Genomic DNA, 71,926 nt, shown 5'->3' on the forward strand with positions numbered 1-71,926 from the left:
GCAATCTTCCAGGATAGGCGGAGCAGAGAGCATGCTGCCAGCAGTACAGTTGGGGGTCCTGTTAACTTTACCAGCAACAAGCTAAGGTCCAATGGAGGGAGTGGCTGGTGTACCTGAGGTATAGCTGCTCCAGCCCCTTAAGGAAATGATGGCAGATCGAGTTTGAGAAGACTGACTACCTGGGGCGCTGGCTAGGAGGAGCCGAGTTCTGCATATGCCAAAGCCCTGCACAGCACTGGCACAGGAAAGCCTCTCTGCCCCTCAGCTAAGCTCTGGAGCTGGGGGAGGGGAGAAGCAATTTCCAGCCTGTTCATGCCTTGATGCTGCAGGCTCCACAGCAGTCCCTGAGACAGGGCTTAGCACCCTCTTCACCTGCCCTCCACTCCTGGCTCCTGCCCCCCCCCCCCCCCCAAGGAGAGAGGGGCTGCTCTGTTCCCTAGGCACTCTCCCTTGCTGAGCCATCTCTCTGGCCTGGTTAGCTGAAGCCCCTGCAATCAGGTTCCCTGGGTTCTGGTGCACAATGCATAGAATTATAGAGTGAAAGGACTGAAAGAGACCTCGAGCGGTCATTGAGTCCAGTCCCTGTACTCATAGCAGGACTAAGTATTATCCAGACAATTTCTGACAGCTGTTTGTCTAACCTGCTCTTAAAAATCTCCTATGATGGAGATTCCACAACCTCCCTAGGTTCATTTGCGTGCTTAACCAATTAAAACCTCCCTTGCTGCAGTTTAAGCACATTACCTCTTGTCCTATCCTCAGAGGTTTAGAAGAACAATTTTTCTCTCTCCTCCTTATAACAACCTTTTATGTACTTGAAAACTGTTATCATGTCCCCTTTCAGTCTTTTCTTTTCCTGACTAAACAAACCCAATTTTTTAATCTTCATTCATAGGTCACGTTTTCTTGATCTTTAAACATTTTTGTTGCTCTTCTCTGGACTTTCTCCAATTTGTCCAAATCTTTCCTGAAATATGGCTCCCAGAAATGGACACAATACTCCAGTTGAGTCCTAATCAGTATGGTGTAGAGAAGAAAAATTACTTCTTGTGTCTTGCTTACAACACTCCTGCTAATACATCCCAGAATGATGTTTGCTTATTTGGCAACAGTGTTATACTGTTAACTCATATTTAGGTTGTGGTCCACTATGACCCCCAGATCCCTTTCCACAGTACTCCTTCCTAGGCAGTCATTTCCCATTTTGTATGTATGCAACTCATTGTCCCTTCCTAAGTGGAGAACTTTGAATTTCTTCATATTGAATTTTATCCTATTTACTTCAGATCATTTCTCCAGTTTGTCCAGATCATTTTGAATTTTAACTCTATACTCCAAAGCACTTGCAACCCCTCCCAGCTTGGTATCATCTGCAAACTTTATAAGTGCACTCTCTATGCCATTATTTAAATAATTGATGATGATATTGAACAGAACTGGACCCAGAACAGATCCCTGCGGGATCTCACTCATTATGCCCTTCCAGCATGTCTGTGAACCACTGATAACTACTCTCTGGGAATGGTTTTCCAACCAGTTCTGCACCCACCTTATAGTAGCTCCATCTAGGTTGCATTTCCAGCAGAAATATGAGGAGGGGGGCATGTAGGATCCCATACAAATGTGTTGTCTTTGGAAGATGCGGCACCAGGTACCAGGAGAGGTGGGTCCATCCTGGAAGCTCAGCAGGCATGGAGGGCAGAGAGGGCCAGGCAGGGAGGGAGGTGTACACTGCTGTGTGAGAGAGGCATACGAGAGTGTGTGTGTGTCACCTCTCCCCGTGTGAACCCTAAAGCCTTAAAGTTTTGAGGATTTCAATAACTCAGTCCTGGATTAGGGGTTGTATAAAAGTGGATGGGTAGGGTTCTGTGGCCTGCCTTGTGCAGGAGGTCAGACTAGATGATCATGTTGGTCCCTTCTGACCTATGAGTCTATGAGTCTAAGGTAAATAACAAGAATCCAATCACGCACTATTTCTTTTTACCAGGGGCTCAGTTAACTTGATGTTAATTTGAATGTTTGTACTGCATAGTTCTGATTGATTGCCATTGAACTCGTCATTTTACCAGGTGTCCCATATTCAGCATAGGGAAATATGGTCACCCTAATCAAAGGTTCTCAGTGTTACCTGGCGGTATTCATGAGACATTCCCCAATCACTTTACACACATATCAAAGGTCTTCACTCTAGTATAAACAATGATGACAATGACAATGATTAGATACATCTTCATTAAAGTAAGCCTCATCCAACATACACTCTTAATATCTTTGTTTTCTGAGTAGTTAACATAATGGCTTCAGCAGCCAAACACCACAGGAAAAGTCTCATCCCCAGAAGTTAGTTCACATCTTGGTAATAAAACCATTACAATTTTGTATTGTCAGACTTTGTCAGTAGTTTAACCACTACATCTTTACTCATCATACACATTTTGACAGGTTTCCACACTCCCTTTTTATCCCACCCTTCATTCTCTGTTTTGGGCATGTACACTTTTGGCACAGTGGCCATTTTGAAAAAACCTTTTTTTTTTTTCCCATTATGAGGCAACGTAAGCCTGCTTGTGTGTATGTTTTTTACATGTTATGGGAAGATTTTCAGAAGAAAACAGGTTTTTACACAGTTTAAATAAAGTTTAGTAAAGCGAGCTTAGGTCCTTTTAAAATTTACAAAAGAAAGGAAAAAAAGAGCAAAAGAGAAAGGTTTAAAAGAGCAGGAAAGCCTCCCTGCTTGTTACAGAAAGTGAGAGAGAAAGGTTTAAAGCAGCAAAAAAAAAAAAAAAAAAAAAAAAAAAAAAAAAAAAAAAAAAAAAGGAAAAAAGCCCCTTACTTCAAGGGCTCTCCCAGGCAAATGCCAGAAAGTCCCATGGGCTGGAGGAGGGAAGAGGTAGCCTCAGGCAAGCCACGCCTCTTGGCTGAGCCAGAAGAGGTTTTATAAAGCCATTGCCTTTCACGGCTCTGTGCCAGGACCCAGCATTACGCTAAATCCCTGACAGGTCAGTAGTTTTCAAACCCCTAACTGCTCCAAAGACTAACTTATGTAAGAGAGGAGATAACCCCTTTTACCAGCGATAAGAACTTGCCTTTTTTTAAACAAAGCTTTTAACAAATAAACTTTTGAAACAGAGCGTGGAAGCAGTTTTGCAATTTCTAATGGTAAACTCCACATTTTACTTTTAGCGAAATAAAAACGTTTAAGCTACACCACGCTCTCCTTTAAAAATAGTTTCTGCTTCTTTTTAAAGTGCCAAACAAAGGCTGCTCTACTTGGAAACTGTAAAGGAAGATTTAATGTGTGGGGTACAGTATAAAATCCCCAACTGATGAATTTTACAATCAAAACAATAGAAATGTTAAATAACAAAAGCCAGAGCTTTGCAACTACATGAAAATCGGAGAAGCCTCTGACACAGTTCTCTGCAGAAACAGCCTTACACGCCCACTCAAGCCGACCACACTCTGCTCCTTTTGTGATTTTTTTTAATTTAAAACTCTTACCGGCTTTCGCTAAAGAAATAAACTTTTAAAAGTTTAATATGTAAAACAGGACTTGGGGAAAAGAAAGTGGTCCTGCATTTTAGGGGATTATTGATAAATCTTTTTGTGAAACACTTTTGTAAGTAGTCCTGCTTTGTTAGTTCTTATGCTTGAGCAGGGGCAAGCATTTGTTATATGGAAACTTCACAAGGCATGACTTCCCAACATTCTAAGGAATAATATATAAATAAAATTTACAAAAATGTTGGAGGATTACATGCATAGAGATATTTTGTAGAGTACCTGCAAAGCAACAATTACATTTTTTCTTTGTGTTTATTATTACATCCAAGGGGCCCTAAAGAATTATTTTATTGCATACCTCAGTAATATTGTCTTTAAATAAGGGCTATTTTGTAAAAATAATGCTTTTTAAAGCTTTACCCATGGTACAAAAGTAACCCCAATCAGCTCTGAAGACTAATTGCTGTAAAAGGAGCTGATATATATTTTTTTAACCAAAAATGAGACCCTGCCTTTTTTAAAAAGGCTTTAACAAATATGCTTTTAAAGCAGAGCATTGAAGCAATCCTGTGGCTTTTAAAGGTAAAATAACCAAAATGAATGATTTAGGACTAGTGAATAAAAAATGACATTTGTAAATTATGGAGAAGCAAAGAATTTTGCTAAAGAATTGAACTTGAGTGAAGGAGACTCCATTCCTATATGAAAAAACATAATCCCTGAACGTCTCTCCTTTTTTAAAAAAAAAAAAAAGTTATTTTTTGCAACAAAATAATTTTTAATTGCAGAATTAAAATGTAAAAAGCCTGTAAAATATAACATGAAAAAACAGCATTGATCATTTCTTACTGAGATGTAACATAACAAAAAGTTCTGTCTTAGGGATGTTTTGTAGCAGTTTAATGAAATAAAAATGTTTAAGATACGCTATCCTACCCTTTTCCAATTGCATTAACTTGTTTGTAAAGTACCAAACAAAAATTGTTTTAGTTACAATATGTAAAGAATGCCCCGGTGTAACATAAAAAATCCTCAGTGGATGGGGTTGACAATACAATTTTATATAAAGTGAAGGGGGAAATGTCATTATAGATAAACCATATTTACATATGTATTTTTTAAAAGAAATTGAAGTTCAAAGAGACAAAAGCCATGTGTCAGCATGAAGGTTTGAGCAACTGCAGGAAGGAGAGAAATGATGTAATGAAGCAGTGTGTTTCCTCACGCCCTGTCCTGCTTTTTAAAAATCTGTTAACTTTGCAGTGAAATAAGTTTAATCACAGGATTAAAATTAAATACAATGATTAAAAGCTATACCGGGGTCAGCAATCTTTCAGAAATGGTGTGCCGAGTCGTCACTTATTCACTTTAACTTACAGTTTCACGTGCCAGTGATACATTTTAACGTTTTTCAGAAGGTCTCTCTATATAAGTCTATATTATATAACTAAACTATTGTTGTATGTAAAGTAAACAAGGTTTTCAAAAAGGGTTAAGAAGCTTCATTTAAAACACACATGGAGAACATGGTGGGAAGATGTGCTCTGCTGATCGGGGTTTACTACTAGTAGTAGGGGAAGAGGGGTGAATGAAGGACAACTAGAATAGCCGCCATGAAATATACAAGATACTGAGTGAAAGTTTTGTCAGTTTCAGCCTCCGCACTCTGCAGGACAGGGACAAAACAAAAAGATCTGAGCCCCTATGTCCTAAGGACATTTCAGGTGTTTAATTCAATATATAAAGAGGATGGAATGAAAACTACTATTTCTTTCAAAGGAGGCACAATAATTTCCCTGAATATCCAGTTTTCACCTCCAATCCCTTTGTGGTTTTGTCTATCAGGCTATTTGCTTTCCCTGGGAATCTTTAGTTGTTTTACCAAAATTGCTTTGCCCAAAATAAACCCTGATCAGCATTTTCCCACCATGTTCTCCATGTGTTTTTTTTTTTTTTTTTAAACACTAACATTTCATAGAGGATCTGCAAGCAGTTTGGACATCGCAACCATGATCCTCTGCTGGGGAGGGAATGGGATAGATTTGAACTTGGAAATGGTTCCGGATTTTGATTGTATTTTTTGTGCATTATATTATTGAAGATTGCCTCATCCGGGGGCAGAAAAGAACTGCCCCAGCTTTGGTCACACACCCCCTCAACAACCGAGAGTGAAATTAACAAGGATGCCAGAAATAGCACCTAATCCTGGTTCAGATGCAGAGTGAACAGCTAAATTTAAACTGTTCTTATGCAGGCAGCAGGCAACCTGGGGAGGCTTCTTCCTCAGCCAGTCCCCCTGCTCCTTGCTACAAGCTAGAGGGGAGCCCCTGCAGCCCCTGCTGAGTGGGAGGGTCAGGGAACGCAGTGCCTAGCCACTTCAGGTAGCCTGGCTGGAGGAGGAGAGGGAGAGAAACAACAAAGAAATGTGACAGTGAGTTTTCCCTTTCCAAGCTTTTATTCACTTTGAGTTTGAACTTTTTGTTATGCAGCCAAAAGAAGTGAAAGACAGTACTGAATGCTTCGATACAGTACTGCACCCCTTTTTACCAGTACTCCGTACCGGGCTCTACCAGCTTACTTTCACCTCTGTGCAAAACCTATTTAAGGCAGGGGAGTGACATAATCATGGTTCCTTCTTCACTGAATCCCCACCCAAGATGACTGCTGTGAAAGTCTAAGAAACAAAGACTGAGCGGGGGTAGAAGGCCTGGCCCAGATGACAAGGTGATCCAGGCTGTGAATGGAATATCTGAAGTTTTAAGCTGCAGGCCAGTGCAGCTGACCTTCAAGAATCTCTGCAATCTACCTAAATCAACATTTAGGGTGAGAATTTGCTACTTGTAACAAGTTTCTTTAGTATATGAAGCGTAGATTGTGTGTTTGTTTTAATTTGCTACGTATCTGTTTGCTAACTTATAATCACTTAAAATTTATCTTTTGTGGCTAAAAGTGGCTTTTGTTTTCTCTAAAACCAGTTGATGTAATTCATAACTGGGGGGCAAAAAGCTGTGCATATCTTCCTCCTCATTGAGGAAGGGGGGAATTTCATGAGCTTACACTGTTCAGCTCTCTGTGCAGTGCAACACAGTACGATTTGGGGTTTACACTCCAGAGGGGGTGTGCACTTGAGTGCTGGGCAGTTCCCATGCAGAGCTGATCTCAGCATTGTGTGTACAGGCGAGTCTCATCTTATGCAAGGGTTCCGTTCTGCGGTTAGCGTGTAAAGCGAAAACCACGTATAGTCAAAATGACATTGAGTTGAATGGTGGGCAGAATGACCCGCACTACAGGTACAGTATAAAAATTGTTATTTTTCTCTTTTTTGTTTGTTTTTGCCGACCGCGTAAAGCTGAAATTGTGCATGTTAAATGCGCGTAAGATGCGACAGACCTGTATGGCTGCAGCTGGGCGTGTCCCTACCTGTGTGTGTGCTGGTAAAGTGACCTGTCTGAAGCCTGAGGGAGGGCTTGGCTGGCTTGCCTCAGCAGTACAGTGTAAAGGGAATCCAGGCTGGTGGGTCAGGCAGGCTCAGGGGTATCCAGCTCCAAGTGGCACCCCGGGGGGAACCAATTACAATGTGAATGGTAAAACTGAAGATATTAGTAGAAATTTGTGCGTGGGGAGTGTTTTAAATATCATTGTGATGGGATCCTTTTTTTAGTTAAGGACTATTTAACTCAGGAAGCAGAGCTGGTGGACAAAATGACAGAGGCAGAGGACCCAGACAGAGCACTGGCTGAAATAATCAAACTGACAGATAAAAGGTTAATGAGGAACACTGAACATCATCTTCATTCAGCAAATTACAAAATCCTGGTGAGAAAACAAACCTTAAATGTTAGGGCAGAGTTTGAGAACAAACTGGGGTATGTTGTACAAAAATAAAATAAAAGCACGTGTGCAAAATAAAATGCCAACTGAAAATGACTGTATAAAGTATGTTTATATGGAGCTCCCTGTCAGGGGGGTCCCTGGGTCACACAAAAAAATCAACACACAGCGACTCGACTAGTCATGCAAACCCTATCAAAGCACAGCCCCCACCAAGTTCACAGAATTGGTGTTGTTACTGCACCCTTTAAATAAGCACCGCACTACACCCCCAGGTGCAAATCAGTACAGGAAAACATTGTCTGTAAATGACGGCAGTAACGCTTACAAGTCACACATTCCCATCCTGTGCTCCAGCTTTCAGGGTAGGAAAGCTTTTAAACCTTGTATTTAATTTTACCCCAGTGATTAAAATTTATTTCACTGCAAAAGTTAACAGATTTTTAAAAAGCTGGACAGAGCGTAAGGAAACCTGCTCCTTCATTACATCATTTCTCTCCTTCCTGCAGTTGCTCAATCCTTCATGCTGACACATGGCTTTTGTCCTTTTTATTAACAAACCCTTCTACTGAGGATTGTTTGTTACACCCTGGCATTCTTTACAGTTTACAAATAAAACAATTTTTGTTTGGTACTTTACAAATAAATTCATGCAATTTGATGAGAATAAGGTAGTGTGTCTTAACAGTGTTATTTCATTAAACCTCTTTACAAAACATTTCTGAGACAGCTCTTTTTGTTATGTTACAGCTCAGTCAGAAAATGCTCAGTGCAGTTTTTTCATGTTAAAAACTTCAAGAAATGTTTTTGTTAAAACTTTACCTAGCTTAGCAGAAATTTTAAAAGTTGGGGGGATAAGCACTATTTTGCAGGCTTTTCAAATTTTAACCCTGTGATTATACATTCTTTTATTGCAAAAGTTGATTGGGGTTTTTAAAAAAGAGGAGGGGACGCAAGGGTTATGTTTCTTCATATAGGACCAGTCTCTCCCTCACGGAAATTGTTCAGTTCTTTAGCAAAAGGCTTTGCGCTTCTCCATAATTTACAAATTTTTTTTTATTTCACTAGCCCTAAACCATGAGCTTTGGTTATTTTACCTTTAAAAACTATCAAGCTGCTTCAATGTTTTGCTTTAAAAGTTGATTTATTAAAGCTTTTTTAAAAGGCAGAGATCTTATATCTGGTAAAAAGTGTTATCAGCTCTTTTTACCTCAATTAGTTTTTAGAGCAGTTTGGCATTACTTTTGCATCCAGGACACTGCTTTAAAAAGCAATATTTCTACAAGATAGCCCTTGTTTAAAGACAATATTACTAAGGTATGAAACAAGGTAATAATTCTTTAGGGCTCTTTGAATGTAATAATAAACAAAACCAAAAACTGTCATTGTTGCTTTGCAGGCACTGCTAAAAGTATCTCGAGCCAAAATAGTTTTTCTTTATCTTACAGCAGGTCTACACTACAAATTTACTTTGGGGCAGCTGCGCTGCTGTAACACGTATGGGGAAGATGCTCTAAGCCAAGGAGGGAGAGAGCTTTCCCATCGGCTTAATAATTCCACCTCCTCGAGAGTCGGTAGCTATGTTGGCGGGAGAAGTCCTCCTGCCAACATAGCATTGTCTATATAAGGGGTTAAGGACAGTATTTCTATGTTGCTCGGGGTGTGGATTTCACACCCAAGCGACATAGTTACACCAAAGTAAATATGCAGTGTAGACCAAGCCTTATTTATTTATTATTCTCCTGATTGTAGGGAAACAATGCCTCAAAGTTTCTGTATAACAAATGATTGCCCTCCCTAAAGCATAGCAACTAAAAGAATGGCTACTTACAAAACTGTTTCACTAAAAAAGATTTATCAATATTCCCCTAAAACCCAAAGCAAAAGAAGATAAGAGTTTTAAATTTTTAAAAGCCAGGAAAGGAGAAGGCTGGGGTCTGATGGGACCTTGGATCTCTTTCTGCAGAGAATTGTCAGGGGCTTCTCTGACCTTCATGCAGTCACAAAGCTCTGGCTTTTGACGTTTAACATTTTTTAAAATTGTAAAATCGATCAGTTAGGGATTTTATACAGTACCCTACATTTTAAGGCTTCCTTTACAATTTCCAAGTAGAGCAGTCTTTGTTTGGCACTTTAAAAACAAGCAAACCACTTATTTTTAAAAGGACAGGGTACATTTTAAACATTTTCATTTCACTGAGCCCAAAACATGGAGTTTGGTTATTTTACCTTTGAAAGCTACAAAATTGCTTCAATGCTCTGTTTCAAAAGTGTATTTGTGAAAAGCTTTTTTTTTAAAAGGCTCTTATTTCCGGAAAACAGGTTATCAACTCTTTTACATAAATTAGTCAGAGGGTGATGCTGGACGGCAGGAGAGAGATCACTTGATCGTTACCTGTTAGGTTCACTCCCTCTGGCATTGGCACCTGGCATTGGTCACTGTTGGCAGACAGGATACTGGGCTGGATGGACCTTTGGTCTGACCCAGTACAGCCGTTCTTCTGTTAGTTAAGAGCAGTTTGGGGTTGCTTTTGCACCCTGGCAATCAGAGGCCTCAACTTTCTAATTTCCCCAGGGGTGCTTGGCCCCAGGCTAGGCCCCCACTCCACCCCTTCCCCCATGGCCCCACCTCCATCCCACCTCTTCCCACCCTATTGCAACTCTTCTCCTCGCTCCGCCCCCTCCCCTGATCCGCAGTGGGTTGGAGGTGGAGGAGCTGATCTGCAGGGGTGTCAGTGGGTGCTATTCTAGTCCCGGAGCACCCATGGAGCTGCACCTATGCTGGCAATACTTACAGCACTATCGCTACTAAACAGCAGGTTTACAGCAAATGTTACTGAGGTCTGGAGCTTTGGTTTTAAACAGGAGCAGGCTGTGCTGTTTGAAAACTGCTGACCAATCAGGGATTAGTATAATGCTGGATCCTGGCACAGAGCCATAAAAGGCAATGGCTTTGTCAAACCTCTTCTGACTGGCTCAGCCAAGGTGTGGCTTCGCTGAGGTGCCCCCAGAATTGCTGGCATTTGCCTGGGGACAGCCCATAGGGTGAGGTGCTTTCCCTCCCTCCCCCCCCCCTTTTTTTTTGGTGCTTTAAACTTTTTCCTTTCCTGCAGTTTTAAAACTCTTGTCTTTTTCCTTTCTTTGATAAATTATTGTAAAAGGGCTTAATCTATTTACTAAACTTTATTTACACGGTGTAAAAACCTGTGTTCCTCTGAAAATCTTCTAGCCTGGACACATAAACACACACATGCGAAGTCCTAATTCACCCCAAAAAGAAAAAAATTTAAAATATTTTTTTCTAAGATGACTCACACACATGAAAAGCGCACACATCCAAAAATGAAACCAGGGGGCAGGACATAAAGCAAAAAAGGGAGCATGAAAACTTGTCCAAATTGACAGGATGAGTAAAGATACAGCAGTTAAACAACACCCTGTATACGGAAAGTGTTGGAACCCAACTGTGTTAAGAACAGAGGAGAAACAAATGGTGAGGATACAAACAGACCGGTTATGCATCTAAAACAGACCAGTTCGTTTTGAAAAGTAAAAAGGCCCATTTATCTACCTTTTTAAAAGTTTGACATATCAGCATTCCTTGACCATTGCTGCACCCTCATCTCAGAATGGCTGTATATGACAGTACAGCTTATTTTTAAAACTAGACTAAAGTAAAATGACAAATTCCTGCAGTGGCCAAACTCAGCTGAAGTAATCAATGAACCTTGTTCTGTAAAAATCAAAGATACTGTCTTAGGAATGCTACAGGCTGAGAGCCCATTTTTAATACTATGACCTGCTCCCCACAGCTTCCATAAAACTTCACATCCCAAAGTGACGTGCAAAGTAGGAATATATTTGCTCTTTGATTCATGTTTATTAGCATCCAGTAGTACTAACTGGAGCTTATATTTATAATGGAGAGAAGACACTTCATGACTTAAACTGAAGCATGGTATCAACAGATGTTTAAAGTAACCGAGGCTCAACACTGAATATTCATCTGAGCATTAATGAGAAAATCTCTTTCCCTCCTCCCTAGGGTGACCAGACAGCAAATGTGAAAAATCAGGACAGGGTGCGGGGTAATAGGAGCCTATATAAGAAAAAGCCCCCAAAATCAGGACTTTCCCTATAAAATTGGGACATCTGGTCACACGCACACCCACACCGACCGTCTGTCAAAGAAAAATAAGGCATCACTCAGTTCACATAAATTATCCACATCTTGAAGAAGTGATGCAGGGTTGTAATAATGCACAAGGGGATAAAAAGATCTAACAGAGCATTGTCCACAGTGAGTTTACCAAGCAGAAAGCTTTCATGTCTAGACAGAATGTATTTAAGGCTGTGGTGCGCAAACTTTTTCAGTCCTGCCCCCGCTTGCCATTAATGGAATGTCTGTACCCCCTCATCAGCAGAGCTTGGGATGAAGGTGGAGCTGGAGGCAGAACTGGGGATTGCGGGAGGAGCTGGGACTAGAGACATAGTGGGATGGGGGTGGGGGAGGGAATCTGGTCTGGGTCTAAGTATAGTACTTGCATTTGTATTTGAGGATGCTGGGAAGGAGGGAAAAGAATCAAATGCTCCAGTGTCTGTCTCCCCCCGAGCTGTAATGAGACAATGCATTCAGTTCTGAGCATCAAGGTATTGACAGAGGAGAGGGAACTTAGAAGAGTGACAGGTTGTGTTACAAGAGAATGACTGGAAAAGTTAACTACGTATCACTTAGCTGAATGATGCCTAGGGAAAGCATGACAGTCCAGGTTACACCACTGAGTGGGACTGCTGAATATGGCAAAGCATTGGGAAGAGTAATTAGGAGTCACTGGATGAACTTAAGAAAGGGAGGCAAACATTTAAGCAGATCAGGAAAAGTTTTGCGAGAATGCAAAAGAGTGAGTGAAAGATTATTCCACTGACTGATCTCCTGGTGGGTGGTGGCTTGGGAAAGAACAGAGTCCGACTCTAGGGCTGGGAGAGACTGAGGCCTGGGCTACACTAGCGGGATGGGGGGTTGAACTAAGATATGCAACTTCAGCTACGCTATTCGTGTAGCTGAAGTCGAAGTATCTTGGTTCGACTTACCTGGTCGTCCTTACAGCGGTGAGTCAACTGCCACAGCTCCCCCGTCAACTCTGCTTACTCTTCCTGCAGAGGTGGAGTACAGGCACTGATTAGCGGATCGATTTATGGCGTCCAGACGAGACGCGGTAAATCAATCCCTGATACATCGAACACTAGGGTAGTATGGACGTACCCTGAGACTTCTGCTGGAGAAAAACCACAGTCACTGCTAGTGTTAGTTTTTTTTAAAAGAATCCAAATAAATCATCTCTTCTCCCCCCCCAAACATCATTAAAAATCACATTTAATAATCACAAAAGTGACAATATTATTTATGCCGAGCTTTTGCATTGGATAGAATTTCAGAATTTCTTAACTGGCACACCGGTTAGTTAATCTAGTTCCTAAAACGAATGCTACCTCCACCAGCTGCTTAAAATGTTTGGATTTAGCTTTGTTTGGGAACGTGTATTACAGATTTAAAATTTGATTTGCAGTATCACTCTTTTATTTTCTAACCCAGGGGTTCTCAAACTTTTGTACTGGTGACCCCTTTCACATAGTAAGCCTGTGTGTGCAGCCCCACCTCTTATAAATTAAAAACATTTCTAACATATTTAACACCATTATAAATGCTGGAGGCAAAGCAGAATTTGGGGTGGAGGTTGACAGCTCGCAACCCCCCACGTAATAACCTCATGACCCCAAGGGGTCCTGACCCCCAGTTTGAGAACCCGTTCTAACCTGTCATGTCCCAGCCCCAGGGTTGCAGTGGCCAGGAGAGATGCCTCTTTCAATGGAAATCACTTGGATTCCAGATAAGTGATTTCCATTAAGTTTTAAAATTTGGTTGGGGTGAGGTATTGGAAACCATTAAGGCCAGATCTTTGCTATCTGGTATAGTTCTGGCTCTTCAGAGGACTCCCACTGACTCATAAGTAGCAAGCACTAGGGCAGAGGTGGGCAAACTACAATCTGGGGGCCACATATGGCCCAATCCCTGAGCTCCTGGCCGGGATGGCTAGCCCCCTCCTCCACAGCCTCAGCTCGCCATGCTGCTAGGGCTCTGGCCTGCGCTCCTGCTGGGCAGCACGGGTAGCATGACTGGTTCCAGACAGGTGGTGGGGCTGTGAGCTTCTGCTGCTCTGAGCCACATAAGGGGGCAGGAGGTCCTGGGGGCAGTTAGGGGACAGGGAGCAGTTGGATGGGGTGGAGGTTCTGGGAGGAGGGCAGTAAGGGGACAAGGGGAGGTGGATAGGCATGGGAGTCCCAGGGGGCCTGTCAGGGGGCAGGGGTGTGGATAGGGGTTGGATAGATATGGGAGTCCTGGGGGACCGGTCAGGGGACAAGGACCAGGGAGGGTTGGATGGGTCAGGAGGTTCTCAGGGGGGCAGGGACCAGGCTGTTTGGGGAGGCACAGCCTTCCCTACCTGGCCCTCCATACAGTTTTGCAACTCCAATGTGGCTCTTGGGCCAAAAAGTTTGCCCTCCCCTGCCCTAGGGGTTTGATGTTAGGTGCTTTGTAGGATGAAGACCTTATCTGCAAGTTCTTTGAAGCAGGGATCCGTCTGCAAACTCCAAAGCCATGTGTTAACGTGCTCCTTTTACTTAAGGGATTTGGTAAAAACGAAATGAGCCGACTCGTTTTTGAGTTGGTGACACACAGTGTGAAGCCAGGAAACCTTTACCAGTTTCTACGTCACTTGTTTGTGGTTTTGTTTGCTGTCTGTGCTGCTTTATTGCTTATTTTTACTGTTCTCTGTGTGTGAAGTATTAAATGAAGAGTTGACATACCAGAGAAATTGTGTAAGCCTGAGAGAATGCCTTTTACTCACCTTTCCAGTATCAGAAAATATTTTATTAATATTTGTGATCAGAGCATGACTATCTTTAGTTGACTCAGATTTGTTTAGCATCTTAAAGCTGAGCTATGAATGCAGATAATATGCATGCAAGAGGGATAGTTTTCTGGACTGCAAATGTCTGCAGCATGGTAGCATTTTGGCAGATAATTTTTTTGGAAGATTTAGTGATCTATGGTAGGAGTAGGTTATTAAATTGGGTCTCTGGTGCATATTTTTTATGTTTTCACTTTATGTCTTTATTTATAACTTTTCAGTATGCCATATTTTGCTGTGTTTACTAGCTTGAGTTAGAAAGGATGATACAATACATGTACTCCAAGGGCAGTGTTAATTTCTTTTTATTTGATTTCATTAAACAAACATCTTAAGCAGTGCACTTTATTAATTATCCCTTGTTTTAATAGTCTCTCCTTCCGTATCTATGAACTTTTTAAAAATATACACATCAAAGCAGGCAATCTATGGCATGCGTGCCAAAGCTGATTTTCAGTGGCACTCTCACTGCCCGGGCTGGCCACCGGTCCAGGGGGGCTCTGCATTTTAATTTAATGTTAAATGAAGCTTCTTAAACATTTTAAAAACCTTATTTACTTTACATACAACAAAAGTTTAGTTATATATTATAGAAAGAGACCTTCTAAAAACATTAACATGTATTACTGGCACGCAAAACCATAAAATTAGAGTGAATAAATGAAGACTTGGCACACCACTTCTGAAAGGTTGCCGACTCCTGATATACAAGATATCTAGGTTTTTTGTTTTTGGCACATATCCACACACTACCTTGATATTGGTGCACATACCAAAATTCAGTCTGCACATGGATAGAAAAAATTAGAAGGAATTAGACTCTATACTGTTATGGTCACCACTTTTACAAGATTACGATTACTTTTGTACAAAGCGTGCCTTGTGAGGTATCAATTGAAAGGTCAGTGTGGTGAGCGTTATCATCCTGATAAAACGTGAATCAACATTGTATGTTTCTACTGTATAACATTGCTGTAACATGTTCCAGATTTAGAAAGGCAGGCCCACACCAGTTTTTCCGAGACAAAGACACACTGGCTCCCCAAGACAAGTATCAAGGAAGTCAAGTGGGCTATCACTTACTTAAGCAGCCATTCTCCAGCAACAGGAAGGTGTGAATAAGAAATTTACATTGCATCACAGGAACATTTCAAACCTCATATCCACAATGGACTCTGTCACCATAACTCAGGAAGGCTGTTTCTAGTACAAAAACAGAGTTATAAAGGAGGAGGAAAATACTTGACTTCACCTCTCCTCCTCTGTGTCTCTGCTTCTGACAACTCCTCTCAAAGAGCTGAACTAAGGGTGTAGTGGTCCCAGCCTGGAAGGGGACCCAGCCTATTAAATTTACAGCAGCATATGGTGACAAAACCATTGCTTTTAAGGCCATTCAGCTTGTTAAGTTAGGTATTAGCTTGCGTGTTATTCTTTTTTTTGTAACCAATCTTGACTTTTTTGCGTTATCACTTGTAATCACTTAAAATCTCTTTCTCTAGTTAATAAACTTATTTTAGTGTATTTGGATTGAAGCACAGGGGAAGCTTCAATTGGGATAAGCAATGCTGGTGCAGATATAATTTTCCTTTGATGAACTGACAGACTTTCTCTGAGCTTGCACTGTTCAGTAGTGTGCTGGACAGTACATGATGCACTTTTCTGAGGGAACAGGCTGGGACTAAAAATTTGCAGGTGTTGCCCTGTATGTAATTCATGAGTGACTGGTCAGAGCGCTCCTGTATTTAACTGGGAGTGACTTTGCATGGTGAAGGCTGTGAGAGCAGGCCAGGTGTGGACGTTCTGACAGCACAGCAGTGTAAAAGGTACCCTAGGCTAGAGAATTAAGGGGATACGGCTGTTCAACCATCCAGATTGTACCCTGGGAATGTTATACAACTATACCGTTAAAAATCCTTTTAACCTTTTATTGAAGACACAGTAAAGGAAAGAAAAACAGTTAAAGCATGTGAAATGTAAATTATTAAATGAGACCTCCATTTTAACAGCATCCCTTCAGCTGAGGAGAGATTTTAAGAAGGAAAACACCCTTGGTTTGACAGTCTCCTAGATAGGATCACAGATGGTAACAACAGTCCTTTGGGAGAAAAGAGAAGTTCATTGAGAGGAGCTGTTGCTGCTGCGAAATCCAGGTGGTGGTTGGGATTCAGCTGGAGCTGGTAGAGGTGGTTATGTCATCTCAGTCTTGGTCAGGACATCTCAGGATTAAGATTGAGAAGGCTTGGGGTTCTAGGAGATAGTAGGGATGCAGCCATAATGGTGAAGCTCACTTCAGTAGCCTCTGTCTGTTCTTCTATATTCTTCCCTCCACTCCAAAGTCTCTCTCTTTAAGGACCCACAAACAGAATGGGGGTGGAATAGCCCATCCCCTCATTATTTTGTCCACCAATTAGGCCTAATGTCTAATATAACCGTTTGGGGCCATTAATTTCCAGTTCTACATCTTCTCTTTCTACTAAGTATGATTTTGATACAACTCAAGGATATTTAATGTGGGTTTTTTTGTTTGAACTAATTTAGTGGCTGTCTGGTTCTTTTGCACATATTTATAATGTTATAACATTCATTGTTGAAAGCAACTTGACCTGATTTCCATCAACATGTATGATAGGTTATTGTAAAATTTTATGGATTTTCATATACTTTTCACAACTGAGCTTACAATTAGGGTAAATTTGCCACCCCAATTATTACAACAGGATATTTTAAAAGTTTGTTTATGTTAAATACAAATTTTAATGAAAATCTTAGAGCTTTTACAAGAAAAATTATACTAGGTTTGGGTTGATTCCGTAATAAAATAGTGGAGTTCTGTCTAAGGTCCAGTAGCAAAGGCCTGAATTCACAAAAGCAGTTATGCATTGTGACCGTCCAATGCCTAATTAAGCACCTAGAAAACCACTGTGATTCACAAAGCCAGAAGTTACACCTTGGACTGCAATTCATAAAAGCTAGCATGCTAGGTGGAGTGCTGCCTAAGATAAATGGGAAATGCTGATGACATGGGTGTGTGCTACGTCCTGCCCCTGTCTTGGTGATAGGTGCCTGTGTCTGGGCTGCAAGGAGGCACATCTCTCTGCTTGGGATTCTCCATTACAAACCCTCTCGGTGTTGGGGCCTATGCCATTTTAGCAGGAAGCAGGGGAGATGGAGCTCATCTGGTTTAGTTTGGAAAAGAGAAAAGACAGAGGGGACATAGCAGTTTTCAGGTATCTAAAAGGGTGTCATAAGGAGGAGGGAGAAAACTTGTTCATCTTAGCTTCTAAGGATAGAACAAGAAGCAATGGGCTTAAACTGCAGCAAGGGAGGTTTAGGCTAGACATTAGGAAAAAGTTCCTAACTGTCAGGGTGGTTAAATACGGGAATAAATTGCCTAGGGAGGTTGTGGAATCTCCATCTCTGGAGATATTTAAGAGTAGGTTAGATAAATGTCTATCAGGGATGGTCTAGACAGTATTTGGTCCTGCCATGAGGGCAGGGGACTGGATTCGATGACCTCTTGAGGTCCCTTCCCAGTTCTAGAATCTATGAATCATTACTCTAACCACTGAGCTAAAAGTTTTCACCTGGGATGTAGGAGACACTCCTCCATCTGATGAGGAGAAGGGATTTGAACTGAGATCTGCCTAACTATTGGGCTATTGGATATTCTGACGAGGGGCGCTCTCAGTCTCTCTTGAAGCTGTTGCACTCTAGATAAACTAGAGTAATTGGAGAGTGAGGGACAGTTTACTGGTTCTCCTACCACTCATCTGAGTGCTCTAATCACCAGGCAACAGAGTCAGTCTCATGCATGCATGCATGCTCTTCCACTCTTCCTGAGTTGTTTGAGCTTACCAGCTCAGGCCACATATGCAACTTAAGTGAGCAAATGCCCACCTTCCCCTGGATTGTGAACTGCTCTGGGGCTTAGGCAGGAGTTGGAGGCAGAAACACAGACATCTAGGGAACTTTTACTGCAAACACTTGGGTGCCAAGTGAGTTTAGGCACCTACAGGATTCAGTGGGGAGTTCTTTGCATTGCATTGATGCCCGACTCCTTTTGTGCGTTCAGGTTTAAGTGGCCTCCAGAAGTCTAGCACTAACTACTGTTAAACTAGGTCAGTTCTCTCTTATGTGTAACAAAGAGCAAGAGGAAAGGAGAGGAGCACAGAGTCACCTATAGTAACACGAAGTTTTCTCCAGTAAAAAAAAAAAAAAAAAAAAAAAAGGTAGACAAAGCCCAAAGAAACATGTGTCCTGCATGAGGAACCTGATTTCTTAGTGTCAGGAAAGACCAAGCTAACAAGCCTCAGAAGTGGGCCTTAACCTTCTGCCCCCATTAAAACTCAAGCATCAGTCCCAGAATCTCCTATGTATGAAACTAAAGAAGTAGGATAGCCCTTACCAACTGTAGCTAGAATTTGGTGGCAAGGTGAGGTCGTACACTCCCCCCACTCTTTATATAGATTATGGGACATCAATCAACTCAGTCCCATTAATTACAAACAAACATTCAACCTTTCACATAACTCAGCAACTAGAGAAAACTTGTACTTTCAAGTATTGGATTCAGATAAAGTAGAAGGCTGCCTTTGGCTCCATTTCTTCAATTTGTGAAATAAAGAAGTGCTGGTACAGTCTCAGCTTCTGGATTCCACTCCTCTGAAGCATACAGATTTATTATACCTACACATAAATAGGATCTACAAATACACACATACATAGTGCACAATCTGAAGTGAACAGAACAGGTATTTTCAAGACTGGCTCAGCTTTACAACTGACTCAAGTCTCAACCTACCTTTAAAAACCTGCTCTCTGTGGCATATGATCACAATGGTGTAGTAAATGGCACTGGAAACAGGCCAAGTATGGTGCTAATTCAAGGTGAACTCATTCCTGGGAATTGCCTACTTTAAACAGGATAGTTATAGATTCAGATATGCAACACAGATTTTAGTGTCCCAAATTCATCTTCACAATGAAACTGAAGTCAACAGAATTTCTACATACACGAAAAAGCTTGTTTTGAAAACACTGTATTTTTAAAAGCATAATGAATTCAAGTCTCGTTTTCCTTTACATGTATGGACATAAAAGTAATGCTACAAACATTCTGAATCTCATCTGTAAACAAATTATAGCTAGCTATAGTGCTATGTAAACCTGCAAAGTTGAGCTATTAACTAAATGGTTTCCTTTTTAAATGAATAACTTTAATGACCATTGCCAAGTTTAAGCGATCAAAAGAGCCATTTTATTTTTAACTGTTGGTGGGAGAAAGAAGGGACAATCCCATTTTCCTACAATCCACAATTAGCTACCGCCACTCAGGAAATGAAAATTAATGTAAAATTTGTCAATTCTTCAGTATGTGTCTAAGCACAAGGCTTTGTAATGTTGCTATGTGTTGTTTTCAGAAGGATACTCAGGTATTGGAATGACTGGATAGATTACCAGCCCTGTAGTAAGAGATATTTTTTCTAGCTTCTTAAATGCTAAAATTCAAGAATCCTATATGTTTCTCATTTAATCATGCTGTAGTTTTGCTAAATAATTTGGTACGGTCTCAAATAACCACACTGAATTCAAACTATAGTACTTCAACCCCAACTCTATTGCAATATATGGAAAGTTTATAATTTACCTGCTATAAGACTTAGAGCACAATGAACTAATTCTGCAGTTTCTCCCTGGTCCTCTGTCGGAGTTTGGAAACCATGTTTTAAAAGGAGTTTCAGTTAATCTGGGCTACCCGGGAGTCAGAGCCAAGGATGTTAAACATTGTGGTCACCAGTTCAGAAAGATCGAAGTCATGTTTCCATCCCCAATCCTGCCGGGCATTGCTGTCATCAAAATTCATCGGCCAACTGTCAGCTATAAGGAAGGGGAAAAAACCCCCAAAGCATGAGATTTATAGCAAAGATCTTCCAACATTTCATAAGCAAGTACCAGAGTAGAGTTTCACACAGTACAGCAACCCTTCCAGATGTCATCAAGATCAAAACAAGCGACTAAGGAGAACACATATAGCAGATGGAGGGGGAAAAAGGGAAATATTGTTTTGTCCCAGCATCTGACTTCACCCAGACAAGTTTGATACAGGATCACTCAAATAGAATGAAAAAGCAGGTACTAACCAATGGCTTGCCTGACAGCATCCACAGTGTAGGTCACCTGGAGCTCAGGAATATGCTTCTTGACCTCTTGCACCAGCTCCTCAGGAGAGAAGCTCATGGCACTGATGTTGTAAGTCCTCATGCTAAGTGAAGCAGCAGGTGCTTCCATGACATCTAGTGTAGCCTTCAGGCAGTCATCAATATACATCATTGGGAGGCGTGTGTCTGATTTTAAGTTGCACTGGAATTTGCCATTCTTTATGGCATCATGGAAAATCTGGACTGCATAGTCTGAAGAAAAAAAAAAGTTTCTTTGCACTCCCCCATCTGTATTCATGTGTTGTCTCTTGTCTTACACTTAGATCATACACTCATTGGGGCAGGGACTGTCTTTGTTGTACTGTGTGTGTACACCAGCATAATGGGGTCCTGGTCTATGACATGGGATACTACATGCTGTGGCAGGGGAAGGCAGACTACAGCCCGCGGGCCGGATTCGGCCTGTCACAGCTTTCAATGCAGCCTGCGGGACTGCCAGCTGTATGGCGCAGCAGGGCTAAAGCAGACAGAGGGCTCCGTGCGCTGCCCTCGCCTGCAGGCACTGCCCTCCGCAGCTCCCTTTGGCTGGGAACAGAGAACCACAGGCAATGGGAGCTTCAGGGATGGTACCCGCAGGCAAGGGCAGTGTGCAGTGGAGCTGCCTGTCCCACCCCGCCCCACCCCACCCCCTGGAGCCACTGCCAGACATGCTGGCCACTTCTGGGAGTGGGGTGGGGCCAGGGCAGGCAGGGAGCTTGCCTTAACCATGCTGTGCACCGCTGCCACCCTGGAGCTGCTTGAGGTAAGCAGCACCAGGCCAGAGCCCGCACCCCAACCCGCTGCCCTAAGCCCCCTCCTGCACCCTGCACCCCTTGCCCTGAGCCCCTTCCTGCACGCCCTCCCACACTCTGCACTCTCTCCTGCACCGCCACCCTCTGCCCCAGCCCTACATTCATAGCCCTGCATACAATTTCCCCATCCAGATGTGGCCCTCGGGCCAAAAAGTTTGCCCAACCCTGTACTGTGGTAATGCAAATAAATTAAATTCTTTTCAGAATTATAGAAATGCAGCCATCTCTGGGGTGCAAGGTGGCAGATGACTGAGGCACAACTTGGTGCATAGTTGTTGAGGTGAGGAAGGAGGACAGATTACCAACTCATGTCACAAGCCACCAAACAGCAACCAGATGGTAATGACTTTGGGTCACTGCTGCATGGATTGGCTTTGAACAGTGAAAGGAATCAGATTTCATTCCTGCTCCGTGGGACTATCCAGCACCCCTCAGATTAATTTCAGCAGAAGTATGATTTGTATTTTCAACAGCATTTCCGGAGTTGTTTAGGTGAAGCAGTGTTTCACTTTACACAACCTTACAGTCCCCTGAAAGTTTCACTTTTCCCCCCCATGAGAATTCTTTTTTGAATAGGCTTAATCAGCAAAAATGCCCTCAAATGAATTTCACTGGACAATATATGCAGGTGCACTCTGAGTTAGACATTGATAGACATATTGTACAAAACATAGAAAGTGCACAATATTTGGTATTAAAATATGATACAACAGATTAATGGCCATCATATATAGGGGTAGTCACAGGCAAGAATTCATTTACATGACTGCATTTCAAAGTGACTGGTTAGTTGTTTCTCAGTAAATGAGGTCACCAGACAATTACACACTGATGTCCCTCTTATCTTTGCTGTGTGGGGCATTCAGCTCGCACACTGCAACGTTCTCACCTATAATACTGAGACATGGAAAAAAGTTTCCTACCAGTTGTTCCCCCACCAGGCTGAGAGTCAGCAGAGATAATTCCAGGATACCTCAGACATCGGAAGTCTAGCCCATACCTGTAGTGGTAGTACTGTTGAAGGAGGATACAAGCAAGGCTTTAGACATAAAACTAGGGGGCTGCATACTTTGTTACTTCTATAGACTAAATGCATTGCATACACCAACGGTTCCATGCATCCTTCCATTCCCCCCTCCCACACACAAGCTCCTTTCCCTATTTCACAGATTCACTACAACCCCTCCATCACTCTTTTAATCATGCCAGTGGCTCTGTGCGCACTCACGTCCCCATTCCCGACAGTGCTGTACCCAATTTCCCGCCCACTCCTCCATGCCATGGACTGTGCTACAATCCATTTCCACAAGCCAAAGGCTTTGTGTGACACCACCGCCTCCCCTAGTCCTGCTTCCTCATGCTGTTGGCACCATACGTCAGAGGTTAAGTGACCTCCATTCCCAAATACCAGAGGCACTGTGTACCCACCACTATTCCTACCCTTCCCCTCCTTTACCACGCCAGGATATGCAACATGTAAATAACAAATATAAATTCAATAAGAACAGTCAGTTATTTTGATTTGATTTAATCCACTCTGATGATCTGTATTCATTCTGATCTCTGGAGTCATTAGAAAATATATTGTAGGAAGACTTTCTGGTACTAATGTGCCATTACTTAGTTCTCCAAGCCATGCCACGCTGGTAACTGAGGCACAGGGAGGTTTAATGATTTTCTTAGGGTTACAGGGTCAGTAGCCGCACTGCATGCATCTGACAAAGTGGGTTTTAGCCCACAAAAACTTATGCCCAAATAAATGTGTTAGTCTCTAAGGTGCCACAAGTACTCCCCATTCTTTTTGCTGATACAGACTAACATGGCTACCACTCTAAAACTCAAGTGTTTGTTAACTTCCAACTTCATGCTAAATCTTCACATGAAATTTATATGATTTTCCCCATCTCAAACCCCTCAGGAAAAGCATCAACAGCTGCCTCACACTACTAAGAAAATAGGTCTGTAGGAAGAGAAGATAGGAAGAGGAAAGCACACTGCAGTGATCCACCTTCCATCAAGACTAACAGTCCATACAAAGTTCTTACTTCTCCCATGAGCTCAGCATGAACCTTGGAGACTCCATAGATTGTTCTGGGTCTCTGAATGCAGAGGTCTGGAGCTGGGTTTCGAGGAGAGGTGGGTCCAAAGGCTCCAATTGTGCTAGGGACAAAGAGTCTCAAACTGTGCTCAGCTGCAATATCTAGAATGTTGTGCAAACCTGAAACAAACAAATGATCAGAATCTAAACAAAATCTCCTCCAACCTCTACGGGGGTCATGAACTTGAAAGGCTAGTCAAACAGTGCTGTAATCACCTACCAGTAATGTTTACCGCTCTGGCCAAAGGAACATTTGCTTCTCCAACAGCACTGAGCAAAGCACTATAATGAAACAGCCAAGTAATTCGATTGTTCACCACTATCTCACGGAGATTCTTGTAGTCCAAGATATCAGAGTAGATAAAAGGACCTAAAGAAGTGAACCAAATAGAAAATTGGATGCTAAGATAGAGACTTTGGGACAAAATTCAGTAAAAAACAAGACGCCCAATGAGTTTGCAGGTTCCTGCCCATGTCTTTATTCAGACATACCTTTCAGTACACTTTATGCAGCAGATTTCTGCCTTCTATAGGCAGCAGCCACTAGAGCGCTCACTCTCCCTCTCTCAAAGATTCTATCACAAAGGCTCTGCAAATTTCTTCACAGCGTGGGTCACATCTTAATCAGGACACTTTCTCATGGACATCTGCTCTTCCATGTGCAATCACATAACATCTTTGTAGCAGCTTCAGCACTTCACAGAAGAGTATTTAACGTATTTTGTCTACATTTAGCACCTGAAGACTAGGAGAGCTAACACTGTGTAATTAGCCATATCTGCAGACCACAGGCCAGTTCAGGACCCTCTGTTCTATCAAATATACTCTACCATCTATTGGCATATACCTACAGTGCAGTGGTCACCAACTGGTCGATTGCAAATGATGGGTCGATCCTAGAGGATCTCCCAGTCCATCGCAATCTCGGCAGCACAGCATGGCAGCTGCTAAGACAGGCTCCCTGTCTATCCCAGCCTCAAACTGTTCTTAGAAGTGGCCCAGGGGGGCATTCCCTTCGCACACTGCTTCTGCCTGCAAGCACTGCCACCCACAGCACCCACTGGCCAGGAACGGGGAACTGTGACCAATGGGAGCTGCGGGGACGATGCTTGCAGAGAGGGGCGGTGCATGGAGCCACGTCCCCCCCCCGGGACACATTGGCCCCTTATGGGAGCAGCATGGGCCAGGGTAGCCAGGGAGCCTGCCAGATGTAAGTGCTGCCCAGCAGGAGGCCGCACCAATCCCCGGCTCCCTCCCGGAGCCAGGACCCCAAACCTCCTCCTGCACTCCAACACACTGCCCCAGCCCAGTGCACCCTCCTGCACCTAAACTCTCTCCCAGAGCTTGTATCTCTCATCCCCTCCTTCATCCCAGCCCCCTGCCCCAGGCTCTTCCTAGAGGCCCCTCCCACACTGTGAACCCCTCGGCCTCAGTCCAGAGCCCACACCCCTTCTCGAATCCCAGCCTCCTACCCCAGCCCAGTGAAAGTGAGTGAGGGTGGGGGCGAGCGAGTGATTGGGGTGGGGTGATGGAATGAGTGGGGCAGGGACATGGGGAAAGGGCGGGGCAGATCCCAGGTTGCCCTTAAATTCAAAAAGTGATTTTGGGCATAAAAAGGTGTAGACCACCACTGTAGTGTGAGATCAGAGACCAGCTTGCATAATATTATTCAAATGCCTGTAGACTCGTTCCTTTTAAATTTATTGTTTACGTCAAAAGGGAAGGAAAGGAGGCTAACCAAGTTCCAAGGCACTAATGCCACTATGTGAATCCATACTGGCAATCTTGTACGGATTTCAGCATATACCACATATAAGAAAGCGATTTCAGTATGGACAAACATGGATTTCATTTCCCAGTTCTTATTCTTTTGGGAAAATTTAAATTGCATCAACACTCAGGGCAGGAGCAAGAGGGTTAAGCCCACTGGGATGAAAGCCAGAGTCAATTAAACTTTAAGATTTATTTTGGTCAGCAAAAATCAGGAGGGAAGAAGAGTGGGAGGAGATATTCAAAAAGTGTGTTAGTGTATCTTGCCCCAAGGGAAAATTTTGCAAAGGAAAAACAATTCGATTTCTAGGAAGATTTCACAGAAATCAGAATGTAGCACCCAGAACTTTCAAGATCAAAGAAATACTTTGAAAAGTGGTTTCTCTGATTAATTTAAGGGGCAGGATCCCCTGGGAGAATAACATGAGGGGGAAAGGAGTCCAGGAGAGCTGGCTATATTTTAAAGAATTCTTTTTGAGGTTGCAGGAACAAACCATCCCGATATGTAGAAAGAATAGTAAATATGGCAGGCGAACACTTTGGCTTAACAGTGAAATCCTTGCCGATCTTAAGCACAAAAAAGAGGCTTACAAAGAAGTGGAAGATTGGACAAATGACCAGGAAGAAGTATAAAAATATTGCTCAGGCATGCAGGAGTGAAATCAGGAAGGCCAAATCACACTTGGAGTTGCAGCTAACAAGGGATGTTAAGAGTAACAAGAAGGGTTTCCTTCAGGTATGTTAGCAACAAGAAGAAAGTCAAGGAAAGTGTGGGCCCCTTACTGAATGAGGGAGGCAATCTAGTGACAGAGGATGTGGAAAAAGCTAACGTACTCAATGCATTTTTTCCCCCTTGTCTTCAAAAACAAGGTCAGTTTCCGGACTATTGCACTGGGCAGCACAGCATGGGGAGGAGGTGACCAGCCCTCTGGGGAGAAAAGTGGTTCAGGACTATTTAGAAAAGCTGGATGAGCACAAGTCCGTGGGGCTGAATGCACTGTATTCGAGGGTGCAAAAGGAGTTGGCAGATGTGATTGCGGAGCCATTGGCCATTATCTTTGAAAATGGATGGCTATCGGGAAAGTTCCTAGATGACTGGAAAAAGGCTAACGTAGTGCCCAAAATGGAAGGAGGAGGATCTGGGGAACTACAGGCCAGTCAGCCTCATCTCAGTCCCTGGAAAAATCATGGAGCAGGCCCTCAAAGAATCAATTCTGAAGCACTTAGAGGAGAGGAGTGATCAGTTCTGCAGAAAAGGACCTCAGGCAGGCCTGCACAACTCATAAAGCGGCGATGGTCACATTACTCCAAAGAAAACAGCTGAGGGCCGAAACACCCCGCCCCAGGGCCACCCAGCCCTGCAGAAACAAACCCTCCTTCCCCAGCACCGCCCCACCAAAACAGCTGTGGGCCAAAAAGGAAGGTTGGTGGTGGGGAGGTGATACTTTATTTTAAATCAACCAGGGGCTCCCAGCTGAAGAGGTGGTTGGGAGCTGTCACGGGCAAATTAAAGGGCCTGGGGCTCCGGTGGCTGAGGGAATCCGGCAGGGCCGGCTCTAGGTTTTTTGCTGCCCCAAACAAAAAACAAAAACAAAAATTTGGCTGCCCCCCCGTCCCAGCCCTGGGCTCCCCCCTGTACCTCCCTGCTGCCCCAGTCCTGGGCTCTCCCCCCACCCTCCCACACCCCCTGCCGCCTCAGCACTGGGCTTCCCCCTTTCCTCCCCACCCCGCTGCTGCCCCAGCCCTAGGCTCCCCCCCACCAGTGCCCCTCACACACACCTCCTGCCACCCCAGCCCTGGGTCACTGGTATCGCGCTCCCAGGGCGAGTCATTCAGCAGGCATTTTGGATGTGCACAAAACACAGATAGGATTGGTTCCCATATGGTTACAGAGCTGCAGTAAAGTGGAACAATTTTCAGCTTGTGTGATTGGAGGATATCTGGACGCATATTATAAGACTGTCCTCCATAAATGAGGAAAAGTTGAGGTGCCTTTATTATTCTCTCTTCCTATGGGGAATTTGTCAATGCAATACCCCGTCTTCCTTTCAAACAAACAAAAAGGCAATGGCTGTTGAAAATAGCAATTCCAGTCCTAATAAGTATTTCTTGCTCAATTTTATCCTACTTTTTCTACAGCAAGTTACAGTGGATCAGTATGTGTGATTTGGGAGAAATGAAGTAACAGCTGCCCAAACTGAGCTTGAGCACTCCTGAATTTTGAGGTGTTCAAATCTGGAAGGCAGGTGCTGGGGGGGAGCTGTGGGCTCCACGGAGGAGCATGGCAGCAACTGTCTGGAGCTGCAGGGAGCCAGACATGCTGGTCTGAGTGGCATGGTAAGGGGGCTGGGGGTTGGAAAAGGGGCAGGGGGTTCTGGGGGGGGCAGTCAAGGGACAGGGAGCAGGGGGGGTTGGATGGGGCAGAGGTTCGGAGGGGCAGTCAGGGGACAGGCAGCAGTTGGATAGGCATGGGAGTCCCAGGGATTTATCAGGGGACAGGTAGGGGGTGGGGTCCTGGGGGGAAGTTGGGGGGGGTCTCAGGAGGAGGCAGTTGGGGACAAGGAGAAAGGAGGCTTAGATAGGGGCTGGGGTCCCAAGGGGCAGGGGTCTCAGGAGGGGACAATCGGGGGACAAGGACCAGTGGTGCTTAGATAGGGGGTGGGGGTCCTGGGGGGCAGTTGGGGCAGTGGGCAATCAGTGGCAGTGGGCCGGGATTCAAAGGGCTCTGGGCTGCCCACAGAGCGCCTTGTGCGGGGGATTTAGAATCCCCCCGTGGGCCGCATGTTGTGTGGGCCTGACCTAGGGGTTACAGTGGACAAGAAACTGCATATGAGTCGACAGCGTGCCCTTGTTGCTAAGAAGGCTAACAGCATATTGGGCTGCATTAGTGGGAGCATTGCCAGCAGATCGAGGAACGTGATCATTTCCCTCTATTTGGCATTGGTGAGGCCTCATCTGGAGTACTGTGTCCAGTTTTGGCCCCCTCACTATAAGAAGGATGTGAAAAAATTGGAGAGTCCAGCAGAGGGCAACAAAAATTACTAGGGGGTTGGAGCACATGACTTATGAGGAGAGGCTGAGGGAACTGGGCTTGTTTAGTCTGCAGAAGAGAAGAATGAGGGGGGGGTTGATAGTTGCTTTCAACTACCTGAAAAAGGGGGGTTCCAAAGAGGATGGCTCTAGACCGTTCTCAGTGGTAGCAGATGACAAGGAGCTATGGTCTCAAGTTGCAGTGGGGGAGGTTTAGATTGTATATTAGGAAAAACTTTTTCACTAGAAGGGTGGTGAAGCACGGAATGGGTTACCTAGGGAGGTGGTGGAATCTCCATCCTTAGAGGTTTTTAAGGCCCTGGCTGGGATGATTTAGTTGAGGATTGGTCCTGCTTTGAGCAGGCGGTTGGACTAGATGACCTCCTGAGATCACTTCCAACCCTGATATTCTGTGATTCTATACATAGTTCAAATGCCTGGCTGTGTCTTGCTGCAGATGAGCAACATCAGAGGCAATATGAAGACTTCTCTATATGCTAATCCAGTCACTTACCATTATAAAAGACATCATCTGGTGGTTTTCTAATGTCAGACAGAATCACGTTGTTTTTTCCGAAACGCTTCCTGAAAAGGAAGGCACATGGTACAATTAGTTTGTACTCTTCAAGATAATGTGCCAGTCACTGTTCTGCTACAGTTGTTTTAATAGGAACTAATCTGGAGATGTCATTTGGGCAGAGTACATTTTATGACTTTGTCCAGTGCAAGCACTGATGTCCATCTATCTTATTAATTCTCAAGGTACGTCTACATTACAGCTGCTGCAGTGGTACAGCTACTGCTCCTGGGGGAAGTATGTACCAAAAAAATTCTGCAATGAAAAACTAAAATTTCTGTGCACAATATTTTAAAATTCTGCAAAATTCTGCATATATTATATGTCAAAAACCACAATATAATCACACCAGTTTCAATTATTTTTGGTCATTTATTTCAAAATACCTGTCAGCAAGTATGTCTGTAACAATACAGACAACAAAAAAGATTCAGGAAATGTTTTTTGACAAATAGATTCCTTACTAGGCATATTAATACAGAACTCTGAGTAATAATTCATTTAAACTACAATACAGAACCGTATTTCCCGCACCCTGCAGAAGCAGTGCAAAGGCTTGCAGGAGTGACGGGTAACAGAGGAGCTGAGGAAGAGGGAAGTAAATTGCTGAGAAGAAGCCTGGCCATGAACTTGGAGGGCTGTTGGGTATGGGTGGAAAAAGTACAGAACAGGTGTTTTGGGGAGGCAGGGAGGGATTTTTAGAGCTCTTCCCCCATGCAAACCATGGCTGACCCCTAGCCTCTCCCATTTAATCAAGTACATCAGCCCTTGTCCCCATACGTTCCTGCATCCCTACGTGTCCTTGCACCCCCGTCTGTGTGTTCCTCCACCCCGACCCAGACACCCACTCCCGCCCATCCCCATATGGCCCTGCACCCCATTCCCCTGTCCCCATGTGTCTGTGCCCCCGCTCAGCCACCCCTGCTCCCCTTCCCATCCCCATGTGTCTCTGTGCCCCCATTCAGCCACTCCCCTGTCCCTATGTGGCCCTGCACCTCCTCCTCTATCACCAATGGCCCTGCGCCTCCCTCCCCATCCCCATGTGTCTGTGCCCTCACTCAGCCACCCTCTGTCCTTGTGTCCCTGCACCCCCTATGCTGTCATGTGGCAATGCACCTCCCTACCCTCTGTGGCACTGAATGTCCACTCCCATTCAGCCCCTGCCCCAGTCTGTCCTCCCCCATTAGCCCTTCTGAGCCCCTATCTGACACCTAGTAGCACCACGCTCACTGCTCCTCATAGTCTGTCTCTTGACCTGGCCAACAGGCTCTCTCTCTTCCCTAGCTGGTTAGGAGCTGCTGCTGTGCTCTATCACCACAGTGCCCTCTGTTGGGCAAAAGACAGAATGGCACCAACATTTCAGCAGAAGCTTTTTTCTGTGCAAAAAAATTAAAAAATTGCATTGTGCATTAATTATGTGCACGCAGTAGTGAAGAATTCCCCAAGGAGTAAGCTACTGGGCTGCAGTTGTGTTGCTGTAGTAGAGTTGGTTCTTATATCAGTAGGAGGGTTTTTCCCCTCCAATCAATATAATTGATCTGCCTCTCCAAAAGGCAGTATCGTAGCTAGGTTGACACATTAGGATAGGTTGGCCTAACTGTGTTGCACAAGGTCCAAAATTTTTCATAGCCCTGAGCAACACATCTAGGTTGATCTAATTTTGAAGTGTAGACCAGGCTTCAGACTTGGTGTCAAAGTTTCTCTCTCCTCAGAAAATTTGCAGATAAAAACTAGGTTTAGTAGCAGTTAAAGGCTGCAGCACCACACACCATCCACCTATGTTAGAAAATGCCGGTAAGATGTTAAAGAACATGTACATTCTTTTGCACATTGTTATTGCCTATGATATTGGGGGAGGCATGGCTCAGTGGTTTGAGCATTGGCCTGCTAAACCCAGGGTTGTGAATTCAATCCTTGAGGCGGTCACTTAGGGACCTGGGGCAAAAAAATCAGTACTTGGTCCTGCTAGTGAAGGCAGGCAGTTGGACTCAATGATCTTTCAAGGTCCCTTCCAGTTCTATGAGATATACCTATCTCCATTTATTTTTTATTATTATACTCTTGATATCATACTCCAACACTCCTTAAGGTTTGCATTTCCATCTCCAACAGATACCAGGAAGCAATATGTAATCCCGCTTTACCAAACTGACATTCTAACACAAAACCTCAATAGTGACCTCATATGCTTTTATATCAATATATCAGCACATCTGACATTCGGGAAGTTACTCTACCTTAACATTGCTGAGGTCATTGCTAAGGTTGTGTGTTAGAGTGCAAGTTTGATAAAGCTGGGATACATATTGCTTTCTGGTATCTGTTGAAGACAGAAGTGAAAGCTGCTCCCCCCCACCAAAACAGCATTCAGACCGCCACACTGTCCTCATCGACTTTGGGGGATTTGTTTTGGTGCTCCCATTATGGCTAAAATGTTCTGTAGACAAATACTACCTCTATGTATAGCTGATATCTAGGAATCAGCACATGAGATCAAGAACGTGGATGATGGACAGCTCCTAGAGTGTTTTAGATTTCTTGTGAAAGCAATACAAAGAAAAAAAGTGAGATAATCCAGTGAAAAAGTGCCAGAAAGGATCATTTTATGCTCTTATTATTCTCTCTGCATCAATTCACTTTACATCAAACTACCATGAAAAATTCAATCATCATCAAAGTTTATATCTTACAGTTTCTTGCCCATTCAATTGTAAAATAAAATCTTAACATTCCATTATCCTTAACTATGATGCAACTATTGCACTATAAGAGATAGTAACTTAAAAGATAAATTTTTCTATCACTGAAATTCTCTTCAAGAAATACCATCAGTTATGGCAAGGTCTAAAAGTTTAGGTGTTTAGTAAGTTGGCGGGTTTTAGAAAACCCAAAGCGGTTCTCTAAAAAAAAAAAAAAAAAAAAAAAAAAAAAAAAAAAAAATACCAACAGAATTGTTGTTCATCAAAAAAGATCATGAAAAGAGATACACAAATTAAACATTTGCCTGAGGTATTGGGAACTCAAACCCAGCAGCACCATAGTGCATGAAAAACCAAAAAGGAAACTTACCACAAGCTAAGGACTTAGATTCTCAAAATATATGCTTAACTTTATGCACCCAAGTAGTTTCATTGAACCCAATGACATGACATGTACAAAATTACATACATCTGCAGGACTAAGGCCAAAAATACCAACAAAAGGAAGGATGACTGGTCATTTTTCAGCTCTAAACTCAGTGAAAGGTATAAGAACAAACACAAAAGGTGTAAAATTAGGTTTTGAGTTTTAGTTACAGCTTGGATTTCTGAAGTAATAGCAGCAGTTCTAAGGATATTTTAAAATATGGACTTTTAAATTTTAAATGTTCCATTCAGCATTATAAGATTCTTAGCTACAGTTTTCATAAGATTTTAGGTGCCCAACTTGAGACATTCAGCATAACTAGTCACTTCTGAAAATCTTAATCGTGGAGTTTTTAACTTCTTACTACGTATAAAATTACAAAATCCTAACATACCTCAAGAGTTTAGCGAGTCCCACCCCAAGTTGGCCCAGGCCCCCTAAAGAGGAAAAGAGATTGTAAAAACAAAAGCCAAGTCAAAGAAAAGGTAATGATATCGAAATATTGACTGTTACTTATATGTCCTTATAGACCAATAGAAGTTCAAAACTTAATACTTCAATTACATTGTTATGGGAACCAAAACAGAAGAGTTTTGTTTACACAGAACTAAGAAACTTAATATGCTATTTTAAGAGAAAGGGATGCTTTTACTATAGCTCTAAAATAAACTGGCCAAAAAGACCACAATATAGTTGCTAAATCTAACTGGGGGCATCAGGCACATCTGCAATACAAAATAGTACATAATAAATAAATAATAATAATCTAGAGAGATGAATACTTAAAACTCCTGGTTGTTCACATGGAATTTGTAGATGCTCAGCAACTCTCAGGATCAGGCCTCGGGAGAAAAAATGACTGCCAACTGAGAAACAAAAATAAGAATGAAGTAATTAAATGACTAACCTGTAATTAATACTCGAGGATGATCAGTCTCTGAAAAAGATACTGAATGGAAGCTGGCATCTGAGGTCACCTGACGTGGTGAGACACCAATACATCTAACTGGCACAATGGAAGTCTGACATCCACAACCGGGGCTCTGTAGCAACTGACTAAGGGTTCTGCCCAAGTTCTTTACAATCGCCATCTTTGTCTTAAATATGCTGTGAGAAGAGGGAAAGTATTAGTCACAAATTAGTCTATACAAAACCAACAGTTTCTCAACATTTAGAACTGTGTAGAACAGTCTGTGTTTAAGAAAAGTTTTATGCAACCCCAGTTCTGTCTGAAGTACTGAAACTTGAACTAGTGCCATGACCTGCTAAATGCAGCATATGAAATAGAATGAATAAAGGTAACATCACAAGCATGAGCAGAAGAAAATATTCACAAGTATAAAGAGTCCAGTGCAGCACAGTGAGAACCCAGGGTGGTGTCATTTCTGCTTTCTGCCTCAGTCCCTCTTGTGGTGAGCATCAGAAATCACGATTCCTACAGCAAATGGAGGTACAAGCTCAAAAAACAACAGTACCTCTACTAGGATTGGAAGCTGTCACTACATGGGTTAAATGGATACATTCTAGAGCAGTGGTCCCCAACACGGTGCCTACGGGCACCATGGCACCCACCGGGGCATTTATGCGCGCCCACAAAGTGCCCAGCATGGGAGAGAAGCTGCGGCCTCGTGCCTGCTGGTGACAGATCTCCGGAGCTGCAGGCACCAGTGTTCTCTGTCCTCCCGGCTTCTCTCCGCACTGCCCAAAAAACAAAAAAAAACCCTACCCCCAAACGCTCCGACTCTGCAGAATGGACGGAATGCCGCCCCGCAGCATGTGCTGCCCCAGGCACGTGCTTGTTCCACTGGGGACTGGAGCTGGCCTTCTATGTGAGTAATTGTTGGCGACCGCCACACTCTTCTGAAAACATGAATGTGCTACTGCCCACGAAAAGGTGGGGACCGCTGTTCTAGAGACTACCTACAGTCAAGTCATCAAACATTCTCATGGCCTAGCTTTTCTTAACATTGCATCAAGAAGCAGCAATTACATCAGTGAAAATTGCAGTAAATCTGTGGAACATCCCTGTCCCCAAACACACACTATTTACAGAATTAATGGAACCAGAGAAGCAAGCAAAAGGCAGAATCACTTATTATATATAAGGTTTGTTTCCAGGGTTTATTAAATCCCTTTTTTCAGGTTTTTTTTTTAAGCATTTTTTAGTTTTATGAAGATGTGCATAACTGGGGGCTTTGAGGGAGCTCCCTCTTTGAATACGTGGTAGTAAGTAACATACCCTAGTACACTTTAACATAATATTGTTTCAAACAACACTATGTTAAAGCACACTAGGGAGCCTTTAGTGCACACTGATAGGATCTACATGGACCAATTAACATGCAACACATTAGTGAACTAAATATCACTCCCCACAGACTGCATTATTGCTCCCTATAGACAAGTCCTTTGGCACAAGTTACCATTTCCAGTATTTTTCTGGTATTTAATAAAAAACAGATTATTAGGAGTGTGTGTCTTTATTGGCTTTAAGCCAATAATCAGAAGCCCTATTTATAGAGTCTAATCTACACAATTAGCCTAATCGCTTTACAATCAAATACTGTTTCGTAACAAAAATGGCACACAGTGCATGTAGTTCATGCTCAATTAGAGGCCAGTCAGAGAGAGAGAGAGAGAGAGAGAGAGAGAGAGAGACTGACTATCTCCATCTAGATCTATATCTAGGGAGGAAACAGGGAGGGAGACTGAGCACTGTAGCCTTCTTTATTTACTTGAATAGTTAATATTTACTTGATTAGTCTTCACCTCTAGACAAGCCACAACATGCAAGTTATTAGATGGCAGACCCCCAAGAAATAACAAATCTTTATTACAGTCCCTTGTGGTGAAACCTCAATCAGGAGAATGGGTACATCCCAGTTTCTACTGTCTAGTCATCCTGTTTGTTCCAGCTATGTTCTGAGTGCCACCCTCTCGTATATTATGTTACACTAACACCCATTTTATCCTATGCTTATTCAAAATTAATTCATGCCTTTTCTCCTTATTTGAACTTCTACACTCCACTATTTAGGGTCCTCACTTTTCAAAGGTTAATTATCCACTTATTTCACAATCATTAGCATTTGTATCACTAGCTGCTATGGCTGTACTGTGGTTACTATTATGGCTGTCCGTTACATATGCTCCTTAAAAGTACCCTAAAATATCAATAACTTGTTTGCAGTTTCTTATTTCATCCTAGTCAACTGATTTATTTCATTTGTTTATCACCAGTCTTCAGTCCAGTGACATCACAAGGTCACTTCTGTCATTTACTTATGTCAAGCTACACTTAAGCCTTTCCACTCATGCCTACTCTCAATACAGGTCCTTAGGCTAGGTCACTACTTGCATTGCAGCAGAAGCCACACCTTTAAGCATTACCTGAAATCCTACACATGCTACAGCAAGTATCCATTATGTATCCATTCTGAAATTACACTTTTTTGTTTTAATGAAAAATGTTGAGTTCAAATCACTGAAGCCCTTCCCATCTCCCTCCTACACATCCCAATTCTCTGTCAGACAGGTTGACTCAGAGTAACCTCACAGATGGTTTTATAGATGCTAGTAAAGAGGATTTCTTCTCTCCCCTTCTCATATGAACTCTTAACGTTTGCACAGTAAGAAACAAAAGGCTCCTGCTGGAAAGTCAGACAGCAATAGAGACTAACACGGCTACCTCACTGAAATCTGTCTTAAAAACATTTCCAGCAAAAACTGCATCATGACTCCAATATAAATTAGTAGCATCACTTAACAGAAGAGAGACATGAGGCACAAACTCAGTTCTCTCAATATCCAGGTCTTAATTTGAAAAGGCAGTTTGAAATCTGTTATTTTAAAGTCACCTGCATCACCTTACCACTTAAAGTAATTAGCAGTTTTGAAGATGGAAAGTGCTAAGTATTATTACGAATGTAACAAACTCCTTTTTTCAGGTAGCCTTCTCTTTCCTGACCAACCCAAAGAGAAAATATTCTTCTCATATTTCAAATGTCAAACATCCATTGCCACCTAGATTCTCTGACAAGCTCCTCATCCACTATATTAGCTTGTGAGGGAAATAAATAAAAGAATCAACAATTTGTTCACTATCTTAATTAAATAAAACCAAAGAGTTTCTCCAAAGAAGTGCGTGTACTGAATTTTAACAGTTATTTTTAATAAAATGAAATCAAAAAAATTTAAGATTATACAATAAATCAGCATTGTTTTGCTTCTATCTGAGCTTACCTCTTTCTTTCCCTTGGTAATTTAACAGAAGGAAAAGGGATATGTGTGTGTGTGGAATTTATAGAGCCCTGCCTCTTTGCTAGGCCAATCAAAATCCTAAAAAGAGTAGGAGTTGGCCTGTACCTATGAGAAAGGGGAAGAGGGAAGGAGAGATCTACAGCACCAGGAACACCTAAGAATCACATTTGTTTGGTTTAAGAGGTCTTCACGACACATACAGTGTTGTTGTAGCCTTGTTGGCCACAGGATATTTGAGAAACATGTGGGTGAGGTAATATCTTTTACTGGACCCAACTCTTTTGGTGAGAAAGACAAGCTTTCAAGTTCAAAGCTCATCTCTCTCACCAACAGAAGTAGATCCAATAAAAGATATTACCTCACCCACCTTGTTTCATCAGGTGATAGGTAGAGAATACTGAAAACATGTAACAAGATTTCTTAGCTCAAGGGAGTATACAACATATGATTATCACTAAAAAATCATTTAAAGAGAATAGCTTCTAAATAACTGATAGAGCAAAGCATTAATAAAAAAGCAAACAGGCTTGTGTTAAAAAGCAAAGCAGTAATTCAGTGCTGAATAGCAGGGAAATTCCAAGTTTTTTAATAAGATCATGAAAAAATATGTAATACCCTCACAACTGACAAGAATTTAACAAGTTAATCTTTCAGTCTGCAATCCTTTTTCTGGAGTCTGACAAACTTTACATGGGCTGATAGGGTAACATAAGCACCTGTTGCTGACATAAAAGACTAAGGCCTTGGCTACACTGGCGCTTTACAGCGCTGCAACTTTCTCGCTCAGGGATGTGAAAAAACACACCCCACTGAGCGCTGCAAGATACAGCGCTGTAAAGCGCCAGTGTAAACAGTGCCGCAGCGCTGGGAGCCCGGCTCCCAGCGCTGCAAGCTAATCCCCATGAGGTGGAGTACATGCAGTGCTGGGAGAGCTCTCCCCCAGCACTGGCGCTGTGACCACACTCACACTTCAAAGCGCTTTGAAGTTGAGTGTAGCCAAGCCCTAAAACGTGTTTATAAGTTAGCTGGCTGCTTTCCCCAATATCAGTTTGGATTAGGACTGTCAAGTAAGCACAGTTAACTCAAGCAATTAACTCAAAACAAATTAACTCAATTAAAAAAATTAATTGCTATTAACTGCAATGTTAAACAACAATAGAATATAAATTTACATTTACTATAAATATTTTGGATGTTTTTCTACATTTTCAAATATATTGATTTCAATTACAACCCAGAATACAAAGTGCACAGTGCTCACTTTAGATTATTTTTATTACAAGTATTTGCATTGTAGAAAAGATAAACAGTATTTTTCAATTCATCTCTCAGAAATACAGTACTGCAATCTCTTTATTGTGAAAGTGCAACTTGCAACTTACAAATGTGGACCTGTAGGCTTTGAAGTTTTATATTGTTTTGAGTGCAGTGATGTAAAAATTCTACATTTGTGAATTGCACAAAGATGGCATTACACTACTTGTATGACGTGAATTGAAAAATACTATTTCTTTTATCTTTTTCACAGTGAAAATATTTGTAATAATAAAGTGACCACTGAACACTTTGTATTCTGGGTTGTAATTAAAACCAATATATTTGAAAATTTAGAAAAACATCCAAAATATTTAAATAAATGGTATTCAATTATTGTTTGATCACAGTTTTAATTGCACTGTTAACCACCAAGATTTAAAAAAGGTATTAATCACAATTAATTCTTTTAATTGTTTGACAGCCCTAGTTTGGATATTAATGATTTTTATAGATCTCTAAGAAATAAGATAAGGGAACTTATGAGTTTAATTTGCAATAAGTAAAGTTTTTGCAAGCTTCAGCAATAAATTAAACTGAAAACCAAGCCCACGGCATAAAAAGAAAGATCTAATCCCAGAACATAAAATCTCAGCTGTAGCTTTAGTAGGCTGTACAGCTGTTGTATGCATGAGCGTAGCTGGGTCTCACACTAATTTTAGAGGATGTTCATTTTACCAAGAATACACAGTGTCATTGGAGGAGTGGGTGGAAGAAACTCACCACAATCTGTGCTTTCACTATTAGAAAATACAAATATACTGAGAGAAAAGGACCAAGTGAGCTGGTGTCAGAGGTGAAAGTAAGCTGGTACGGAGGACCCGTAAGAAAAGGAGACCGACTTAGGGAGGGAGAGAGAGAAGCCTGCTCCCTGCATAAGAATAGTTTAAACTCAGCTGTTCCCTGATGGTTCAGTCCCCAGGGCTAGGTTTCTGGCATCCTTGTTAATTTCACTCACAGCAGCTGAGGGTCGAGGGGAGGGTGTGTTTGAACATGGCAGGGGCAGTCCTTTTCTGCCCCTGGCTTACTTTCACCTCTGACTGTATGAATGTGTCTCAAACAATGCAGCTGCAGCCTGCCACCGATCATCAGCGACCCCAGCAACCGGCCGCTGCGGGGTCCAGTACTCTCCAATACTAACATACACAACAAATACAAGCATTTGGCTGCACAGCTTAAATCCAGAGCTAATAAAAGCAGGTGGAAGGGGAAAACTCACTGTCACATTGGTTTCTCAGCTCCTCCATTCCCCTCCTCCAGCCAGGCTGCAGACAAGGCTCTGCATTCCTCCCCCCACCACCACCCCCAGCAGGAGTGCTCCTCTAGGCTCTAGCTTGCAGTAGGGACACTAGCTGAGATGCCTGCTGCTGCTGCCTGCAAAAGAACAGTTTAAACTCAGCTGTTCCCTGTGCAGTTCAGTGCCCAGAGTTTGGAGCCGTTTCTGGCATCCTTGTTAATTTCACTCCCAGTTGTTGTTGGGTGTGTGTGACCATGGCAGGGGCAGTTCTTTTCTGCCCCCAGGATGAGGGGATCTCCTAAACAGTCAAAATCAGGAACCATTTCCAAGTTCAAATCTATCCCATTCCCTCCCCAGCAGAGGATCATGGTTGTGATGTCCAAACTGCTTGCAGATCCTCTTTGAAATGTTACTGTTCAAAAAACACAACACAAAAAACATGGAAAACATTGTGGAAAGATGTGTCATGATGATTAGGGTTTATTTTGGGCAAAGCAATTTTGCTAAAGCAACCCAAGATTCACAGAGAAAGCAAATAGCCTCCATAGACAAAACCACAAAAGGAGTAGAGGGGAAAACTGAATATTCAGGGAAATTATTGTGCCTCCTTTGAAAGAAATAGTAGTTTTCATTCCAATCCATCCTCTTTATATATTGATTTAAACACCTGAAATGTCCTTAGGACAGCTGGTGGAATCTCAGATCTCGTTTTGTTTTGTCCTGCCTGCAGAGTGCCAGAGGGCTGAAATTGACAAAACTTTCTCTAAATATCTTGTATATTTCATGAAGGCTATTCCAGTTGTCCTTCATTCATCCCTGGCTGGCTGTGGTTTTTGCCTTGGTTACTTACTCCTTGGCTGACCCAGCCCAGCGGCATCTGCAAACTCTCTGCAGGCAGCAGCCCGCAGCGGCCGGTTGCTGGGGTCGCTGATGATCGGTAGCAGGCTGCAGCTGCATTGTTTGAGACACATTCATACAGTCAGACGTGAAAGTAAGCCGGTCCAGTCCAGTCCAGCATGCCAGCAACAGGCAGTACGCCTTGCTGGACTGCATCGACTTCCACGGCGGGGATCGAAAGGACTCAGGGCTGCCTGCAGCTGCGGGCAGCCCTGAGCCCTTCAAATCCCAGCTGCAACTGAGATTTAAAGGGCTCAGAGCTCCTCGCCACTGCGGGCAGCCCAGAACCCTTTGAATCCCAGCCAAGGCTCTGGCGGCCGGGCTGGGGACAGGATTCTCTCAGCGGCAGGAGCTCTGGGCCCCTTAAATCCCTGCCCCAGCCCCGTAAAGCTTGGGGCTCCCCCTGGCGGCCAGAGCCCCAGGCCAGTTAATTTGCCCCTGAGCCCCGGGGGGCTCCCATCTACCTCTGCAGCTGGGAGCCCCTGGTTGATTTAAAGGCTCTGGGTCTCCCAGCCACAGCTGGTTCCCCAGGGCCTTTAAATCTTGAGAGGCCACGCCTCTTCCAGATGAGGCCACGCCCCCCTCAGGACTCCAGCAGTACTGGTAAATCCTGTAAGTTACTTTCACCCCTGGCTGGTGTTAAAGCAGGGAGTATGTGGGTGAACTCTCCTAGTCTATCTCTAGGGAGGAGAGGGGCAGCTCTCCACTACTCCTTCAACCTCCTGGTCAGGTAGTAGAAAGACTAAAAAGGGGGATTTTGCTACCCTCACCCCAGCACGTTTTTTTAAACCCCCCTTTCCCATATCTAGCTCCCTGGTGCTTGCCTCTTCTGCTGCAGCAAGAGTATGAAATGAACATGATTTTTATTTTCAGTGCTATATACAGGGTTTGGAATAGTAGCAGTGAAAGACAGGAATCACAGTTCTAAATATGCTGCAGTTTACAGCTTTCTTTGTCAACTGCAGAGGCACAAGAATTGTTTCTGCACACTTTGGAACACAGCTTTGAAGCATTAGGTCACATTAAGAAGACTACCTTCACAACTGCAGGGACCAAACACTGAATTATTTTAAAAGAAAGTTTAAATTCTTCAGAAATTGTTGGTTTAGTCTCTTTACTTTTGGTGAGATTATTCTTTTGCTAGCTAGTAGTTACAAGCCTTGAGTTACAGCATTAGGCTTTGTTCACTAGAGAACTACCTATCTATTTTAGTATCTCTGTTAAGTTGCTTGAAGGTTACTGGGGGGGTTGTGTTTGTTTCTGGAGTGGGTGGTGGGACATTCGGATAGAAGGGGTTTCAATGACCCATATCTAAAATCTACTTCTGCCTAGACAGGAAATTAGTTGGATGGGTTCATTCTATTCTATATGGTAAGGATGACACTATCACTCCATTCAACTGTCAGGGCTTGTCTACAGTTAAAACTCTACAGTGGCACAGTTGCGCCACCGTACCGCTTTAGCATTGAAACCACCTTTGCCGACAGGAGGGATTTTCCTGTCAGCACAGGTAATCCACCTCCTTGAGAGTTGGTATGTTGATCAAAGAATTCTTCTGTCAATCTAATGCAGTCTACACAGGGACTTAGGTCCATTTCACTACACCACTCAGGGGTGTGCATGATTCACACCTCTGACTGACATAATTAAACTGACCTAATTTGCTAGCGTAGACCAAGCCTCAGTCCCTGTTCAAGAGTAGCTCCAGACTAGAACAGTAAGGGTGTTACTGTACTAAGGTGTGCTGGGGGATCCAGAAGAGGAAGCTTGCAAAGCAACTGCCTGCAGTATGGTAGGCTTGTGTCCAACACTGTCCACCAGAGGCCAATCACATTATTTCACAAAGGTCAGGAAGCCACAATCAAGATTTTAGAATCTACCACAATCATAACATTTGTGCAACCCAGGTAGGACAATGGGGAGAAAAGCGACCTGCAAGTGAAGGAACCTCAAATGGGGTAGCCAGCTCCTACACCTCCCTCCTTGCTACACCAGCACAAGGAACATGTCAGGGCAGGGAAGACAAGAGCAGCAGGAGTGCAATGCACTCTGGTATCTCTAACTAGTGTGTGAGCTGTAAAGTAACAGCCATTAGATCAGCCTCTCCAAAACACATTCCTCCTCTTCTTTTCTCACTATGTGCCCCAATCATTTTGCACCACCATGGATGACAATGTGCCACACTGCTGCCCCCCCCCCCCCTCCACACCCAGAGAAAGAGACTGAGGTTCAGTATAATTGTGTTTTAAAACAAAGAAAGACAGATCATATCTGAGTTACAAGTTACTAAAAATATCAAGCTCTTGAAGTAGGTGACATGAGAAAGATCCTATCTCTACACTGGGACCTTCTTGGACCATGGTCTCTCCTGCCCCTCTGCAGTCCTTGCTTCCTCCCCACTGTACTTCTCCTCTGGAAGGATCAGAGATTTGAGAGAGCGGATTACCATTGTTTCGCCTTCTCCTCTGCAGTCTTTTGCTCATCTGCTTGGGCTCTCTATAGCATGCCCTCAGCATGAAAGGAACTACAGTAGTGCCTTTCATGCCCTTCACCCCAACATAGCAGCACTTAACCTGAAGTTGGTTGCTGAAACCAAGGGGGAAAAGTAGATTCCTTCAGTTACCAACTAAAGCATGATTTTAAAAACATGTTACAGTAAGGCAAAAAGAAAAGCTGTAACTACTTGCCATGTTTTTCTCAGGCCTGGTCTAAACTACGTGTTTAAACTGATTTTAGCAGCGTTAAACCAATTTAACGGCGCACCTGTCCACACTACGAGGCTCTTTATATCGATATAAAGGGCTCTTTAAATCGGTTTCTGTACTCCTCCCCAACGAGAGAAGTAGCACTAAAATCGGTATTACCATATCAGATTAGGGTTAGTGTGGCCGCAAACCGACAGTATTGGCCTCCGGGCGGTATCCCACAGTGCACCACTGTGACTGCTCTCGACAGCCATCTGAACTCGGATGCAGTGGCCAGGTAAAGAGGAAAAGCCCCACGAACTTTTGAATTACATTTCCTGTTTGCCCAGCATGGAGCTCTGATCAGCACGGGTGGCAATGCAGTCCCAAATCCAAAAAGAGCTCCAGCATGGACCGTACAGGAGATACTGGATCTGATCACTGTATGGGGAGACAAATCTGTTCTATCAGAGCTCCGTTACAGAAGACAAAATGCCAAAGCGTTTGAAAAAAATCTCCAGGCTACACAGTGCTACACGACAAGCGTAACGGAAAGCCAAAGAATCAAATGGACGCTCATGGAGGGAGGGAGGGGGTACTTAGGACTCCAGCTATCCCACAGTCCACAGCAGTCTCCGAAAAGTATTTGCATTCTTGGCTGAGCTCCCAGTGCCTGTAGGTTCAAACACATTGTCCGGTGTGGTTCAGGGTATAGCTCATCAATTTACGCCCTCCCCCCACCATGTGAAAGAAAAGGGAAAGAAATAGTTTCTTGACTTTTTTCAATGTCACCCTATGTCTACTGAATGCTGGTGGTAGATGCGATGCTGCAGCAGCGAAGAGCAGTATCTGCTCTTCTCCCCCCCCGGTGGCAGACGGTACAATATGACTGCTATCCGCCATCATCATCAGCCCGTGAGTACTCCTGGCTGGCCTCAGGTGAGGCTGGCTGGAGGCGCCTGGGTAAAAATAGAAATGATTCCTGGTCATTCCCAGTAGATGGGACAGAACGGCTGGTAACCGTCTTCATCACAGCAACTAGGGGCTGAGCTCCATCAGCCCCCTTCCTTTCATGTGTAAAGAAAAGATTCTGTACTGCCTGGACTATCATAGCAGCGGGATGCTGGGCTCCTCTCCCTCCCCACTGTTTAATGTCCTGCCTGGACTATCATAGCAGCTGGAGGCTGCCTCTCCCTCATTTAATCTCACTAACAAGTCACTGTTTCTTATTCCTGCATTCTTTATAACTTCATGACACAAATGGGGGGGACACTGCCATGACAGCCCAGGAAGGTTGGGGGAGGAGGGAAGCAATGGGTGGAGTTGTTGCAGAGGCATCCCCCATGAATGGCATGTAGCTCATCATTTCTGCGGGATCTGACATGGGCAGCTGTGCTCTCTGATACACTGGTTCTCTAGTACACTTGCCCCATATTCTAGGCTGGACTATTTTTAGAAACCATAAAGGAGGGATCGACTTGGGGAGTCATTCCCATTTTTGCCTTTGCGCCCCCGGCCGACTTCAGCCAGGAGCACCCATGATAGCAGCAGACAATACAGAACAACAGATAACTGCTTCTGCTATCATGCAAAAGCAAACGAATGCTGCTGTGTAGCGCTGCAGTAATGCCTCTGTCAGCAGCATCCAGTACACATACGGTGACAGTAAAAAAAAAGCTGAACTGGCTCCATGGTTGCCGTGCTATGGTGTCTGCCAGGGCAATCCAGGGAAAAAGGGCGCGAAATGATTGTCTGCCATTGTTTTCCCGGAGGAAGGAATGAGTGACGACATTTACCCAGAACCACCCGTGACAATGATTTTTGCCCCATCAGGCACTGGGATCTCAACCCAGAATTCCAAGGGGCGGGGGAGACTGCGGGATCTATGGGATAGCTACAGAATAGCTACTCACAGTGCAAAGCTCCGGAAATCGACACCAGCCTCGGACCATGGGCGCATACTGCCAAATTAATGTGCTTAATGTGGCCACGTGCACTCGACTTTATACAATCTGTTTTATAAAACCGGTTTATGTAAAATCAGACTAATCCCGTAGTGTAGACGTACCCTTTTGTTCATCTGCTTGGGCTCTCTATAGCATGCCCTCAGTATGAAAGGAACTACAGTAGTGCCTTTCATGCCCTCCACCCCAACATAGCAGCACTTAACCTGAAGTTGGTTGCTGAAACCAAGGGGGAAAAGTAGATTCCTTCAGTTACCAACTGAAGCATGATTTTAAAAACATGTTACAGTAAGGCAAAAAGAAAAGCTGTAACTATTTGCCATGTTTTTCACAAAAGCCCCACTGTCACTAAGGTCTGCTTTAGAAATTACAGGATACTTGTAGACAGAAACAACAGAAACTCATTTCTGTTGCCATGATGATAGGTCTAAACTGACAATTTACAGGAAACAGGTATGTTTAAAAACTCAGAATTATTTCAGTCTAATCCATACAAGAAAACAGCATCAGACAATGATTCACTAAACTAGGTAGGAATTTTTCCCCCCAGGTTAAGTTCTAGTAAATGGATGCTTCTAACTACCTTAATGATCAGAGACTATAAATGAAGTAACTGCATGGAGTATTAAATTCTTAACCAGCAGGTTCCATTTTGTAAAACGCTTTTAGATTATTTGGATGACAAGTACTAGAGAAATATTAAGTATTATTAATAACACTTATCTGTAAAGTCAAAGTCTCTAACCTGCCAGTGTTGGCACTTAGAGTGACACAAGTAACTGTCAGAATTAATCTAACTGCTTTTTTCCAGCTCTTTGGCTACCTTCCTTGTTAAGACCATGCCTGCTACATCAGTATGACACAGCAAGCTTTTCACTTTAATTTTTAAAGCAATTTGATCTTTCTAACGCACTGGCATGGCACGTAAGAGCCAAGCGTTGAGTTAACGCTAGCTGTGACTAGGTGCATTTGGCAAGAGCCCCAGCTTATGCTGAGGTTGCAATGCACAGCAGGCAGCAGCCCGGCCACTGATTTATAGGTCTTGCTTTATTTACCCCTTCAGCTGCCGCAGGACCCAAACGGGTTGGTGCAAGAACCTCAATCCAGGACAACCTGCCAACACAAATAAGACATCCTCTTAACCTTTAGAGTCTGGGCCATGCAAAAGTGGCCTCAACTCACCGTCTGGTCTCTCCTCACACCTTTAAAAGGTTAGGAGTACATGTGGCACCTTAGAGACTAACAAATTTATTTGAGCATAAGCTTTCGTGGGCTAAAACCAACTTCATCAGATCACAAAGTGGGCTGTAGCCCACGAAACCTTATGTTCAAATAAATGTTAGTCTCTAAGGTGCCACAAGGACTCCTGTTCTTTTTGCGGATACAGACTAACAGGGCTGCTTCTCTGAAAGCCTCACAAGGTTATAACCCGTGCCTAGGTAGCACTTGTCAGCAGCACCTCTCAACACACTTGATAAAGGAGGATCCTGCTAGAGCCCATTTCACCCCGGGAGGCCCCCAGAGCGAGCTAGGAACACAGATCCCCCCGCCCCTCACTGGGAGGAGCGGCACCTGGGGAGGAGGGGGGGTTAATTCCCCCAAGACCAGGCACTGATTGCGGGAACCCAGGAGTCCTGGCTCTCACACCCGCGCTGGCCCGCGCAAGGGGGGGTCTCTCCCCAATTCTCCCCTCCCCCAGTCCCAGCGCGCGCCCCTCTCCCGCCCAGCCACACACCCTCCCCCCCTCGTTTCAGCCCCCGCCGCCGCTATTCGCGGGGAGGGAGGAATAACTGCGGCGGCCACTAAACGCCGGCAGAGCTGGGGGGCGGGGGGGAGCGCGGGCCCGGAGCTGAGGGGGCAGGAAGGCGGCTGGGAGGGGGGAGGCGACCCGCCCAAAGCCGGGCGGAGCTGAGGAGAACCAGCAGCGGGGCCCGCCCGGGGCAGCCCCCCGCCCCTCCCATTCATTCCGAGGCAGCTGCCCGGGGCCAGACCATCGTCTCCCTCCCCGCTCCCGCAGCGGTACTGACCCCTCCAGCAGGAATACAGTTGGTTCCGCTCGCTCGCTCGGCCCGCTGCCTGGACCCCTCCACCCCCAATGGTACGTGGGCAGGGGCCTCGCGCACGCCGCGCTGCTCCTTTATCAAGCCGGCTCGCGCGGCCCCTGAAGCCCCGCCCCCACCCGGGAGACTGGGCCTCCTGATAGGCCTGATTCTTGGGGAGGCGGGGCCAGAGCGCTCCCATCCCCTCCGCAGTAACCGTGGAGACCGGCCAGTCTCTCCCTGCGTCTCAGCTTCGCCCCCCCCCCGAGAGTGGGGAAGGCTGAGTGGTGATGTCATCAGGTGACGTCCTGCCATGACATCACAGGGCCATGTTGAGGTTGTGCCAGAAGAGAGAGGATTTTGCGACAAAAATGGGAAGCACGTGGTCTGGGGCAGAGCAGGGGGAGTCAGGACTCCTGGGTCCTTTCTGTCCCCACCTGTGGGGTGGACATGTGGTGCTGTTGCTAGAGCATGGGGTGATGAAGAGCCAAGAGTCCTGGGTTCTGCCCCCACCGCTGGGGCAGACGGACAGTGTGGGGGTGGCTAGAGATCAGGGTGATGGGGAGCCAGGACTCCTAGGTTTTCTCCTCACCTGTGGGGCAGGCAGGTGATGCAGTCACTAGAGCATGGGGTGATGAAGAGCCAAGAGTCCTGGGTTCTGCCCCCACCGCTGGGGCAGATAGACAGTGTGGGGGTGGCTAGAGATCAGGGTGATGGGGAGCCAGGACTCCTAGGTTTTCTCCTCACCTGTGGGGTGGACATGTGGTGCCGTTGCTAGAGCATGGGGTGATGAAGAGCCAAGAGTCCTGGGTTCTGCCCCCACTGCTGGGGCAGACAGTGTGGGGGTGGCTAGAGATCAGGGTGATGGGGAGCTAGGACTCCTAGGTTTTCTCCTCACCTGTGGGGCAGGCAGGTGGTGCAGTCACTAGAGCATGGGATGAGGAAGCGCCAGGACTCCTGGGTTCTGCCCAGACCTTGGCAGGGAGAGTAATTGGAGACAGAGGATCCTGGTACCCATCAGTGGTATTACTCACCTGTTCTAATCACGACACACAGCTGGGACTAGAATACAGCTTTTTGAAAGTATATGCTGTTTAGGAGAGAGAGGAATAAACAGAAAGGTGGCAGGATAGCAGTTTACATCAACTAAATAAATAAGAAGTGGTAGTATGGTCAAAACAGAATCTGTTGGGGGTCAAAATCACTTTGGGGAAGTACGGTAAAAGAGCATCTGTCTGTTGGGATAGTGTGAGAGCAGGGATGGGCAAACTATGGCCTGCAAGCCATTTTAAGCTGGCTTGCAAGCCACAAGCTGCAACCACGCTCCTCACCTTGCTCCAGCCAGGGTGCTGGGGTGGGGGCCACACCGCACAGCTCAGCCCCGCTCCGGCCAGCGTGCTGGATCAGGGCTGGACCACGTGGCTCGGCCCCACTCCGACGCTCCAGCCGGGGCACTGGGTTGGGGCCACACCGTGTGGCTCCTGGACGCCAGGGCATAGCCCCGCTCCGGTTCTTACGCACTCCAATGGGAGCTGTAGGGGTGGTGCCTGCGAACGGGGCAGTGTGCAGAGCCACCTGGCCACGCCTCCGCATAGGAGCTAGAGAATGGACATGCCACTGCTTCTGGGAGCCATTTGAGGTAAGAGCCACTCGGAGCCTGCATCCCCTGAGCCTCTCCCCATGCCCCAACCCCCTGCCCCAGCCCTGATCCCCCTCGTGCTCTCCAAACCCCTGAATCCCAGCATGGAGCACGTTCCTGCACCCCAAACCTCTCAGCCCCACCCCAGAGCCCACACCCCCAGCCTGAACCTGCACCCCTTCCCACACCTCTGTGCCAGCCCTGATCCCCCTCCCGCCCTCCAACCCCCTTGGTCCCAGCCCAGAGCACATTCCTCATCCCCACCCTCAATCCCACCCCAGAGCCTGCACCCCCTCCCACACCCCAGCCCCAATTTTGTGAGCATTCATGGGCCGCTATACATCGGGTCAAAAAGTTTGCCCACCCCTGTGTTAGAGGTTTGCTGTAGACCCCCATGAGCAAACTTAGATATGGATAGAAATTGCTGTATTATTAGAAAAATACTTTTGGGAATTGTGTCATAAATGAAGACTTTAACTTTCCAGATATAGATTAGCAAACAAATGCTACTAATAGTAGTAGGGCCCAGTTGTTTCTGGAGGTGATAGATGGCAGTTTTCTTCATCAGTCACCAAACGAACAAGAGGTGATGCAATTTTAGATTTGTTTTGTGTAAATAGTAAAGACATCGTAGAAGGGCTGATCGTAGGAAATAACCTTGGGTTGAGTGATCAAAAGTTGATTCAGTTTAAATTAAATGGAAGGATAATCAAAGCTGTTACTACTGAGCAACACAGTATGGGGGGGAGGTGACCAGCCCTTTGGGGAAAAAGAAGTGTTTCAGGACTATTTAGAAAAGCTGGAGGAGCACAAGTCCATGGGGCTGGATGTGCTGCATCCGAGGGGGCTAAAGGAGTTGGTGGATGTGATTGAAGAGCCGTTGGCCATTATCTTTGAAAACTCATGGCGATCGGGGGAGGACCTGGATGACTGGAAAAAGGCTACTGTAGTGCCCATCTTTAAAAAAGGGAAGGAAGAGGATCCGGGGAACTACAGGCCAGTCAGCCTCACTTCCGTCCCTGGAAAAATCATGGAGCAGGTCCTCAAGGAATCGATTCTGAAGAACTTGAGAGGAAAGTGACCAGGGTCAGCGTAGATTCACCAAGGGCAAGTCATGCCTGATTAACCTAATTGCCTTCTATGAGGAGATAACCGGCTCTGTGGATGAGGGCAAAGCCGTGGACATGTTATTCCTTGACTTTAGCAAAGCTTTTGATATGGTCTCACACAGTATTCTTGCCAGCAAGTTAAAGAAGTATGATCTGGATGAATGGACTATAAGGTGGCTAGAAAGCTGGCTAGATCGTCAGGCTCAACGGATAGTGATCAATGGCTCCATGTCTAGCTGGCAGCTGGTATCAAGTAGAGTGCCCCAAGGGTCGGTCCAGGGGCCGGTTTTGTTCAATATCTTCTTTAATGATCTGGAGGATGGTGTGGATTGCACCCTCAGCAAGTTTGCAGATGACACTAAACTGGGAGGAGTGGTAGATACGCTGGAGGATAGGGATAGGATACAGAAGGACCTAGACAAATTAGAGGATTGGGCCAAAAGAAACCTGATGAGGTTCAACAAGGACAAGTGCAGAGTCCTGCACTTAGGACGGAAAAATCCCATGCACTGGTACAGACTAGAGACCGAGTGGCTAGGCAGCAGTTTGCAGAAAAGTATCTAGGGGTACAGGGAGACGAGAAGTTGGATATGAGTCAACAGTGTGCCCTTGTTGCCAAGAAGGCTAAGAGCATTTTATTTGCACTAAAGAGCAATTAATAAAAGCAATCTTTGGAAATATGTTTGTAAGTTGTTTAAAAAGGAAACCGAGAAACAGTAGAAATATGTACCTACCAATGGGAATATTTTATTTGCTCAGGCTGCAAAATGTAAAAATAATTCTTGGGGTTATGCTTGTTGTCTGAATACGTTAGAACCAGAGAACAAAGATAAAAAGTCAGGCTGCTGAGAACAGGCTGCACAAAACCAACTCCTTGCTGGCAGCCAGAAAATCACCGTATACACTCAAAGGATAGAGAAGAAAGAGAAACAAAGAGCAAAGGAAAAAATTAAAACAATAATTGCAAGGTGTAAGTAAATGCCTCCTTGTCTTGTAATTTGGCAAGAGGCAAGAAATAAAATTGGAGGAGTTCAGGAACAAATTAGTCAGAAAGCTTAAGAGAAGTCGCCATGGAAAAACCAGCTAGGAATCTCATAAACACAATACAGGGAGTACGATGTCCAGTTACAGCAGTGGCAAGGCTGGAAAGTAAAATAAGTAAGTAAAAATATTGGAGGAACAGGTCAAAATGATTAGAGGACAAACAGCCTCTAAATCCTTCTTCAAGTTGTTCTTTTCCCTCTCTCAAACTTATTTATAGCTGTGGGTGGTTGATGCAGCTGCTCCTCCTATGCTAATCTTGTTTGCTTTTTTCTTCTCTGGGTTGTGTAATGACCAAACTTTCTAAACTTCTTTAATGAGTACCCATCTGGCTTATGTATTCTTGTCTTACATTTATTTCTGTTGCCTGAAAGTGGACTTACAATGTCATATGTTATCTGAAAAATCATAATTGAACTATGTTCTAGGATTTAAATCCAACACCTTGTCATCCGGTTTTCGTTAAACTCTTTAATTGTAAGAAAATGATGTTTGCATTTGTGTATGTTGAGGCTGATTTAACAGTTATTAGCTGCTGAATCCATTTTGGTTTTTAATTAAGACTAATCTTTGTATTTTTTAAATGGTTAATTTTTGTTTTGTTGTTTAAATGTATGAGCTAATAAGAGCTATGAATTTTGTTAAATCAATATTCAGCTCTGTCCTGTGTGTTTCATGCTCACTTCATAGTAGCTGAACTGTCTTTGTGTACATGGGGGAGTGAGGAGTTCTTCAAGTGATTTTTTCTTTGTATCCTGACACTGTGTCTAAATATTAAACTTGTTACTAGTTTATCTTGTTATCTTAAATACTAGAGAAACTGTGTTAATTTAGAGGATATTTATATTTTAAATTTATAAGAATGTTTTGTGGCAAAGGTTTCTCTTGTCTCTACCCACCTTTTCCCCCTCCTTCTGTTTTTAAAGCAAAGCTTACACATCTGGTTTTGCAAAGAGTTGAAGGAGAGGTGAAAAAAAAATCCTTTAGCATAAATCGTAAGTTCTGTCTGGCAGACAGCACTGTAAAAAACAGAATACTTAATTTCTAAAAATAGTGTCATAAAAAGTATTAAATCAGGTGCAAGTAAAAGCAAAAGCAAAGTACCAAAAATGCTAAATATAAGTTTTTTAATAAGTCCAGTAAAACTAACAAGTAACAATTTTTAAATCCAAAGGTCAAACATGCAATATGATTTTCAAGCAGCAAACTCTTAACGTTGTTTTTTGGTAATCCTAGCATAACTACATAAAAGTCTCAAACGAATGAACATTTTTTTGAACATTTCCTGAGAGTTTTTAAATAAAAGGTAAGCTGCCTAAATCAATTTGTTTAATTTTTGTTGTCTAATTTTGGGTTCCTAATATTATTTTAATTAATTTAAATTGTAATATTTTGTTTTGTATGCAATACCACATTTGTCTTGTTGTGTGTGTGTGTATCACATAATTATTTGGTTTTTTATGTTGGTTCTTGTTGCAACCTTATATACATCTGCCAGAAAGTCTTCCCCAATTACCATTCTCTCTTCCATGTACAAGTGAAACGTGCACTGTTATTTTCTAAACCATCTAGGTCCCCCCACCCCGGATGTTAATAGCTTATGCCTTGCCATGTATACTCCGGAGGAACACTTCAAGCTGTTACCTGAGCTTCTAAAGCTACTACAACAAGCTGATCTAAAGTGTAACCCAACCATGGCACAGCTGGTAACTCAATCTGTTTCCTTTAAGAAATTATTTTGTCTTAAGACAGACACCATCTCCGTAAAAGATAAACCTAATTTTGCATTTGCTTTTACCTATCAGTGTCTCTACCTTATAATCCCTTCCTGGCTACCATAGACATTTGATACCTAACTTTGCCTATAGCTCTGGTCCCCTGTGCCGCCTTCTGAAGAAGGAATTGCAGTAGTGCTGAACAGCGGAACACACAAAGGCAGTTACTGTCTTGGGAAAAAACCTGTAATCTCTGCTACAGGACTGGTCCTACCACACATTTTTGTTTCCAGGTTACTACACAAGAAAGAGCACTATTTCTTTTTCTTGTACGCGCCATGCGACCCAGTATGCTTGTCATAAACAGATAGTAGGAGTTAATAGAACAAAAGTACTTTATATCTCTTTTGACTGTAAAGGGTTAACAAGTTCAGTGAGTCTGGCTGTCACCTGACCAGAGGACCAATCGGGGACAGGATACTTTCAAATCTTGAGGGAAGGAAGTTTTTGTGTGTGCCGTTAGTGTTTGGTGGTTGTTCTCTCTGGTTCTGAGAGGGACCAGACATGCAACCAGGTTTCTCTCCAATCTCTCCGATACAGGCTCTTATAAGTTCAGAATAGTGAGTACTAGGTAGATAAGGCAAGTTAGGCTTATGTTTGTTTTGTTTATTTGCAAATGTGTATTTGGCTGGGAGGAGTTCAAATGTGTATTTGCCTGGAAGGATTTTAATTTGTACTTGTATACTTAGGCTGGGAGGGTATTCCCAGTGTCTGTAGCTGAAAGACCCTGTAACATATTCCATCTTAAATTTACAAAGATAATTTTTACTGTTTTTTCTTTCTTTAATTAAAAGATTTTCTTGTTTAAGAACCTGATTGTTTTTTTTATTCTGGTGTGAGACCCCAGGGGACGGGGTCTGGATTCACCAGGGAATTGGTGGGGAGAGAGGAGGGAAGGGGGAGAGAAAGGTTAATTTCTCTCTGTGTTAGGATTACTGTCTCTCTCAGGGAGAGTCTGGGAGGGAGAGAAAGAAGGAGGGAGGAGGTGAATTTTCCTCTCTGTTTAAAGATTCAAGGAGTTTGAATCACAGTGATCTTCCAGGGTAACCCAGGGAGGGGAAGCCTGGGAGAGGCAACTGAGGGAAAGGGTTTACTTTCCTTGTGTTAAGATCCAGAGGGTCTGGGTCTTGGGGGTCCCCAGGCAAGGTTTTGGGGGGACCAGAGTGTACCAGGCACTGGAATTCCTGGTTGGTGGCAGCGCTACAAGTACTAAGCTGGTAATTGAGCTTAGAGGAGTTCATGCTGGTACCCCATCTGCACGCTAAGGTTCAGAGTGGGGAATTATACCATGACATGTTGTGCAGCGTGTGGGATAAGATAGAATCCAAAAGCCAGTGAAGTTTTTATTTCTCTCCCTGCTAGCTATCTGCAGGCAGACTGAGAGGTTTGGGTTTAGGAGCAAAAGCCAGTAGGATTTTTTCTTTCTCTTTCCCTGCTAGCTGTGTGTAAAGCAGGATAGAGGAGATTGTTTTTAAAAGCAAAGGTCTGCACGTTTTTTTGGTCTCTCCCTTCTGAGTACTCTGAAGGCATAGGCATTAGGTTTAATAAGGATCTTTGTTAAACAAAGGGACACCAGCAAAACACATTTGCAAATGAATGTTTTTTTTTCTTTCTAACTCTATCGGGAATAGCTAGGTAGAAGGAGTTAAAAAAAGACTCTGTTGCTAAGCAACCCCTAAGGAGGCAACAAAGAAGCAGCATTTCAGGCAGTAAATAGCAGAGGGCAGCCCAACACAAGAAAGCAGAAACCATGACTACAAAGGACACCCTGAAACAGGAACGGGCAAAACTGGAGGCAGAGGAACAAATCAAAGACGCAGACCACAAGCGAGACATGGAAAAGAAACTACAAGAACTAGAAATAAAACAAAAAGAGATGGAGCTGAGAGAAAGAGAAAGAGAGGCTGCCCACAAAAGAGAACAAGAAGAAAAAGAGGCAGCCCACAGAAGACAGATAGAACTCCAGAGGGAGGCCCACCAGCAGGCCCTGGAATTAGAACAGGATAAGCAGAACAACCCTTTGCCAGTTATTGTTCCACATCCCAAGAAATTTCCCACAACAAGGCAGGTAATGACACTGAGGCCTTCCTAGAAAATTTTGAAAGGACCTGCCATGGGTACAACATCTCTGAAGACCAGTACATGATAGAGCTGAGGCCACTGCTCAGTGGACCCCTAGCAGAGGTGGCGGCTGAAATGCCTAAGGAATACATGAACGATTATAAACTTTTTCAAGCCAAGGCCAGAATCAGAATGGGGCTAACACCTGAGCATGCCCATCGGAGGTTCAGAGCCCTAAGGTGGAAACCATATGTATCATTCACCCGACACGCCTACCCCATTGGAAAGAATTATAATGCCTGGATATCAGGAGCCAATGTTAAATCTCTGGATGACATGCACCTCCTAATACAATTGGAGCAGTTCTTAGAGGGTGTTCCGGAGGAAATAGAAAGGTACATCCTAGATGGGAAGCCCAAAACTGTCACCGAGGCAGGGGAGATTGGAGCCAGATGGGTGGAAGTGGCAGAAAAGAAAAAAGCTACTATCAAGGGGAGCGAATATCACAGAGGTCACACCGACAATAAATCCTATACCCGAGGGCAACCCAAGACCCCACCTACAAGCCAAGGAAAACCGCTGACGCCTATTCTCTCACCTCACCAATCTCCAGTAACCCACCTCGGCCCAGTTACCAGTCAGCTGGGCGATGCTTCAAGTGTAATGAACTGGGACATATAAAGGCCAACTGCCCCAAGAACCCCAACCGAGTGCAGTTTATTATATCTCCATCACTCCAAAGATCCCCAGGCCCAGATGCCTCTCAAATACCCTCGGAGCGAAGGGAAATTTTGAGAGTGGGCGGAAAGAAGGTTATCGCGTGGAGAGATACGGGGGCACAAGTGTCAGCTATCCACCAATCCTTGGTGGACCTCAAATTCATCAACCCAAAGGCCCAAGTGACAATTTACCCCTTCATGTCCCAAGCTGTAGACTTGCCTACAGCTAAACTGCCTGTCCAATACAAAGGCTGGTCAGGAATGTGGACATTTGCAGTCTACGACAATTATCACATCCCCATGCTACTGGGGGAAGACTTGGTCAACCAGGTAAAGTGGACCAAGAGGGTGAGAATGGTTACACGCAGCCAAGTCAGGCAAGCTTCCAGACCATCCCTGTTCCTGAGCTGTCCACAGGGGCCCTGTCTGTGTTAGCAGAGACCCAGACAGAGGTAGTGGACCTGGATCCCCTTCCAACGATTGCAACAGCCACAGTACTTCCAGTTCCAGTCCCAGACCTGAAAACGCAACCAGCACCAGAACCATTGCCAGCACTGACGCCAACGCTTGCAAATGCATCTTCAACCCCAACGCCAGAGAGTGCGAGCGAGCCTGAACTGGCAGAAGCAGCAGACAACCATGCCCAAGAGGCTCAACCGGAGCCTGAAATACCACCTGGTGCACCAGCGGGGAGCGGTTCACCAGCAACTGAAACAACACCATCACCTACATCGCTTCCAGAGGGACCAAGCCCAAGTCCACAGTCTAAGGAAGAACTGGTGTCTCCAGCCTCCAGGAAAAAGTTCCAGACTGAGCAGGAAGCAGATGACAGCCTTCAGAAAGCTTGGGCTGCGGCACGGAACACCCCACCGCCTCTCAGCTCTTCTAACCGATCCAGGTTTGTTATAGAACGCGGGCTTTTATATAAGGAAACTCTTTCTGGTGGACACCAGGAAGACTGGCATCCACAAAAACAGTTGGTGGTTCCAACTAAGTACCGGGGGAAGCTCTTAAGCTTAGCCCATGATCATCCCAGTGGCCATGCTGGGGTGAGCAGAACCAAAGACAGGTTGGGGAAGTCCTTCCACTGGGAGGGGATGGGGCAAGGATGTTGCCAAGTATGTCCGGTCTTGTGAGGTATGCCAAAGAGTGGGAAAGCCCCAAGACCAGGTCAAGGCCCCTCTCCAGCCACTCCCCATAATAGAGGTCCCATATCAGCGAGTAGCTGTGGATATTCTGGGTCCTTTCCCAAAAAAGACACCCAGAGGAAAGCAGTACATACTGACTTTCGTGGACTTTGCTACCCGATGGCCGGAAGCAGTAGCTCTAGGCAACACCAGGGCTAAAACTGTGTGCCAGCCCCTAACAGACATTTTTGCCAGGGTAAGTTGGCCTTCCGACATCCTTACGGATTCAGGGATAAATTTACTGGCCGGGACCATGAAAGAACTGTGGGAGACTCATGGAGTGAATCACTTAGTTGCCACCTCGTACCACCATCAAACCAATGGCCTGGTCGAAAGGTTTAATGGAACTTTGGGGGCCATGATACGTAAATTCGTGAATGAACACTCCAATGACTGGGACCTAGTGTTGCAGCAGTTGCTCTTTGCTTACAGGGCTGTACCACATCCCAGTTTAGGGTTTTCACCATTTGAGCTTGTGTATGGCCACAAGGTTAAAGGGCCATTACAGTTGGTGAAGCAGCAATGGGAGGGGTTTACACCCTCTCCAGGAACTAACATTCTGGGCTTTGTAAGCAACCTACAAAACACCCTCCGGCGCTCTTTAGCCCTTGCTAGAGAAAACCTAGGGGATGCTCAGAAAGAGCAAAAGACCTGGTATGATAGACATACCAGAAAGCGTTCCTTCAAGGTAGGAGAGCAGGTTATGGTCTTGAAGGCGCAACAGGCCCATAAGATGGAAGCATCATGGGAAGGGCCATTCACAGTCCAAGAGCGCCTGGGAGCTGTTAACTACCTCATAGCATTTCCCAATTCCTCACTAAAGCCCAGAGTGTACCATGTTAATTCTCTCAAACCTTTCTATTCCAGAGACTTACAGGTTTGTCAGTTCACAGCCCAGGGAGGAGATGACGCTGAGTGGCCTGACGGTGTCTACTATGAAGGGAAAAGTGACGGTGGCGTGGAAGAGGTGAACGTCTCCACAACCCTGGAACACCTGCAGCGGCAACAGATCAAGAAGTTGATGCACTCTCCCGTAAAAGTTCCCCAAAATCAACTGGTTAAAAATTGTCCTTACAATGTGAAGAATCTTGTAGTTTTACATAATTAGTGGCATATGTAAGGGTGCATGTGTTTATTGATCTGTTTATTTCAGAGTTCTAGGGAGAAATCACTGCCAGTGTGGTCCCACACTGTCAGCGATTTGGGGGGCGTGTCATAAACAGATAGTAGGAGTTAATAGAACAAAAGTACTTTATATCTCTTTTGACTGTAAAGGGTTAACAAGTTCAGTGAATCTGGCTGTCACCTGACCAGAGGACCAATCAGGGGACAGGATACTTTCAAATCTTGAGGGAGGGAAGTTTTTGTGTGTGCTGTTAGTTTTTGGTGGTTGTTCTCTCTGGGTTCTGAGAGGGACCAGACATGCAACCAGGTTTCTCTCCAATCTCTCCGATACAGGCTCTTATAAGTTCAGAATAGTGAGTACTAGGTAGATAAGGCAAGTCAGGCTTATGTTTGTTTTCTTTATTTGCAAATGTGTATTTGGCTGGGAGGAGTTCAAATGTGTATTTGGCTGGAAGGATTTTAATTTGTACTTGTATACTTAGGCTCGGAGGGTATTCCCAGTGTCTATAGCTGAAAGACCCTGTAACATATTCCATCTTAAATTTACAAAGATAATTTTTACTGTTTTTTCTTTCTTTAATTAAAAGATTTTCTTGTTTAAGAACCTGATTGTTTTTTTATTCTGGTGTGAGACTCCAGGGGACGGGGTCTGGATTCACCAGGGACTTGGTGGGGAGAAAGGAGGGAAGGGGGAGAGAAAGGTTAATTTCTCTCTATGTTAGGATTACTTTCTCTCTCAGGGAGAGTCTGGGAGGGAGAGAGAGAAGGAGGCGGGAGGTGAATTTTCCTCTCTGTTTAAAGATTCAAGGAGTTTGAATCACAGTGATCTTCCAGGGTAACCCAGGGAGGGGAAGCCTGGGAGAGACAACTGGGGGAAAGGGTTTACTTTCCTTGTGTTAAGATCCAGAGGGTCTGGGTCTTGGGGGTCCCCGGGCAAGGTTTTGGGGGGACCAGAGTGTACCAGGCACTGGAATTCCTGGTTGGTGGCAGCGCTACAAGTACTAAGCTGGTAATTGAGCTTAGAGGAATTCATGCTGGTACCCCATCTTTTGGACGCTAAGGTTCAGAGTGGGGAATTATACCATGATAATGCTAATCTCACTACTGTGTTGTGTACACTGAAACATTTTGCTTCTACTAATCTACAGTTGCCCTTCCTAACTCCACATGGGTCTGGAATGCCTTCCCAGAGTTTCTCCTTCTGGCAGTCTCACAACTTAGTATCCTCTGATGGATCTCCCTTGGCTTATGCCTCTCTCCTTTCTTGCATTGCTCCCCTTCCTTCCCCCCTCACTTTGTTCTTAATGATAAAAGCCAGAGTAAAATCACTGTTTCACTTTCAAAATTCTGCGGCTAATCCTCTTGCAAAATTGAAGTGCTCAAGGGGGCGAGAAATTAGACTTTTTCACACAAAATCATGAGCACCCTGACACCTCCAGTTAATATTCCAGAAACTCTGTCTGTTTCAGCAGTGAGCACCACAAAGACAGTGTCTGACTTGCAGTACTACAGAAGCACAATGCAGCATTATCAGACCTGTGATTAAACACATACAAAAAAATAGTCACAGGATTCACCCTCAACACCTTATGAATCAACATTGCAACAGAAAGCTGTTTGCTCAGGTACAAAGGCAATACTAACCAAACTGGTATTTTATCAGAATGAATCAGGAAGGATCTGATATATTTACTCCACGATGTACTTTCAGGAGGAAACAGGGAACAGACCAAACAATGCAGAGATTCAAAACACTCGGCTGGTGGCCACAAATGAAAAAGAAAGTAAAAGAATATTGTGGCAATTGTTTAATCCGAAACATCAGGGATGGCCAGGCCTGGAGATGCACCATTGGCAGGATCATCAAGGGCTCTGAGATGGCAGCAAACATTCTCTCTCTCTCAGGTGCTTGGCTGGCTGATTCTTGCTTACATCCTCAGGATCCAGCAATTGCCATATGTGGGGCTAGGAAGGAATTTTCCACCAGGTGAGGCAATGACTTGGGGTTTTTTCACCTTCCTCTGCAGCATGTGGGTGTGGGTCACTTTCCAGGATTATCTGGGTATATCTCACTTAATTCCTGCGATGGTGGGACCTGAGGCACTGGTGCACCTTGGTCCCTCCTATTCTCTGCCTGTGGCATGTAATAGTCTAGTCACCTGTGGGCTGTAATACTTTGGTCTCATTTTGATTGTTGGGTTTAGTGTGTGAGTGCTGGGTGCTGCTGGTGGCCTGTGATGTACAGGAGGTCACTCTCTGATCTTGTGGTCCCTTCTGGCTTTAAACTCTAGATGATTGGGGCCAAGAAATAAGGGTCCAGTGTTTACAAAAGCATTAGTTGCCCACCCACTGCTAAGATTGAAAACTAAGCCAAGCTGCAGACACAAAGTCACACCGGAATGTCTGTATAAAGGAAGAGGTACCATTCAGAGTTTCAAAAACAGGGATATCCAGGTTCAAGAACAGCCTGCGGCCTTGCCTGTGTGAGACGGGTATATAACTGGCCTGCTGAACAGGCTGCAATGGATATTCTTTAAGAATTTGATGAGGTTTTTAATGGCTGGGATTTATTATGGCATAATACAGTATATCCCATTCACATAAAATCAGTTTGCTGCCGAAATACGTGCACCACATACAGTCCTATTAGCAATAGGACTATGATATTCCCCAGGATGTTATCTGAAGGGCTGGACTGCTGTGTCCCCTTCGCTCTCCAGCCTATGATGCTTTTTACACTGCTTTGCTGGTGAACAGCAACCTTTCCAGGCTCTGTGCACACACACAGCCACCAGCATGTAAAATTACTCCTAGCTGGATACATGAATGGTATGCCCAGCCATCCATGAATTACAGACCGGGTGACACCTGCATATATCTCAGCTCCCGCCTTGCTCCCCAGAAATGTTCATCTTGTACTGCTCAGTAGCCCACTAGACACACAGTTCGTCATTCCAACACCAGGTAATAATTATGCACCAGGCTTATTGACCTAACTAGAGATTCTCAAACACTTCAACCAAAACACACTGGTTTAGATAAAACAATAAAACAAGTTTATTCAGTAGACAAAGATAGATTTTAAGCGATTACAAGTCTAGATGCTTTTAAGTCAGAATGAATTACAAAAGAAATCAAAGGATAAATGCGCAGCTCATTCCTCAATATTATCAAGGCTAATAGGTTTAAAAGCAAAAAAGGAGTTTCTCTCTCCAAAAGCCTACAGCAGTCTGTACTGGCTGGAAAACGTCCAGGCCAGGACCACTACCCCAGTTCAATTATGCTTCTTTTGTCTTTCAAACGATCTCACTGCCATGAGTAGTGATGAAGGGGGAGAGATCATGTGGAGGTCACTGACTTTTCTTTTTATACCCTCCTCCGTTCTTTGAGAATTACCCCACAGTTGGGTGCAGACAAATGGTCTCTCGTGTATGTGAGGTTTGAAGCATTTCTGGGATGAAATGGAAATTACCCTGTGGCTGATGAATAGCCAATTAAACATGTAATGGTGCTTTAGTACCTTGCTGGCATGTTAGGGAGTCTTTGTCTTTGAGAAATTGGTTTTTGGGTGTTACCAAGAATTACAACAAATTTCAGTAACAATCATACAGTAAAATCTCATAGTTTTACACACAGTGTTGCTATACACATTTTATCAGGACAATGATGTTCAGCAGATTATGAGTTTTCAAATGTTACCTACCAAGGCATACTTTGCACAAAATATAGAACTATATAAAAGTGGTGAAACTGGGGCACAGGCTTTCACAGAAATGGGTGTATAACTGGCCTGCTGAACAGGATGCAACTGCTATTCTTTAAGAATTGGACGTTTGTAATAGTTGGAATTTATTATTGCATAACATATCACACTCACATAAATTCCACTGTGCTGCCAAAATACACACACTACATAAAGTTCTATTAGCAATGAGAGAATGCAAATGCTGAATTTCAGTGGATCGTAAGATTAAATGTTTTTGACCAAAATCAGACACCAACTGACTTGACTAACAGTGTGGTCACTGTCATAAAAATAAGGTAAGGATTTGTATAGATGCATAAGATTTGAACAAGACCAGCAAAGGCAATTGTTATCCCACAAGGACAACTGAGCTCAGGCTTAAATTTCAAAAAGCAAGAGTATTTTCAGATTTGGATGGCAGGCAAGGATTTGGCAAGCTTGACACAACATAGAAAGTGCAAAGTTCTACTTCAGCTCCCCTTTTGGTAGAGAGATGATTAAGCAATATATCTTTGGGATAGCCTTAGCAGTACCAATGCATTATTGCCAAGTTCTTTAAGATTAGGGAGAGCATGAAAATAATTGTCAATGATCAGCAGCTTTGGGGTGGAAACAAAACCATGATATGAGAGAGCACAATATTTTGCCACATGCCAAAGCTAAGAACATTAAATTGAACAAGAATGAATGGCAGATCAGGCCAAATGAGATTAGGTATATAGGACAAATACTCGGTAACAAAAGAGCTTGACAGCAATTATAACAAACAAAAAGACTCCAAAACAAGGTGGCCTATCGGAGATTCATAGGCATGCTGACATATCTAAGCAAATACATCCTTAATTTGTCCCAATTCAGTACTTGACTAAGAATACTGCTTGAGGATATTACAGAATGGCACTGGGATTGTACGGGGAGATTTTGGAAAACCAGTAAAGTGCCTGAAACCACTATTGCTTACTGCTAAAAGTAGCCAAGTCAGCAGGTCCTAAATTGGTCACACAGTGGCCTCAGTGTAACCAAGGCATGAGGGGAGGAGGTTTTGGGGGCCACAGACAGTGTGGCTTGACCCCATGTCCTTCCTGCTGAGAATGTTGAAATTGCTGATACATGTATTTTAGAAAAACAAGAAGTCTGTTTATATGTGCCCCCAGGAATGTTTGTCAGGGCCCCAAGGCATGGACACTCTGAAAAAAACAACGGCATATATCTGGTTAAATTGATGATCAGAAGGAAACCTCTTGCTTGACCTTTAAAAACTGCTTGCTTAACAAGTTTTCCTTAAGTGATATGTCATTGCATTACTAATGTATAAATAAAGGGAAAAAGTTTAAGGTAAGGGGACTTCTCAGAAAGAGCTCTGCAGGGACTCTCCCTCTAGATGCATCTTATGTTCCCCACCGGCAGACGGGCTGATGCTGTGCCACTCGAGCACCACACTCAGCTTCGGTAATCATCAAGGGTTGGGGGTATCATACTAACCTGTTGCGGACGTGTGTAAGTTCTTGAGACTAAGTAAAGTTTCGCTTTAAGTGAAAGCACTCTTGTGTTGTCCTGTTTGTGCCAGCCATCTATCGGTCAGACGGCCGTGTCTCCCCTGATTTATTTCCTAACACCAGCTCACACAGAGTAAAAGTTACCAAAAGCTTTGGGTTGAAAGAACAGGATGATCAATAAAAGAAAGGCTTCTGTGAATTAAAAAATACCTCGTCTCCGGAGCGCTGATATGAGCAACATGAGGTGGAAGCAGACCTTCTCCAAGATGATCATCCAGTGGGTATATGCGTCCAAAAGCAATGACTAAGACAATAGAACTGTGATGCTGTATGGCATATGGGTGACCATTTGATAATATTATTGAGACCAATATTACAATGAATTGTACAAGATATACCATGTAAGGTATTAGTGGAAAAGTTTTGATTGGCTAAACATGATAGCCATGTTTATATGTATCATCTTTGTATTGTGAGTTACAAGTATGTGTGATATATTTGTATATCAAACTTGTGCTGTATTTCTGGGTGGCACCTAGAAATCCAGCCTGCTTCATGATCTGTCAAGGGCAATCAGCCGTAGAATGAACTCATTGAGAGAAGCCAGGGGCTACGTCTGTGAATCAGCAAGACACATAGGGACATGCCTGTGGATAGGGGACTCTAAGTGCTTTTCCATGCCCGTATGCTCATGTTCATTGTGCTGTGAGCTTGTGTTTGGGACAGAGGATGTACAAGCCACATGGCAAAACGATATAAAAAGGCCGCTGCATCTTCTCCATTTTGCCTTCAATCTTGCTTCTTATCTCTGGAGTAACTTCTGTACAAAATGCAGCTTTGAACAAAGGACTGACAAACCCATCCAAGTGTTCCTGAGGGACTTTGCAAGCCAGCAAATTCACCAGTGCTGCTAATAACCTGATGTATGGACTATGAAGTCTTATGTAGGTATCTGATTGCTTTGACCATTTAACAACTCTCTTCTTGTTCTTTTATAATAAAACCTTTAGATACTAGAGAATTGACTGGCAGTGTGGTATTTTGGGTAAGTGTGACATTCCCCTGGTGTTGTCTGGACCGGTGATCTGCTAGTCACTCCAATCCTTGACTCTGGGAGCCAGCCTTACCCTGCTCTGCTGTGAAAGCCCCCGCTCCCGGGCTGTTCACACACAGCCTCCGGCATGTAAGCTGCTCCTTGGATTGTGCAACGGAGTATTAGCGAGTATCTCTGTTCCCAGAAACAACCCTAGGAAACTTCGTCTTGCAGTGTCCAGTTATGTCCATTGGATGCTGCAAGCTTATATGAGTTTATCAGTTTAACAAAGAAATTGATATGTACCAGGCTTGTTCTCCCAAGAGAAGTCTCTGGCATGCTTCAACCCAAACACACTGCTTCAGGTAGAATAAACAAATATTTATTTTAAAAGATAAAAAGATAAATTTTAAGTGATTATAAGTCAAAGCACAACAAGTCAGATGAAAAAAAAGCAAAACACATTTTAAGCTGATCTTAACACTTTCAGTGCCCTTACAAATTTAAATGCTTCTCACCACAGGCTGGCTGGTTGCTCTTCAGCCAGGTTCTCCCTTTTGATTAGCGCTTCAGTTGCTTGGTGTGGTGTCTGTAGGCGTAAGTGGAAGAGAGAGAGAGAGAGAGCACGCGCCTGGAAATATCATGTTCTTTCTTCCCTCTTGGCTTTGTTTCCCACCCCCTCCTTCAGAGTCAGGTGAGCATTACCTCATCATCATCCCAAGATGACCAAAGGAAGGGGGATGACTCACTGGAGAGTCCAGTGGACCCTTTTGTTGCTGCCTAGGCCAGAGTCCTTTGTTCTGTGAGGCTGGGCTGGGCTTGTCCCATACATGCCCTGATGAGGAGTGAACTGCCTCTCTGCTGTTGGAGAGTTTTTGCCTGGGCTTATTTTAAGCCATGAAGACACATTTTCAGCCTCATCACTATATACATTAAATTATAACCTATAACATTACTATAACAACAATGCTCAGTGCATCATGAGCCTTCCTAAGACACCCAACGTTACAAACTTTGGATTGGCTACCACACAACCATTTTACAAGGAGGTTGCTGGGTGTTCCCCCTCAGTTACAGAGCGTCACATTAAGATCCAAACTAGTGTTGACCTGGTAATGTGGCTGGCCCTTTGGGGCTCAGAAGAACACTTGGTATAGTAAGCAGAGTTTTAAATAACACCCCACCTTACTGGACAAATGTACTGATTGGGAGCCAGAGAACTGGAATGCAATGAAGGGGGTTATGTGATTTTTTTTTTTAAGTTTCTTGATAATCAATGTGGAAGATCAAGAGCAGTTTGTGACTGGATGGTGAATCTAACTACAGTGTTACCCACCAGTTTGGGGAGAATCTGCTCTCCTTTTTGCAGCCTGCCCTGACCTTGGCATTTTCACTGTGGACTATCCTAGCAGCTAGGTCATATCTGATGAAGTGGGTTCTAGCCCACGAAAGCTTATGCCCAAATAAATTTGTTAGTCTCTGAGGTACCACAAGGACTCCTAGTTTTTTTACAAAATGGGGAATAACTGTCTATGCAGTAGTACTGCTGAAAAGAATCTGGAGGTTATAGTGGATCACAAACTGAATATGAGTCAACAATGTGATGCAGTTTCAAAAATATTCTGGAGTGTATTAACAGAAGTATTATATGTAAGACTAGGAGGAAACTGTCCCCCTCTGCTCAGCATGGGTGATGCATCAGCTAAAGTACTATGTCCAATTCTGGGCACCACACTTTAGGAAAGATGTGGACAAACTGGAAAGAGTCGAAAGGAGATCAACAAAAATGAGAAAAGGTTTAGAAAACCTGACCTACGAGGAAAGGTTAAAAAACCTGGGCATGTTTAGTCTTGAGAAAAAAAGACTGAGGGGGGAACCTGAGGATAGTCTTCAAATATGTTAAGGGCTACTATAAAGAGGACTGTGATCAGTTGATCTCCATATCCACTGAAGGTAGGACAAGAAGTAATAGGCTTAATCGGCAAGCATGGGATATTTAGGTTAGATATTAGGAAAAACTGTCTAACCATAAGGTTGGTTAAGCTCTGGAGTAAGCTTCCAAGGGAGGCTGTGAAATTCCCATCATTAGAGATTTTTGAGAACAGGTTGGACAAACACCTGTCAGGAATGGTCTAAGTTCACTTGGTCCTGCCTCTGCAAAGGGTGCTGGACTTAATGACCTCTTGAGGTCCCTTCCAGCCCTACATTTCTGTGACTCTATGATACATTCCAGGAAGCTGGGGAAGATGAAATACTACAACAGGAATGTGTAACAGGTCCTCTCCCACTGCAAGTGAGAGACAATGCTAATTTCAGTCTAACTGCTTGAGTAACAGCTATGCCATCCACAAAGATAGTAGGTCATAACCATCCCAGGGGTCAGTCTCACTGGGAAGAATAAAAGACATTTATTCAAAGCCCGAGGGGACACTGGCTGTTCCTTGAGCACAGCTAGAATATTACCATGCTCCATGTGGTCAGATGTAACTTATGTCCATATGGACACTGATAATGAAAAACTACAAGGAAAGAAGCCCTGGGTAGTGGATTCACCTCAGAAGCTGAACAGGCTACCAGAGAAGGAACTGTTCTGACAGTAGTTAACAGATAATCCAGAGAGGCACAATAATCTTCTCATCTGTCATAAGGCTACTAGTCATCTCTCTTTCCTTGACTCCTGGGCTCTATTCCAAGATTTGAGAAAGGAGTGGTCCTAGTGATTAGAGCAAGAGATTGGATGCTAGGAACTGGAGGTACTCCTGGGTTCTACTCCCAACTCTGTGGCGGGAACAAAGTCAAGGTCAAGTGGTTACTGCAAGGGAATGGACATCAGGACTCCTAGGTCCTATTCCTAGCTCTCCCACTGACCTGATGTGTGACTGTAAATCACTTAACCTCAGTTCCTCATTTCTAAAACTGGTCTAACAAGGTTTACCAACCACAATAGTGTGACTAGGTGTTATTTATTGTAAAAATCTGCAAGTTGCTCAGTCAGCATGTGCTAAAGGTGGGAGGGATAGTTCAGTGGTTTGAGCATTGGCCTGCTAAATGCAGGGTTATGAGCGCAATCCTTGAGGGGCCCACTTAGGGATCTGGGGCAAAATCAGTACTTGGTCCTGCTAGTGAAAGCAGGGGGCTGGACTCAATGACCTTTCAGGGTCCCTTCCAGTTCTGTGAGATAGGTGTATCTCCATATTTTTTTTGTTTATAGAAAGACAAGTATTATTTATCACGTTGTGTTGCAACAGAGCGACGATACACCAGCTCTAAATGTGATTTTGTGCACTCTGAATATCTGTAGCTAAATTGCTATATTCTCAGCAGGCTGGAGCCCGCAGTGAAGTTCACAGGGAGGAGGAATCCACTCGAATGTATCTGTGCCAAGTGTGAACATGTGTCAAGCCTTTGTTCTTCAACACTGCCTAGGGAGGTAATGCTACGTATGCCTCTGGAATGTGAAATAGTTTGGGGTAGAAAAAATTAATTTTGATCGCTAGTGTTGTCACTCAGCATAAGGAAAGGGAGAAAGTATTTGCCGTTGTGAAAGCTATTCACACCACTGCTAGTGGAAATCCTAGACTTGTGGGGCCTTGCGGTAAGGGGTGGAGTGGGGGTGGAGCAGGGGTCAAGCACTCCCTGGGAAATGATAAAGTCAGCATCTGTGTTTCTGTTGTCCCTGGTTCACAGGCTGTACAGGAAAGCATGAAGGGAGCAGCTCACCGCATGGCACCAATTCACAGCCCAATGTGGCATGGCAGCTCTCTACTTCTTTGGGCAACGGCCGCTTCCTTCTGTGCCGTGGCCCTCCAGCCAGGTCAGTTCTGAATCTCTCTCCTTCTGGGGTAGGCCATAAACCAAACACAAAGAAACCTGGTTAATATGTGAGTGGGAAATGCCTCCTTCTCAGGGTCTATCAAAAGCAGGTTTTCCCTTCCCTCAGGGAGGGACCTTTAGGCAGTTGTGGATGGGAGAGATCCTGCCTTCCCTCAGGCATTTTCTCAGGAGCTGCAAGGTGAAGGTACTTTCTCTTCCCTGGCCTGCACCCAAGCAACCTGTTCTGCTCCCTTTTACCTACCCCTCCAGCCTGTGCATCTCTCGCCGGTGTGGTGGGGCAGGGCTGGCTGAGCCCAGAGCAGCTCCTTAAACCCCTTGCCCAGTGTAGGGTTTGGATACCTCATCACTGCAGCAGAAGGCAAAAAAAAATCCCAAGGTCCCTGCCAGTCTAGCCTGGGGGGATATTCCATCCCAGTCCCAAATCTGGGCCCGTGAGCCTGGGAGCAAAACAAATCAGTCAGACATCTAAGAAAGAGGATTTGCTGTACTACGTCAGAGCCGTGACCTACTGTGACCATCAGAGCATCCCTGTGTGGGAAGGCAAGGAGCTCCCTGGTATCGAGCAGACAGTCTCAGCTGTCGTGGTCACCTCAGTACACCCCAACTCATTATTGTTATAAACTGCACAGGCACCGACCTATGGGTGGGTGCTCCAGGCCTCAAACACTCACAGAAAAAAATAATAGGAGGTGCTCAACACCAGTGCTCTGGTTCTGGGGCCCTGAGGCTGGCCACTGTTCAGCAGGTCCCAGAACTGGCTGCCGATCAGTTGTCTGGTGGGCCCCAGGGCAGGGGCAGCTCCAGGCACCAACGCAGCAAACGCGTACCTGGGGCGACAAGCTGCGGGGGGCAGCGTGCCAGTCACTGTGAGGACAGCAGTCCGGCAGCGTTCAGCGCCATGCCTGCGGGAGGTCCACCAGTCCCACGGCTTTGGCGGCAATTCGGCAGCAGGTACACCCACAGAAACACTACCGAATCTGCGTGCCCAGCGGAACACCCGCAGGCGTGCCGCCGAAGGCAAAAAACGAGCCGCCCCTGCCCCGGGGCAGGAAGACACGGAGCGAGAGCGGGGCCTTGTGGGAGGAAGCAGAGTGGAGCAGGAAGAAGTTGAGAGAGGGCAGGGTCTCAGAGGAGGGGCAGAGCAGGGGCAGAAAGCCATGGAGTGAGGACAAGATCTAGGGAGAAGAGGAGGAGCAGGGCTGAGTGAGGATAGAGCATCCACCAGGAAAAAAAAAAGTCTGCTAAATTGTATCTAAAAGGTGCCATGTTACGTCACTGGAAAACAACTCACTGATCATTAATATTCTTGCATCATGTATGTACGGTCAATCCACAAAGGATTATACATGTGTGCTGGAATTATGACTAAAATGTGTTTAAACCCCTCATGCCAGGAGAATTGATTCAAAAAACTTTTTCCAGACAAAGGAATGTGGTTCCACCTGCTTGAATGTGTATCTGATGTAAATTGAGTAAGGTGTGACCAAAGACAAAGAAAAGCACATTTGCATGCCAGGCGAACAAGACCATCAGGACAGCAAGTGGGAAAAAGTGATCATTTAACCATCTCACTGTGGAATGGTGACCACATCCCTAGGAATCCTTCCTGCCTCTTGAAGCAGGGTCAATGAATTTTGAGAGAGACACTTTTCAAAGGTTTCCTGGATTATAAAAAGTGGAGCAGAGAACTCCTGAGGCAGGGGTTCTCAACCTTTTTCCTTCTGAGGCCCCAGCAACGTGGTATAAAATCTCCACGGCCCATCTGTGCCACAACTGTTTTTCTGTATATAAAAGCCAGGGCCAGCGTTATGGGGTAGCAAGCAGGGCAATTAGCCAGGACCCATGCCACAGGGGACCCCGCGAAGCTAAGTTGCTCAGGCTTCAGCTTCAGCCCCAGGTGGCAGGGCTTGGAACCCCAGGATTCAGCCTCATGCGGTGGGGCTTCAGCTTTCCACCCTGGGCCCCAGCAAGTCTAATGCCAGCCCTGCTTGGCAGACCCCTGAAACCTGCTCAGGGCCCCCGGGCCCCTGGTTGAGAACCACTGCCCTAAGGGATCCTTCACCTGAGCCGACAAGGAAAACCAGTGCCTATCCCTTATATCTGAACTCTCCCTCTTTGATTAAATAAACGTTTTACTTTTTATCAATGCCAGCCCAGTGCTTTGATTGAATTGAAATGATTGGTAACTCTAGTCACGATAGCAAACTGCTGTTTCTGTCTCTTTAAAGGAGCAGCAAACTTAATCACTTCTGGGAATGTATAGTGACAGGGGCTGTGCATCACAGAGGCCTGGTCTACACTACACATTTATACCGAATTTAGCAGCGTTAAACCGATTTTACGCTGTACCCACCCACACAATGAAGCCCTTTATATCGATATAAATAGCTCTTAAAACCGATTTCTGTACTCCTCCCTGACGAGGGGAGTAGCGCTGAAATCAATATTGCCATCTCGGATTAGGGTTAGTGTGGCTGCAATTCGACGGTATTGGTCTCCGGGAGCTATCTCACAGTGCACCATTGTGACTGCTCTGAAAAGCCATCTGAACTCGGATGCACTGGCCAGGTAGACAGGAAAAGCCCTGCGAACTTTTGAATTTCATTTCCTGTTTGGCCAGTGTGGAGAGCTGTCATAAACAGATAGCTAAGGGTTAATGTCTCTTCCACCTGAAGCACCTGACCAGAGGACCAATCAGGAAACCGGATTTTTTCAACTCTGGGTGGAGGGAAGTTTGTGTCTGAGTCTTTTGTCTGTCTGCCTGTTTTCTCTGAGCTTTGGAGAAGTAGTTTCTACTTTCTAGTCTTCTGTTTCTAAGTGTAAGGACAAAGAGATCAGATAGTAAGTTCTATGGTTTCTTTTCTTTGGTATTTGCATGAATATAAGTGCTGGAGTGCTTTGATTTGTATTCTTTTTGAATAAGGCTGTTTATTCAATATTCTTTTAAGCAATTGACCCTGTGTTGTGTCATCTTAATACAGAGAGCCCATTTGTATGTATTTTTCTTTCTTTTTATATAAAGCTTTCTTTTAAGACCGGTTGGAGTTTTTCTTTACTTCAGGGAAATTGAGTCTGTACTCACCAGGGAATTGGTGGGAGGAAGAAATCGGGGAGATCTGTGTGTTGGATTTGCTAGCCTGATTTTGCATTCCCTCTGGGGGAATAGGAAAGTACTTTTTGTTTCCAGGACTGGGAACAGAGAGGGGGGAAGGGAAAAAGGATTATTTCCCTTTGTTGTGAGACTCAAGGGATTTGGGTCTTGGGGTCCCCAGGGAAGGTTTTTCAGGGGGACCAGAGTGCCCCAAAACACTCTAATTTTTTGGGTGGTGGCAGCAGGTACCAGGTCCAAGCTAGTAACTAAGCTTGGAGGTTTTCATGCTAACCCCCATATTTTGGACGCTAAGGTCCAAATCTGGGACTAAGGTTATGATATGGTGGCAGCGGTGGGATATAGACAGAATCCAGAAGCCAGTAGGAATATTATATTTTCTCTTCTCTGCTAAGGGCTTTTTAGCAGAGAGAAACAGTTGGTTTTAAAAGGGAACCAGAGAGAATTTTTTTTTTCTGCTCTCTCTGGCAGTTTGTGGCTTGCATGTTAAGCAAGAAGCCATTACCAGACTGTTAAGGGTCTTTTGTCACACAATAGCACTCCCATTGAGAGTCATTACCAGCACTATATATATATGCAAATAAAGTGGTTTTTCTAGTTTACGCTAGAGAGAGAAAAGGAAAAAAAGCACTGTTGCTAGGCAGACTTCAGGAGGCAACAGAGCCTGCAGTGCAGAAGATAAACACCGGAGGGCACCCCAACACAAGAAAACAGGAACCATGACTTCTAAGGCAAAAATTGAGGCCGAAGAACAATTCAGAGAAGCTGAACACAGGCGACAACTGGATATAAAACAAAAAGAGATGGAGATGAAAGAAAGAGAAGAACAGATCAAAGAGGCAGCCTACCAAAGAGAACAGGCAGCCTTCCAAAGAGAACAGGCAGCCCAAGAGGCAGCACACAAAAGAAAACTAGAAGAAGAAGAGGTGGCCCACCGAAGGAAACAAGCAGAAGAAGAGTTGGCCCACAGAAGGAAGCAAGAAGAAGAAGAGGTGGCCCACCGCCGAGACATGGAAAAACACCAAAAAGAAATGGAAAAACACCAAAAAGAAATGGAAAAACACCAAAAAGAGAATGAAGAGAAGGAAAAACAGAGAAAACATGAACTGGAGTTGGCCAAAGCTGGGCTGCATGTGCCAGCCAACCCTAACAACCCGGCGCCAATTATTGCTCCACAGCACAGGAAATTTCCCACCTACAAGGCAGGTGATGACACCGAGGCCTTCTTGGAAAATTTTGAAAGAGCCTGTCTTGGGTACAGCATTCCCGAAGACCAGTACATGGTAGAATTGAGGTCACAGCTCAGTGGACCTTTAGCAGAGGTGGCAGCTGAAATGCCTAAGCAGCAAATGAATGACTATAAACTTTTTCAAACCAAGGCCAGATACAGAATGGGGATAACCCCAGATCATGCCCGTCGGCGCTTCAGAACCCAAAAGTGGAAACCAGAGGTGTCATTTCCCAAACACGCCTACTACATTGCAAAAAACTATGAGGCCTGGATAACAGGAAACAACATTCAAACCTTGAAAGAACTGCACCTCCTCATACAAATGGAGCAGTTCTTGGATGGTGTTCCTGAAGACATCACACGGTACATACAAGATGGAAATCCCAAAGATATCGCTGAGGCGGGGGAGATTGGAGCCAAATGGATGGAACTGGCAGAAAGCAAGAAAGCTACTGTCAAGGGGAACGATTACCCCAGGGGGCACACAGACCATAAACCCTACAACCGAGGACAG

The 71,926-nt window shown here is 44.3% G+C and overlaps 1 protein-coding gene across 3 annotated transcripts; it reads right to left on the minus strand.

The window, feature by feature from the left end:
* Positions 1-16,296: 16,296 nt before the first annotated feature.
* On the minus strand, positions 16,297-46,354 carry LOC127048848 (L-threonine 3-dehydrogenase, mitochondrial-like). 3 transcript variants are annotated; one of them, XM_050948905.1, is made up of 10 exons: positions 46,297-46,354; positions 45,325-45,382; positions 32,821-33,020; positions 32,308-32,350; positions 28,725-28,795; positions 23,631-23,780; positions 23,358-23,530; positions 22,236-22,326; positions 20,444-20,713; positions 16,297-20,180 (listed from the first exon to the last, which is right to left on the minus strand). In XM_050948905.1, exons 3-10 carry the CDS (start codon positions 33,002-33,004, stop codon positions 20,041-20,043), a joined length of 1,122 nt encoding a protein of 373 aa, XP_050804862.1. In that variant the 5' UTR covers positions 33,005-33,020; positions 45,325-45,382; positions 46,297-46,354; the 3' UTR covers positions 16,297-20,040. The 3 variants fall into 3 exon arrangements, with proteins under 3 accessions (XP_050804862.1, XP_050804863.1, XP_050804864.1); XM_050948906.1 differs by lacking the exon at positions 45,325-45,382 and having other exon boundaries at positions 46,297-46,353; XM_050948907.1 differs by lacking the exons at positions 45,325-45,382; positions 46,297-46,354 and adding an exon at positions 38,707-38,769.
* Between the last annotated feature and the right edge of the window lie 25,572 nt (positions 46,355-71,926).

The sequence above is a fragment of the Gopherus flavomarginatus genome, chromosome 4 (genome assembly GCF_025201925.1).
Source record: "Gopherus flavomarginatus isolate rGopFla2 chromosome 4, rGopFla2.mat.asm, whole genome shotgun sequence".
Taxonomy (NCBI): Eukaryota; Metazoa; Chordata; order Testudines; family Testudinidae; genus Gopherus; species Gopherus flavomarginatus.

Excerpts from the sequence above, each read along its gene's own strand:
- LOC127048848 (XM_050948905.1), bottom strand. The coding sequence starts at position 33,004 with ATGGCGATTGTAAAGAACTTGGGCAGAACCCTTAGTCAGTTGCTACAG. Across the intron at positions 28,796-32,307 it reads GGACTCGCTAAACTCTTGAG|GAAGCGTTTCGGAAAAAACA; the intron begins GTATGTTAGGAT and ends CTTCCTTTTCAG. Across the intron at positions 20,714-22,235 it reads GCCTGGTGGGGGAACAACTG|ACTATGCAGTCCAGATTTTC; the intron begins GTAGGAAACTTT and ends TTTTTTCTTCAG.